Below are 72,089 nucleotides of genomic sequence, written 5' to 3'. Positions count from 1 at the left end.
TCCCCAAATGCTGGTACATTGAAATACCTCAGAGTAATATTGCTCTTACAGCGGTTATAAAACCTAGTCTTCCAGACGTCCCACACCCACTGAAGACAATGGCACCTCGGCTTCCAAGCTTCAACACAGACAATGAATATACTGTTAAATCATTATTTCACAAAACATGACTCATTCACTGCATGGTCAGGTAAAATCTGAACCAAATACAATTGACATTATTTAAGAAAAGTAACATCTTACAGAGTTTCACACTGACTTAAACATGTTTCATTCATGAAATTTATCAGATTAAAGCTACACTGTATAGATCACTGTCTACATTTTCACCTTAGATATTCAGCCTTACAAGTCAGCCAATATATTGTTGACTGTTACCTTCATGATTTCAACAGCCTTGGTTGCTATGGCAGTGAGTGTTTCCAGGATCTTGGCATCAAACATCCCCTGAAATATGTCAATAACATCATACTACAGGTTGGAGTGAGGATCAGCTGGATCATTGTGTGGGTGGGTGTGTAGATCAGTGTGAAGGTGGATCAGCAAGAAAGTGGATGAGTGGGTGGATCAGTGAGATGGTGGATCAGTGTGAAGGTGGATGATTGGGTGGATCAGTGTGAAGGTGGATGATTGGGTGGATCAGTGTGAAGGTGGGTCATTGGGTGGATCAGTGAGATGGTGGATGATTGGGTGAATCAATGAAAGGGTGGATCAGTGTGAAGGTGGATGATTGGGTGGATCAGTGAGATGGTGGATGATTGGGTGGATCAAGTGAATGATGGTGAGATGATTGGGTGGATCAGTGAGAAAGGTGGGTGGATCAGTGAGATGGTGGATGATTTGGTGGATCAGTGAGATGGTGGATGATTGGGTGGATGAATGATTGGGTGGATCAGTGAGATGGTGGATCAGTCAAAAGCAGATTAGTAAGCAGGTTAATCGGTGATTGGTTGTGTCAGTTCTTTTTCACATTGTTCAGTCATATACCTGACATAGTTTACGTAAAAGAATTGATAATATCTGATATGAATTAAATTTATCTTACTGGGTAATTCTGCCATCCAGAAAAGATTTCCTCGTCACATGTTTGCAGGATTGAAATTATATCTATAAAAGAACACAAATTCAATCATGAGAACAAAATCAGAAAATCAAAGGAAATATCAGGGAAAACAAGATATTTTAACCATGTGCTAAATATGATCAATCATAATAACAAATACAAATATTTCATCCATAAATATTGAAAACTGAAGGAGAAATTAATTAGAAGAAACAATATAATAATGAAAAACAAAATTCGAAAAGAAAAGTATACAAGCCTTGAGGTGTTGAGACGTCAATGTTGACAGACAGTGGGTTAACCCGCTCTGTGACTGGCTGTTCAGCTGACATCCCTTCACAGTGCATGGAAACATTGTATTAATGATGTGGTGGGATATAGTTAACAATATACAAGGGTTATAGTGTATGTCAATAGCTGAAACACTGTTGCATTAGCCATGGAATAACATTTAAATATCCTATAGCTAGAAAGCCATATCTTGATCTGCAATTATACAATTATGCAATCTAACTACACTGACATATTAGTGACAAGGTCTGGATATACTGTCTAAATATACTGTGGATGACAGCTGGTTTATCCTACGTGCTGAATGATTAATTAGTTTGTGTAGTTGCTCTAAGCACGTTACTTGCATGTGTACACTTATATACATACTGACACATGCGGCAATCTACCAAAGTCAATGATATCTGGAGTGAACATATCATGTACGTATAAGACTATTCACCGTTAATGGGCGTTATGCTATTTCCTGGTATTCTCCCCACGAACATCTAGTACAGCTCGCCAAGGCAGGTGATCTGAACTGTCGCCCGTCCAGCTGACACACTTTTTGTTATCTAGCTGATAACACCGGCAAACCGGAAAATTCATTTCCACAGTGGGAACTTTGTATCGTAACCTCCCTGGTTGAAATAAAAATCTCGTCATCAAGTGTGTTTTAGAGTTATCTACCCTTGGATACTACACTGCCTTATTGCGATACGATTGGTATGAATATGTTGCATATCACATCACTTTGTACAAACAGAAAAACATCTAACGATAACTCTAATAATACCATAATATATTTCCATCTTACAGACAAAACGGGAATGACTTGACTACCAAAATTAACAGAATATGTCTAATCGTCCACTATAAGTGCTGTTTATTTGGAAATGAGTGAGTGAGTGAGTTAATATTTAACGTCACATCGGCAATATCTCAGCCATATCGTGACGAATTTGGAAATGAAATAATAGACATCTTTTTAAAAAATTGAATTAATTTAATTGAATTGAATTGAATTAGAATAGGTAGCCAAGGGATACTGAATTCAATTTGAGAGCTAGTACTTTGCCTCAATCCCCAAACATGGGTTCATTGGTTTCTGATAGCGTGTTGCAAAGGCTACATGCGTTACTGTATAGATATCCTGTTTTGTGTGACATACTGTTTGTAGGTAGGAAATGATGCAGAGTTTTGTATTGAAACATTAGTGTTTACTATTGACTCAGTACATGTAAAGGTTACATCATACTTTTTGCCCTGTCCTCTGCAGATATTTCTTCTTGTAAAATATGGTTCTATTTTGTTGAATGTTACTTTTTCTCACGTTTCTTTACTAAACATTCCCGAAGACATTCGGTATCTTTTCATACTTCTGAACTTGGTGCAAATTATAGATCTAATGGCATTTAAAAGAGGTATAATAACAATGATATAAGACATAAGAGATATATCTTGTATACTCTTAAAAATGTAGGGGAACCTGTACTTTCTATTTGAGAGGAAGTATAAGCTTATACAAACTTTTCAAAGAAGGACATCTTTATAAACGCACCACCATTTCTCTTTATCACCACCCCTAAACACAACGCATGGGGTGACCTTAAAGCTAGAATGGTCATAAGAGTAGAATAATTATGAAACGCATGGGATGCATGTGCACAACGCAGTAGCCCCATACACGTGCATGGGCTGTGATTCCTGCTTTTGACGGTTTTCAAGAAGGTCGATAAATCACTGTACGCCATTAATTTTGACAATCATCTTGCATCACACACTTGTTAGTGTTTGTTTCAAGTCGAGTTGGTTTTTTTTGAAAATGAAAATGGTACACATGCAAATTTGACGTCATACACCAATCATCTTTCAAGAACGATTACTGTACAAACAACTAAGACAGTGCAGTGGTAATGCACTCTCAAAACATTCATTATTATCACATCAACATTGATTGACTCCGATATATCTCCCATTTTTTTCAATCGTAAAATAAAAACTTCCCTAAGTTTTTTTTAAGAGATGTAAAGACTCTATACATGTTTGTTGTTTAACTGCATTGTCAAGTTTAAGTGAGTGACAGACGAATGGAGGGAATGAGCGGTTTAACGTCACTTTAAGCAATATTCCTAGCAATATCAGGGCCGGGGACACCAGAAATGGCTTCACACACTGTACATAATGTGAATTGTTTCCATAACATGATTTCCTTTTCATCTGACAGCCTCGATCCCATATCTGATAATTAGCATGCATAACCCATAGCATCGGACACATGGAGCTTAGTGTGAAGCAATTAACTATAGGTGTGAGAATGCATGAATACTTAATTATCACGGAGTGGCTTGCCGAATAACGCGTGACGATTTATTGTTATGACACTGTATATCGACCTAAATCCTATATTTACCTATATTCACGTAACCTGTTAGATAAGATAAACTGAATGATATCAGTGTTTAAAACGAACCAATAGTGTTTGTGCAATTTTCAAACCACGCAGAATTAGTGTGTGTCCGATTTAATATAATTGCTCAGAAAAAAATAAAACGTTCTTTTTGACTAAATAGATTGCTTTGACATAATCGGGTAACCATTCAAATAACAGATGCATACAACAGTTGTGTGAAAAGGTTATCAGTGCACGTTTCAAGTTTAAAAGATAACGGGAAAAGGTCGGCTGGCGGATAGTCTAGTGGATACATTCTATTTGAGAGGTCTATAGATTGCTATATAGTTAAATATATCAACAGACAGAACTCGACTTCAGAATGCCGAATGTTAACAATATTGGGATATATTTTATTTTGGGGGCTTTGTCCCATTCATTAAATCACCGGACCTTTTAGTTTTGTTCCTACTTTTGTTTACATTCACGCCCACTCGATTGCTGGGCCGCCACATTCCTTGGATAAGGAGTTACCTCCCATGAATGACGTAAATAGCCGATGTTATACTCGGCTAACTTCGGCAAAATATTGTGCCTGCGTCTATAGCTACATGGTGCCGACCTAGCTACGGCTGTTATTATTTACTTAGATACACGAGCAGTATACCCAATGAGCGTTCGCACAGCCGGCATAACATTGTGAGGGACACAGACAGGCCCGAATGACAGCACACGAGGGATTTTTAACCATCTGATGCTGTATAGGCGATCTGGTCGGTTTGTGAAATTCGCCGTAACCACGGACGCTATCGTGTAGGCACGCCTGCTGGATTCCTCTGTTTGTGATCTGGTGTTTCAAATAGATCTTTTGTTTATTTGAACATTTTTGCAGCTGAACATGGGTTGCAAACAATCGAAAGCGGTACGGGTCCAACCCGTCGGACCGGCTTCTGTTGTGCATGATAATACGGACGATGTTGAAATTTGTGATTCTGGAACTCAGACGAAAGACAGAATAAAATCGGGAAATCCAGACGACCAGTATGAATATGACATAGATGATCAAGGAAATAAAGTTAAGAAACTAAGGAAAAAGAAGAAAAGCAGATCGGCCAAGAGTCAGAACTCTTTGAACTCTTGTGACACTCTCGAGGATGACCAGTCCCTGGAAGGTGATCGTGGATTCTCGGCCGGGTCCAAGAAGAGCGCGGACTCTGGACTCGGAGAATGTGATGAATATTCACATGTAATCACGGAATTCTCTAATCCAAATGAAGTTCAAAAGATTGAAAACGAATTCGGTGGAGAGAGGGAAGACTTAGGTTCGTTATTATTATATATATAATATCATTCCGTTATTTTCCATTAGTATTTGTAAGAATGCTTGTGTCACAATTAAGCATTCTCTAATAATTAATTATTCTCCAACTAAACAAAACACGATTATTATTTAGAGGTGGCGCAAATTCAAATGTTATGATACAAGAGCATAATGTATTTACTATGATAGTGTTTTCTTTTTGTTTATCTGCTGAAATGTAATGATCTATTTCTATCTTTCGCTTTAACAAACCCCTATGAATATGTACTGATAATCAGTACACAGCAGTATAATGTAAAACTGATAATCAACACTGCAGTATAATGTAATAGAAATATGGATATAGTGCCATGATTTTACCACGGCATTACTAAATGCAACATTAATGTACCCTACAAAAACAGAGAAATATAATTGGCGGACACCCCCCCCCCCCCCTCAAAAAAGGGGTGGGGGGTTGGGGAAGAAATGCTGTTCAGGGGTACGGTGATCACACCCCACCCCACCCTTGAAAATTCCTAGATCCGCATATAAATATATAACCATCAACCTAAAGGTCGTTAATTGGACATTTTTCACGTGTGATGAGATACAATACCAATATGCCATGATGATGCCCTTCTTGGCTCATAAATAAAAAACACATTTTAAGCTAGGCCCTTGTACTGCGCAGTTATTTTTGGCCGTCACATAGCTTGGATATTGCTGAGTATGGCCTTAAACAACAAATGATTGGGGGGCTTCAAATCAGATTATGTGTGCATTTCTACTTTTCTTAACATATGTACATTGTATGTGGATTAAAAAGACGTGTTGATATGCACAATCATGGTGATTAACAATGAAGTTATTGTATGCGTAAGAAATATCACCGATGTTTTTTTTCACTTGCATTTTCCGGCATATTCCAGTCAAACATTATCAATAACCCAATATTCCCCCAGAGAAGCATGATGCCGTGCTGGTCAAATGCACACGATTATCCCCCTGTCATCTCCAACTACTCTCACAACCTTAATCTATTGTCCTTGAGAATTAGGCGATACTTATTAATCCAGCATTAAGTGCTTCAATCGCATCAAGATTTGCATTACGCTAGTGTTCAGAATGGACCATTATGGAGTATTGTATAATTCGATAGTTGCTTATTGAAAAGAAACGCCGGGGTTTCTTGACATGTCTGTTCGGGAATCATATTGAGCTGTGTTGGCGGTAATAGCTCGCAATTGACCGTGAAACGGATTACATTGACTAAACCCTTGCTTTACCGAAAACAGTATTGATTATAAGTAGTTCTTTGGGAGCGCCAATATATAAAGTCTTTATTATGCTACCGTAGATTTGGAGAATACTTAGGTGTGATTAGTAAATCAGAGGTTTCAAATAGGAATAACGTGTATCTGATTAAAGCAATCGCATCAACATAGCAGGAACTATTCACATTGAAATGTCCGTTTTTCTCATTCTCCGTGGTTACGATTTCGATTCCACATTTTACTTCGTGATCTTCAATTTACGTCACATTCCTTAAAATTCAGATCATAACCTGTAGGTCCGACAGAGCACAAAATATTCACAACTTCATAATTAAACAAGTTGTTATAGGCTTAGGTGTCCAAGAGTCTATAATAATTACATGTATAATAATTACAGAGCGCCAGGGAACACGATAATGATAAATAATCTCTGGAATAAGTCTACACATAAATCCTTAGAGGTATCCAAGCCAACATAATTCTGACATGTGTTAAACCTGGCCATGATAAATTCATGAAACTTCTTTCTAGCATTGAATTTTGAGTCCCTTTTGACACAAATACAATTGACAGGATTAAAGAAAACCATGGCAAACAAGCTGACTTCGCTACGAAATGTCGCACTTTGCATCCTAAATACCAACATGTCCGATTCCCCATTTATCTTGGAGCCTTAGGTTTAGTACCTCACCAAGTGTACCGGGGTTTGCTGCTAGGAACACAGCTCTTATGACTCTCTGAGTAATGCAGAAGACTGCAGTTTGGGGGAGTCCACACATTCTACGAAAGGTTCTTGGTGGGTTCAACTAGGAAGCGCTTGCTGAGAGATGTCCATTGTCTGGGATGCATGTAAGGGGGCCCTGAGACTGTGCGAGGACCACCAGCCTGACTTTGGCAGGAATCACCCAAACCTCTGTTGCTGTATCCATTTAGATTAATGTGTAAATGATAACAACCATCTACATGTCGAGCATTTATCACTTAGTTACTAAAATATATATTGGTTCATATATCGAGTAAGGTGGCGTCATATGAATTAATTGAAAAAGAAATCGTTTTTTCCAAAACACTACGAATCCCGAACTCCTCAATGCTACAGATGTAGAGAAAAAAATGAATTATGTTCCGACAACAATGGAGGTTAAGACAACATTGCCTAGTCTCATACGATAACTCCGAGAAACACTTAACAACTCCTACTTGACTTGAGCGGTGTACGAAGTGGTTGTTGTGTAGACGTTGTCAGTGGCATTGTCGTGAGTCTGCTGTCACTCAAGCACCTGCCTACCCCATACCGAGCCATTACGAGAACTTACCTACCTGAGGTGTGATTATAGGGAAAGAGACACGCTAACTCGGTAGCAAATCCCACTAGGTATCATCACGCTAATTCGAGACCAACGCATCGTGTTATTATTCCGTATCGGTTCCTACAAGCAAGCTAATTAAGTTCCCTCTATACGTGACAGATGATACCGTGGCACATCTAGCACTGATGTCTCGCCTTACTAATATACATGTATACCAGTTTGACGACGTAATAGTTGCAGGTCGGACAGGTTTGAATATGTTATATTACCGTACGCAATCTCTTTGCCTACACATGCATATTCTATGTGGTATTCTTCGATCTACATATTGTTTCAGAAAAAAAATTGTTTTAGTTTTCTATTGACCAATGCCATTAGCTCAAACCTTTAGTCACTTAGATGCTGAGGGGATGAGTCGCTCCATGCACGATAGAACTTTTAGCTGTACAAGTCAAGTAAAAATAGTGTATTTGTGGTTGAATCTTTGCCCAATGTACAAGAGAAGTGACAGTAACACGCTGTGAAACATGTGACGTAGTTTTTATGACGTTATATGTTTTTAGTTACCATGATACACATATTATATATTATTGCAGGCGTTTTGATAAATCATTCTGAGATACTCAACAAACTTTAATATTTATACTTAGTTTGAAATACCGAGCACAATAATCATTACTTAACTTCATGAATATATGAAATGATATTGATCTCAGGACCATGCGTAAAATGTGATTCAAAAGACTGCCATCGACCCACGTTCTTAGCGGAAGTAAAAATCGTTACATCTTAATAAAAACACTCTCTGACGTTGTAATTACTCAATTATCCTTCAAACTCAAACGCTGCTTTGTGTTGTTTATGCACCACACATTGCTCTTGTTCAGTGTTGACATCCAGTTTTGACGTAACTGTAGGGACGATGTAATTCTGTAAAAACGTTTGTGATTGTCATCGCGTTTTCACAGTGTTTGGGTATTGCTATGTTACTGCATTGTATGGTGTTATGTTTTCGTATCTCACACGCATGCATCTGAGGTTATCATGGAAGGCAATCATTCGTGTAGATTACATAACACACTCGTATCTTAAAAGGGAGAGTCATGATAATGATATTTATTATTGTTAGCATGTTTAGGGGCGGTTGTGTTAGTCATGTGGTTGGAGCGTTCGTCAATTACGCCGAAAACACTGGTTTGATTTCATTATTCTGAGTAAAAACTGATGGCTGCTTGCGTCTTGTTTTGAACAGTAGTTCTGTTATATCACGGCGTTATGTCAGCCTGATATTGGATTACATCCTGACGTGATGTAGGTCGGGGAAGTTTACCGCGTGATGCCGTATGATAAATATACCCGACAGACCAATACATCACCATGGAACTGGACCTCAATCTGAAACGCCTATAGCGCCTATTGAGTGACGATATTACAGCTCCTTGGGTGGTTGGACCACTCGTGTCTCCTGATTAGTTATTTATTCACGTACTATACGCGTATATACGATACAGTTGGTTATTTCTAAGTTCAGGTACTATACGTATATACAATACAGTTGATAAAATATTCACCTACTATACGCATATACGATACAGCTGGTTATTTATTCACGTACTGTACGTATATACGATACAGCTGGTTATTTATTCACGTACTGTACGTATATACGATACAGCTGGTTATTTATTCACGTACTGTACGTATATACGATACAGCTGGTTATTTATTCACGTACTGTACGTATATATACGACACAGCTGGTTATTTATTCACGTACTATACGTATATATGATACAGCTGGTTATTTATTCACGTACTTTACGTATATACGATACAGCTGGTTATTTATTCACGTACTGTACGTATATACGATACAGCTGGTTATTTATTCACGTACTATACGTATATATGACACAGCTGGTTATTTATTCACGTACTGTACTTATATACGATACAGCTGGTTATTTTCTTCTCGTGCTATACGTATATACGATATACAGCTGGTTATTTATTGACGTACCATACGTATATAACATACAGATATGGAGAAAATTACAGACTTTTAAAACCTCACAAAATATTTAAAGCCAAAAAGTTTCGATTAGCCATACGAATATTATATGATATTTTAAACCTCTTTCCAGATCTCATGGTTACTGGGAAGCCTTGTCAAAAGAGACTGAGTGCTAAGGACAAAAATCGACTCGAAGAATCAATGATCATGCAGGCTTTGAGAGAAGAAGGCCTGATCACTAAAACAAAGACAGAGTCTACAGGAGGAGTGAGTTTTGAAATTGTTGCTAAAGAGGATGCAACGAGACCTCCTCCTCGGCTTGCCAAGCTTGAAAAGAGGAGGAAGAAGAAAAAGACGCTCACAGAGGAAGAAATTCAGGAGAAACTCGAGAGAGCAGAAAAGAGGAGAAAGGTTTGTATGTTTTCTTTGTGGTAGACGTTTAGCGTTGAATGATGGAAAATTAACTAGTGAAAGACGTATTTGTGCCCGTACACTTACTTCCAGGAAATGCCCCCAGCTGGTATTCTGAGGCAGAAGAGGTCCCATAACTTGGTCTCAAGGGCTAACTTATAAGATTTGGGGGTTACAATGTTTGACCTGGTGGATAGCATGCCTTCGTGTACCGACAGCTTGGGAACATATGAACACTGACACTGGTCTGTCTGTCCCGACTATATCATTGAGAGGTCGACGTGGTCTGAGACGGAGATGTCCCTCACTGCAAAGCAAAACATCACTCGACATGTTCTTCCACCCTCAACGACGTTACTTCTTACGTACAAGACCCGTGAAGGTCCGGGTTAGAATGAGCCTTCAGTAACCCATGCCTGTCGATATAGCTGGAATATTGCTAAGTGCGGCGTAAAACTAAACTCACTCACTCACTCTTACGCACAATCCCGTACCGGTATCAACACTGACTTGTAACAGCGGAAGTCAGACTTCGAAAGTCAGGAATATTAAATCGAGGCCCACACAGAAATAAAGAAACCTTTTTCAAATTCAGACTTATACTCGTAAAAGAACTCCAAATGTCGAAATGAATTCTAGCACAATGTTTTTGTGATACTACTTCATATGTTAATACAATAACGCCTTCCGCGTGGCACATAATCCCAGTTGCCGTAATGTAACAAATCTTATACATGATTGATGCCTGGTACAGTCCGTATAGCTGAGAACAGCACCCAGTGAATAATCAGACTTGTTAAACGCTGCCAGGTAGATCGATGTAGTCTGGAGTTGTATGCGAACTCTTGGCTTTATCAGTCAAATAATCGATGGCAAGGCTGGAGGTCACACGCCTTCAAGAGTCTGTAAACATGCGTTTCTCGGCAACTAGGACTTACGACTTGGTACCTATCCCAGCGTGTTACTTATGAATGAGGAATCAAGATTAGTTGTGAAGTATGCAGGGAATAGTAGACTCTCTTTGTGATAGGTCATCAAGTTTAGTTACTGCTGATCCAGGAGGTCGATAAAGATTTATTACTTCTTCATTTCGATGTACTTCATTTTATTACATATAATTTCAAAGGGGATACACCATATACAAAGGGGAAACAGTATATTATAACAAATTACAGTTAACAATATTTATACGCCCTTGAAATCAGTGACATGTAGTCATCAAAGATCAGTATTTGTTGGAGGATATTTATATACTTAAACGCCACTTCTGTAGTTGAAAAACCGTGATGTTACAGTGGTGGTGGTTTTGTATTACGTATACTGAATATGCCACTACAGGGGTGTACGGGGTGGTAAGAGCTGAATAGGTCCACCACAACCTCAAACGTCAATGTGTGTACACGATCGCTCTGCTTGTAAAATCCCGTCCACCCTGCTACTGGCTGAAGACACGAATAATTTTAACCATCCGAGTATTTAAGTTACAATACATGTTTTCGGGGAAGTATTTTGTGACGATTAAATCATTTAATCACCATGAGAATAACATTATATAAACCATACCCTTGGGACATCACGTGAAATTTATGAGCGCATGAGATCGGTACTGGTTGGCCAGCCGACTTCACGTGTGTTTTTAACAAGACGGTCGTTCATATACGTTTAGCTTGATTTTAACGAGTACACATATTGTTGGTTTGAGACTTCATCCATGACTATTGAACTTAGTATCATGTTCAGCCTACACGGTGTGTTGGTTCGTTGTTTAACGCCGCACTCAGCAATATTCCAGCTATATGGCGGCGGTCTGTAAATAATCGAGTCTGCACCAGACAATCCAATGATCGACAGCATGAGCATCGATCTATGCGATTGGGATACCGAACCTGACCACCCGATCCCGTTAGTCGCCTCTTACGACAAGCATTGGTTGCTGAATTCTAACCCTGATGTGGGCAGTTGCTCAATGTGTAGTGCTTCCGGTAACTACTCGTCCCTGTTATGTCCAGGTGTGATAGCTACCTGCCGCCCTGGATTATGCTGACTTGGCATAAAACAACACTCACTCACTGTGTTGTACTGAAGTACCGCCGACATGGTGTAATATGTTTCTCTATGTCCGTTTTCAGAGGAAAGAGCAGGAACGGCTGGAGAAGATCAAGGAGATTGACAAAAGCGACCACCTGGCTGCTCTAGACAGTTTTGCCAAGCACCAGCAGGAGAAGGTGGAGCAGACGACACAGAAGATGGACCAGGTTATTGACAACAGGGAGAGGAGGATGAAGGAAATTAGAGACAAGATAAAGTCTAAAGAGAAGCACGCGGAGGAAGTTAGGAGAAGGAAGTTGGCCCAGGTCGACACGAGTGACAATTTATCAGGGGCAGATAACCCAGCGTTTGACCAAACTGTGTAGGGACGTGAAGGAAGATACAAATGGTGTTAAATGAATAAAACTTTAACCTGTATCATGTGTGCATATGATTTACCAAACAAAGTCAATCATATAAAGTCCAAAATCATGAACTGTAATGAATAACATGTGGGTCAAGGCTGTCGCTATGTTAAGTAGCAAAATAAGGATGTAAGTCACAATGGAGACATAACAGTTTCGTTATTGTAAGAAAATCCTTGTTTTTCGATCTTTTTGAACAAGGATCATGCATTGTCAATATTCAGGGTGTTTTACCCGGGGTGTTCGTGGGCTTATTAAATCTCCTTGCGGATGATGATGATGATGATGATGATGACGATGCCTTCTGACTGGGAATAAAGACGCCAGTATTCACCTTCTTAACTGTAATTACGGGTATATAATTCCTCTGGAACCTGCGCCAAGTTCTCCTGTCAGTATTAGAGGTTTATGCCAGAATGCGCCTCCGTGGGGAAGCTAAGGGAACTGTGATAATAAGTTTACGAACTTACCGTTACTTGTTTATATTAAGCCGATATCTCTACTATTACCATTGTTTGATTTAAATATTTGACATATACATATGAATAATTCCTATAGATACCTGCCAGTCACGTGTCAGTATTAGTGTCCCATGCCAGAGTGTAAAACGATGATGGTCCACAGCCGGACTGTGATACGTTTACGAAGTGAACGTTACGATTTTGTTTTTCAACGTATATATCGATTGTTATGACGAAATTATTTACATTTGTTTGATTTTAAATATTTAACATATGAATACCAAACTGTACATAGTGTATATATTATCTGTCTCATTGTAAATGATCATGTAAGTTATTTCAAGCCATAATCAGCTTGTGTTGAATGTTTATCATCGGGTACTTAAGGCGTACTCTGAGGGGTAGAATAATCAGACATCATGAACTTATGTACTAACCACTACACAACGTAAGGTTCGGAATTCATGCTTAAATCTGAAATATCTCAAATAAAGGTATTTATTAAGAATCTCGAGATATGTGTAATTTTATGGAACTCTCAGAGTGAAAGATTATTGACTTAGGTATTTTGACATTGGTTGCTGGAACGCGACACCCAGATCTACCAAACCTTTAGCTCTACGGCTACAGTAGAGATGTACAAAACACATGTAGTAGCGAACAGGTCGCTATGAACACCCTGATGCTCTATTAGATAGGGATTAAAATGAATAGTTATTACATTAGTTAAAGTAACGGATCCGATGGACCAGGGCCCCGTTTCACGAAGCTCTCGTAAGCCTAAGTTCTCGTAACTTTTCTTGTAGCGTCGTACCTCCTATGTTACAGTATAGGAGGTACGAATGCTACGAGGAAAGTTACGAGATCTTAGGCTTGCGAGAGCTTTGTGAAACGGGGTCCAGGCTCGCTGACTTGGTTAACACATGTCATCATAGAGCGATGCTCTTGCTGTTGGTCAGTGGATTGCCTGGTCCAGACTCGATTATTTACTGACTGCCATGTAGCTGTAATACTGCTGAGTGCGACGTTAGAGATTCAAACAGAGAGTTCCTGTGATGTTTTCATCTTGCCTATTCAGCGCACTGTTTTCATGTGTGTGTATGTTTGTTGATCAGTATTACGGAATCATTGCTCATTGCTCAAGCGAGCATCACTGATGTTTGAATAAAATATTTTGACTTGACAATTTCTAGTTGTTGTTTTCTCTCTTGAATTGTGCTGTCTTTTCGTCGTTATTTCAGAAATATATACTTCATGCCGGGGTTTCCTTAACCTACGAATTCATTATGTTGTGTGGTGTTGTGTACAGGTGAGGTGATGTGAAAGAGGGTCATCGTCTGGTTCTCGTTCGGTATTGTGGACATTTGCACGGTGGCGTGCATACATACATGCGTGCGTGCGCGCGTGTGTGTGAGAGAGAGACTCCGTCCCCTTTAACGCCTGTGGGGTAAAACAAAGTATACCTTTACTTAGGAGATAAACGTACTGTGTTTGGAAATTAGATAAATGATTAATTTAGAGACTATCAATTCGGTCTAACATTTATCTAATTTCCAAACACAGTATGTTTATCTCCATTCTACCATAACCGATTTAAAATCGAACTTCTTCGTTCTGCGGAAGACACTACCGGGATTTCCCGTATTTAAGCCCACTCGAAATTACGCCCATGGGCTTAAAAACGGGATATTTTCCCATTATTAAGCCCATGGGCCTAAATTAAGATTTCAAATATTATTGTTCAGAGTGACGTCCCTTTGCAAAAGCACGTGGCGAACGTCAGCATATATAACGTTTGTAGTGCAGTTAGAGTTTTTCACGTGTAAAGAAAGTTTCGGAGTCCCAAGAGAGGTCAGTACTCTATACTCAAATAGACAATCTCAATCCATATGACTCAAACGCAGTCGCAATAAATGATAATATCATTATTAACGTTCATTCCATTTTAGCTCAGTTACAAGCATTTCCCTAATTTAAGCCCTGGGCTTAATTATGTGGTTTATATTTGTTAATCCCAGTACGTAATCCGGCATGGGACGAGATGCGATTTGAACTCGTCTGTGAAGGGACTGGTAGGTGCCGTTCGTATTTTGTTTAACACTGCCACTTAAAAACTATTCTGTCCAAAGAAAGCAAACTACTGTTTATTCAATGCAATAATGTGATACCTATGAGCTTGGTTTATATAATCCCAACTTCACAATACCGAAACCAGCCTACTGTTTCGTGTTCCGTGTTACTCTACACCCCTGGCCACACTATAATGGAATCGTCTGATCTACTTATTTTCTTGGAAGTAGTTGTTGACAGCGCAACAGTTCGAAATGGTGGACGAGCCAGTGTTTTTCTATTTTGAGAAAGGTTGAAATTTGAAGTGACAGTGGAAAATACTTGACTGACTGTCGAATCTGAACCCTGCAGAATATATCCTTTTCTGATCGACCTACGACCTGTTGATTTTTATGACCGGCGAGTGTCGATCATGATATCACGTACGTGCCTCCAGTGGCTCCATCCCGCATGCGACGACAGAAAGGGGCGGTGGGGTAGCCCAGTGGTTAAAGCCTTGGCTCGTCACGCCGAACACCAGGGTTCGATTCCCCACATGGGTGCAATGTGTGAAGGCCACTTCAGGGACGAAGTGAATTTATAGTAATAAAGGGACACCATCCACGTTAAACCAATGTTATATCAATAGTTTGATGCACAAAAATTAATCTGTAAAAATATTCTAGGGGGCAGCTGCCCCCCTGCCCCCTTGGCTCCCTACGGCCCTGCACTTGTGGTGTCCCCCCGCGGTGATTTTAATGCAATATTGCTAAAAGCGGCGTAAAACTAAACTCACTCACTCTCTCTAAATATGACGAGGCCAGGGGATCGACGAACGCGCGACCTTCCCACTCTGCGATTAACTGTAAGCTATATGTCTGAACCCAAAGCCTCAATGGCGTCCAAAATAGATAATTGGTTCGTGTCTTTCGTCGTGCTTGAAGACGGCAAAGGCACATTCAATACATTAACTCCTAACTCCTTGTACAAACAAACTGTGCCTGAATATACCACGAACACTCACAGCTATATGTGAACCCGCAGTCCCAGAATACAGCGTACACAAAGTACCTGTACAAGAGCCAAATCCTTAAACCTCTGTAAACGTATAGGTTACAATAATCCACGGAACAATAGGCGTATTCAATGGACGGGAATCATTTGACCGACGATAGAGATCGTCCTCACGAGAAGTTGTGCTGAATTACGAATGGGCTCCACAACATGAGTGATATCTAAGATCCTCTAGCTGTGCAGGTGGAGGCCTTTGACCCCATATTTCATGGCTCTGTATGTTCACGAAGTGAATCGTGTGTACTGGGTTGGGCTGGCACGATCATGTCGCCAAAATACTTACCATATACATATAAGTTTGTGTATACCCTTGAGTATTTTTCGATGATCTAGCTTCACTAGTAGGTTGATCAGCTTTTGTGTTTTTTTGTTTTTTTGTTTTTTGTTGTTGAACGTCGTGCTTAGCAACATTGCAGCTAATTTTAGATGGCGGTAGTCGGTTAATAAATCGATTATTGACGAGGCAGTCCTGTTATTGACATCCCGATCATCGATCTACGCAATTGTGTTATGATTATAAGCATCTCACATGCCTCATGCGACAGACAGGTGGTTGCTGAATACCAATTCTACACGACATATGGTATTTCCGCTTATTAGAGTCCCGGGGAGCGGTTGGGTACAATGTGTGAAGCCTTTCTGGTGTCCCCGCCGTGATACTGCTGGAATATTGCTAAAAGCGGCGTAAAACCAAACTCACTCACTATTCGAGTCCCGGCGCTTATTAGAGAACCGGCGTTTATTAGTGTTTACATATACTTGTACTCATTTTCTAAAAATATACATACTTGCTAAAAAGACACATTAATTTGTTTGAGTTTCTTGATCAATGTCGCACTCAACCCTAGGACGGAGGTTTATATATTTGTGAAGGTTTAGACAAGATAAGTGTGTGATTGACAACATGAGTAGCAATCTACGCAACTGGCGTATACGATGACATGCATGATCTGACCATCCGATCTTTTTAGTTGCCTCCTACGTGAAGCATAGTGAGTATTGTCTCTTACGGGAAGGATAGTGGGCGTTGTCTCTTACGGGAAGCATAGTGGTGTCTCTTACGGGAAGCATAGTAAGTGTTGTCTCTTACGGCAAGCATAGTGTGTTGTCTCTTACGGCAAGCATAGTGAGTGTTGTCTCTTACGGCAAGCATAGTGAGTGTTGTCTCTTACGGGAAGCATAGTGAGTGTTGTCTCTTACGGGAAGCAAAGTGAGTATTGTCTCTTACGGCAAGCACAGTGTGTTGTCACTTACGGCAAGCATAGTGAGTGTTATCTCTTACGGCAAGCATAGTGAGTGTTATCTCTTACGGCAAGCATAGTGAGTGTTGTCTCTTACGGCAAGCACAGTGTGTTGTCTCTTACGGCAAGCGTAATGAGTGTTGTCTCTTACGGCAAGCATAGTGAGTGTTGTCTCTTACGGGAAGCATAGTGAGTGTTGTCTCTTACGGCAAGCATAGTCAGTGTTGTCTCTTACGGGAAGCATAGTCAGTGTTGTCTCTTACGGGAAGCATAGTGAGTTTTGTCTCTTACGGCAAGCGTAATGAGTGTTGTCTCTTACGGCAAGCATGGTGAGTGTTGTCTCTTACGGGAAGCAAAGTGAGTGTTGTCTCTTACGGGAAGCATAGTGAGTGTTGTCTCTTACGCAAGCATAGTGAGTGTTGTCTCTTACGGGAAGCATAGTGAGTGTTGTCTCTTACGGCAAGCATAGTGAGTGTTGTCTCTTACGGCAAGCGTAATGAGTGTTGTCTCTTACGGCAAGCATAGTGAGTGTTGTCTCTTACGGGAAGCAAAGTGAGTGTTGTCTCTTACGGGAAGCATAGTGTGTTGTCTCTTACGGGAAGCATAGTGAGTGTTGTCTCTTACGGCAAGCATAGTGAGTGTTGTCTCTTACGGGAAGCATAGTGAGTGTTGTCTCTTACGGCAAGCATAGTGTGTTGTCTCTTACGGGAAGCATAGTGAGTGTTGTCTCTTACGGCAAGCATAGTGTGTTGTCTCTTACGGGAAGCATAGTGAGTGTTGTCTCTTACGGCAAGCACAGTGAGTGTTGTCTCTTACGGCAAGCATAGTGAGTGTTGTCTCTTACGGCAAGCATAGTGTGTTGTCTCTTACGGCAAGCACGGCTAAGCATAGTGAGTGTTGTCTCTCTTACGGGAAGCATAGTGTGTTGTCTCTTACGGGAAGCATAGTGAGTGTTGTCTCTTACGGCAAGCATAGACATAGTGTGTTGTCTCTTACGGCAAGCATAGTGAGTGTTGTCTCTTACGGGAAGCATAGTGAGTGTTGTCTCTTACGGGAAGCAAAGTGAGTGTTGTCTCTTACGGCAAGCATAGTGAATGTTGTCTCTTACGGCAAGCATAGTGTGTTGTCTCTTACGGGAAGCATAGTGAGTGTTGTCTCTTACGGCAAGCATAGTGTGTTGTCTCTTACGGGAAGCATAGTGAGTGTTGTCTCTTACGGCAAGCATAGTGAGTGTTGTCTCTTACGGCAAGCATAGTGAGTGTTGTCTCTTACGGCAAGCATAGTGAGTGTTGTCTCTTACGGCAAGCATAGTGTGTTGTCTCTTACGGCAAGCATAGTGAGTGTTGTCTCTTACGGCAAGCATAGTGAGTGTTGTCTCTTACGGCAAGCATAGTGAGTGTTGTCTCTTACGGCAAGCACAGTGTGTTGTCTCTTACGGCAAGCACAGTGTGTTGTCTCTTACGGGAAGCATAGTTAGTGAGTGTTGTCTCTTACGGCAAGCGTAATGAGTGTTGTCTCTTACGGCAAGCATAGTGAGTGTTGTCTCTTACGGGAAGCATAGTGAGTGTTGTCTCTTACGGGAAGCATAGTGAGTGTTGTCTCTTACGCAAGCATAGTGTGTTGTCTCTTACGGGAAGCATAGTGAGTGTTGTCTCTTACGGCAAGCATAGTGAGTGTTGTCTCTTACGGGAAGCATAGTGAGTGTTGTCTCTTACGGCAAGCGTAATGAGTGTTGTCTCTTACGGCAAGCATAGTGAGTGTTGTCTCTTACGGGAAGCAAAGTGAGTGTTGTCTCTTACGGCAAGCATAGTGAGTGTTGTCTCTTACGGCAAGCATAGTGTGTTGTCTCTTACGGGAAGCATAGTGAGTGTTGTCTCTTACGGCAAGCATAGTGTGTTGTCTCTTACGGGAAGCATAGTGAGTGTTGTCTCTTACGGCAAGCATAGTGAGTGTTGTCTCTTACGGCAAGCATAGTGTGTTGTCTCTTACGGCAAGCATAGTGAGTGTTGTCTCTTACGGCAAGCATAGTGAGTGTTGTCTCTTACGGCAAGCATAGTGAGTGTTGTCTCTTACGGCAAGCATAGTGTGTTGTCTCTTACGGCAAGCATAGTGTGTTGTCTCTTACGGCAAGCATAGTGAGTGTTGTCTCTTACGGCAAGCATAGTGTGTTGTCTCTTACGGCAAGCATAGTGTGTTGTCTCTTACGGGAAGCATAGTTGTTGTCTCTACGGAAGCAGTGTGTTGTCTCTTACGGCAAGCATAGTGAGTGTTGTCTCTTACGGCAAGCATAGTGAGTGTTGTCTCTTACGGCAAGCATAGTGAGTGTTATCTCTTACGGCAAGCATAGTGAGTGTTGTCTCTTACGGCAAGCGCAGTGTGTTGTCTCTTACGGCAAGCACAGTGTGTTGTCTCTTACGGCAAGCATAGTGAGTGTTGTCTCTTACGGCAAGCATAGTGAGTGTTGTCTCTTACGGCAAGCATAGTGAGTGTTGTCTCTTACGGCAAGCATAGTGAGTGTTATCTCTTACGGGAAGCATAGTGAGTGTTGTCTCTTACGGGAAGCATAGTGAGTGTTGTCTCTTACGGGAAGCATAGTGAGTGTTGTCTCTTACGGCAAGCGTAGTGAGTGTTGTCTCTTACGGCAAGCATAGTGAGTGTTGTCTCTTACGGGAAGCAAAGTGAGTGTTGTCTCTTACGGGAAGCATAGTGAGTGTTGTCTCTTACGGGAAGCATAGTGTGTTGTCTCTTACGGGAAGCATAGTGAGTGTTGTCTCTTACGGCAAGCATAGTGAGTGTTATCTCTTACGGCAAGCAAAGTGAGTGTTGTCTCTTACGGGAAGCATAGTGAGTGTTGTCTCCTACGGGAAGCATAGTGTGTTGTCTCTTACGGGAAGCATAGTGAAGCATGTTGTCTCTTACGGCAAGCATAGTGAGTGTTGTCTCTTACGGGAAGCATAGTGTGTTGTCTCTTACGGGAAGCATAGTGTGTTGTCTCTTACGGCATAGTGTGTTGTCTCTTACGGCAAGCACAGTGAGTATTGTCTCTTACGGCAAGCATAGTGAGTGTTGTCTCTTACGGGAAGCATAGTGAGTGTTGTCTCTTACGGGAAGCAAAGTGAGTGTTGTCTCTTACGGCAAGCATAGTGAGTGTTGTCTCTTACGGCAAGCATAGTGTGTTGTCTCTTACGGGAAGCATAGTGAGTGTTGTCTCTTACGGCAAGCATAGTGTGTTGTCTCTTACGGGAAGCATAGTGAGTGTTGTCTCTTACGGCAAGCATAGTGTGTTGTCTCTTACGGGAAGCATAGTGAGTGTTGTCTCTTACGGCAAGCATAGTGAGTGTTGTCTCTTACGGCAAGCATAGTGAGTGTTGTCTCTTACGGGAAGCATAGTGAGTGTTGTCTCTTACGGGAAGCAGAAGTTGCCTTAGGCTAATTCTAACCCTTACCTCCACGGGTTCTGTCCTAAGGTATATTTCTGTAAACCAATGAAAAAGTATATGAAGAGTGTCAATTTTTTTTTCTATCAAACCATATTTATACGTAGACAAAACACTGAGATCCCAGGAGGTTTTGGACTGAGAGAGTTAGCTCGTCATGTTTAAGGCGCACGTTTGATAGACCTTATGGCAATAATGTGTAGGTCCCATTTCCCAAGCCATGATAATGCTAGAGATTTTCTAAAAGCGGTGTCTTCACTCACTTGAGGTTACCAGTTCAACTTCTCAGGATCAGATGGTATACCCCCCTTTGTCGTATATTGATTGAAGTCTATAAATGCTAATAATAATCTATAATAAATATAGTAAACATTGCTACAATTTTAGCAAATCTAGATCTTCACTGTTTCGTTGACAAAACGTTCCATTCTACATAATGTATCACCGACAGATAGTATATGGACAATGTATGTACATATATATGTACATTCTATTGTTGTTTTAATAATCAGAGCTTCCAACCCCAAGAGAGAAAAGAGCTTGAAATGCCGGGGTCCAAGGGCCCCCACCCTTGAAGGTTCTGAAGCCCCCACTGGAGCCAGCCCATAATTGTATTTTCCCTCATCAGAACAGTCACTGAAAACGATTTATTCAGATCTATATGTGTGACTTTTAACGGATTTTTATTTTTCAAATGAACCCAGTTCTGCATGCGATTTACAGTTTTATCGCGAGAGCGTGACACGAGTAATAAATGAACGAGTCTCAAGCCAAGTGCGTGAGAGTTGGTATGTATAATGTATATTGATCTCCTTATAATATATCATTCTATTTTTATTTTAATTCATCATATTGCCCCCCCAGCTGTGTGATTGGTCGTATATATTGTAGTATTGTATATAGTCAGTTGTTTGGTGTGAGACGCAAATAAACACTCCTGTTTGTCTATCTGTTTACTAAACTAACGCATTGATTCATTATGTTGTTATCGGTCTACCAGTGAAAGGTACCTTTTATAAGCAGGTTACAGGTACATGCAAGATTTGTATGGACTGCACTATTAATTTAAGTACTGTCAATATCGTTGTCGCTGTTCACACAACATTGCATAACAAATGGATCAATGGAACAAACCCTGACAACACACGACGTCCCTGTATATGTACCCTGTACCACGGTCGTGAAGAATGTAGTCCTAGTCAACAAGGATACAGCTATGTCGTGGTGGCCTTCTCTGTGTAGATACATGTTGCTTATTCTCGCAGTCGCCAAGATGACAGTAATATAAGGGTGGCCTTCTCTGTGTAGGCGTGTAGGGGTGAGTTTAGTTTACTCTGCATTTAGCAATATTCCAGCAATATTATGGCGGGGGGACACCAGAAATGGGCTTCACACATTGTACCAACGCGGGGGATCGAACCCGGGTGTTCGGAGTGACGAGCGAACGCTTTAACAACAAGGCTACCCCACCGCCTCCAGGCGTGCAGGAAGTTGCTCTACACCAGTGGCAACACTTAGTTTTGCTGTGTTGGGTATTTACATAACAAGGAACCTGTCGTAATGCCCTTGCTCAGATATCGGAACTGTGCTGGTGTCTGAGATAGCAAAATAGGTAAAGAATGCTATACTGCAGAACATCTAATATATATACTTTATACCCGACTATACTTCATATTACCTTATGGGGCGGTGGGGTAGCCTAGTCGTTAAAGCGTTGGCTCGTCACGCCGAAGACCCGGGTTCGAATCCCCACGTGTACAATGTGTGAAGCCCATTTCTGGTGTCCCCCGCCGTGATGTTGCTGGAATATTGCTAAAAGCGGCGTAAAACCAAACTCAGTTAGTCATGTTACCTTATACCAGTGTAGATCAGAGTTAGAATTGATCTTCAGTAACCCATGCTTGTCGTAAGAGGCGACTAACGGGATCGGGTGGTCAGACTTGCTGACTTGGTTGACACATTTCATCATATCCAAATTGAGTGGATCGATGTTCATGATGTTGATCACTGAATTATCTGTTCCAGACATGATTATTTACAGATCGCCGTTATACAGCTGAAATATTACTAAGTGCGGCGTTAGACAACAAACCAACCAACCAACCTTAAAAAGGGAAGCCAATTCCTATATATTGTTCTTGAGTTTGAGGGAAGCTACATACTTTAAACGGGGCCAATTCACTGTAGCATTACACACCAATCTAAGTGTCATCGCCCTAATGTTGCAATGTTTGTAATCACTGCAGGACAGGGTTTCAAGCGCCTTACGAAATTTCCATTAAGATTTTGACGTGCAGGTTACTATGGAGGACTTGGAATCAAGACTGGACTGGAAATTTCTCGCCCTAGTCCAGTGGAGTCTTATATATACTCCTGGAAACGAATAAGGGAACACATAAAAGTGCAAGTGTTCCTTTATTCTTATCCAGGTTTCTTCACAAGGTATGTATTGCACTGTGAGTGAGTGAGCGAGTTTAGTTTTACGCCGCTTTTAGCAATATTCCAGCAATATCACGGCGGGGGACACCAGAAATGGGTTTACCACATTGTGCCCAAGTGGGGAATCGAACCCGGGTCTCCGGCGTGATGAGCCAACGCTTTAACCACTAGGCTACCCCACCGCGAGTGAAATTCTGGTAATAAATAAAGGAACACTTGTACTTTCATGTGTTCCCTTATTCGTTTCCATGAGTAGATCACATTGCAAGAAGACCAGCAGCCATATCAAGATCACTTTTCACCCTGGATCCTCGGAACAGGCCTATTTTCGGGAGATTTTAAATCAGGTTGAAATTTTGTACTGATTTATAAATTTAGTTGAATTTTTGAACACCCTTTTTTTATTATATCACATTTCCTTCTTGATGGCTGGTTTCACACCAAGCTCTTTTAGTTATCTTATTGTTTCCACTTTTGAATGCTACATGTTACAAACAATAAAACAAACAACTTGTTACATTTAGTGACATTTATTTACATATTTCTAACATTGACAGATACAGAAACTGACAATGATGACTTGCAGACAGATATTCACAGTGAGAATGGTGTGTAGAGAAATAACCACATATTACCAGGAAGACATACATGTGTCACACAGAGACGGGGATCCTGTTCTCCCGAACATGCTGACGAACTAGCCACTAACGGGATGACTGAAATTAGCGAGTCAACTCGGTTTAACACCGCTTTGAACAGTTTTCCAGTTATATTACGGCTTCAAAGAATCACTAACTGAATGACTGAAGTGAATAACTTGGGTTTCACGCAGCTTTGAACAGTATCCCAGTTACATTATGGTCTCAGAGATGCCGGATGACACGAATCACCAACTGAATGACTGAAATGAATAACTTGGGTTTCACGCAGCTTTGAACAGTATCCCAGTTACATTATGGTCTCAGAGATGCCGGATGACACGAATCACCAACTGAATGACTGAAGTGAATAGCTTAGGTTTAACAGTGCTCTGATATGTAGTCCTGTTATATCATGGTCGGTCGGTGTGACGAAAAACCAAAGTGATGAAGATTTACCAGTTCGATTCCCAAGTACAAATGTAGTGCTGAGAACCATGGAACACAAACAGAAACCATCTGGCAAGCCTAAAGGGACGTCTTTAATGACTGAAACCAGTCCATTCCTACTTCAAAGACAAGTTGATACCTATATGCATGATCATTTGCAGAAAATAATAGGCCATACGTGTCACGCATAAAAATCTGAAGAATCTGGGAATCAATGAAGCATAGGAGATGATGGAAGGGCTCAATTTGAAAAACCTGAAGACGTTCCAAAGACATCATTAAAGACTGAAAGACGTTAAGACACCAGCAAAACATTGAAAGAAGATGTTAGGTCAGTACCTGAAGACGTTCCAAAGACACCATGAAACACTGAAAGACGTTAGGACATCAGCAACACATTGAAAGAAGATGTTAGGTCAGTACCTGAAGACGTTCCAAAGACATCATTAAAGACTGAAAGACGTTAGGACATCAGCAACACATTGAAAGAAGACGTTAGGTCAGTACCTGCACTGCCAGTAATATAGTCACATCTCTATAGGGACAGTAAGCATTTAGCAAGCTGAGGTCATCATACATGAGGTATAGGGATCTGTGCACATTGTTGTACAATGATAAACATGTCAAAGGTAATGTCACCACAAACGACCTATTGGGACACAGGAAAATGCAGACCTCACTCTGTCCTGTCATCAAAGAACCAGAAATACATACAAGCACAGACTTAACTGAGTCTGCCATACTCACAAAGGATTGATAACTCTCATTGATACTTGAAGAGAGAGTCCGCCATGCCTTTATACACATGCATACATACACATATGAACAGCTGTGATGGCATTCGTCGTCAGTACTTGTCCAAAGTGAAGTGTAACTAACTAACTTACTTGGTTGATTGAACTCATTGGTATCCCTTAGGCCTGGAATGATGCTCACAGTTTTTAACAATGAATTGTCTGGTTCAGGCCGCCGTCATACAGCTGAAATACTGCTGTGGGAGGTGTAAAAAACAAGAGCAACAAAAAAATTGTTCTGGGCCCAATTTCATAAAGAGCAATCATAGCACTAAGGTGATCGTAACTCCTATACTTTAACACTGACTTACGACTGTCGTGCATACAATTGCTTTGTGAAACAGCCCCCTGTGTTGCTGCTTGGTACACAATATCTCACTGCACTGCTACTGTAGTGCTAAGTCGTTGGTGTGATTTGACCCCGAAGGTAGATCAGCAAGTCTGGGAGAACAGGAGTGCATCTCTATAGTCAAAGTGGACAAGTGGCGTTTCTGGCACAATGTTGACACATGGAAGCAGAGGTACACCCAGGCAAATAGCAGGCTCTCTGAACATCACACCCAATACACTGTGATATGTCTAGGGTATTACATTAGTATAGAAATCTCACCTTTATATGTGTAGCTAAGACTAACTACGTCAGGAATAGACTCAGTGCTGCTAAATATTTATATTGTTTAATAACAGCCATCTTCATTTCTATCAGCAATATGATTAGCTATTTTTGAAGAATATGTTGAATTTTTTTTTAAATTCCGAAAAAAGACAGTTTTAAAAGGTTTAAGTTCCAATAGTTTCTACATGTCTGTGCAATGATATCATACATATTATAAGGTGTCTGACATAATCTGAAATGGACTGTACAGTGATTCAACATGACCAAGGCAAGGTAACTTCAATTGGCTTGTGCTAAGATCACATTATACAATGGGACCCAGGCATATACTGAGGTATTGCATTAATAATTCAGCTTTGTGTTATATTTCTAAAACATCAGCACAAACTGTTAAATACCTGGCAATTATAACTTGCCATTCTCAAACCATTTTTACAAACCTTTTCATTCTTTAGCAATGAAGGGTTTTCTGTCAAACCTTGATAGCATAGCTCCAATTCTGTGTGGGCAACATCCTACTGAATAGGTAGTCTCAAAAGAGCAGCTTCTTCACAAGAACATAGTGATCTGGGATATCTAAGAACCAGGAAAAGTGTAGGATAATATATCACTGCTCTTAATCACTTGAATGCCTTCTGTATTCCTTCAACCATAATGGCACATAAGCATTCGTACCATTACAAGGCTCAGTAAAGTAACGCTCACATTAATAATGAATAAATGTAGGTGATATTCCAATTATCCTCGAAATGAAAACTGAGATTTTTTCATTTATTATGCAAATCTAAGTGTAGTGCTGATGATGCATCCTGTAATGACAAACCGTGATAAAATTGTAACGAAGAATTAACACTTCAACCATCTCATGGATGTAATTCAAACTGCTTTTGATTATTTGTTTTAAAGTACAGAATGCTCCACAGCTTCTAGTTTGGAAACAATGGTGTGTACAGCAAATTCAAAGAGAGATGACATCTCCAATAATTTACTAATCAATTCATTATATTAAACAACATGGACAATATTACTTCATTGCTATACAAGTCCCTGTATCTACTGTACAAATTATACACATACGTCACTGCACAATAAACAGATCCAATCGGGATCTCTATGGGAAGGAACAATAACAATATTTACAATAGTAAAGCATTGTGCAACACTTACCTCAAACTATACATACAAATGGTCAGCTTCTAGGGTACATAATAAAATAAAAACAAAACACCATCAGGTGGAATACAGAGGCAGATATAGCAGGTGCTTGTCCAGAGATTAACATAAGCAGCATAACACCTTGTACTGCCACACAGCTAGAACCACTACCCTGCAGTGTCATGTTTCAAGACACTCCCACCCCTATAATTAAAGGGACGACTCTTACTAATGTTCAAATTAATAATTTTCTTATCTAGAGAAACAGAACTGTAATTTTTTCATGACTCCCCCCAAAAAATGACCAAAATATATCCATATACACACTTCAGCAAACAAAGACCAAAATATGCTTGTTTCGATTTACTGAAGGTTAAATACAGAAATGCTATTTTCCATGAATACCAGTACATGAAAAACAGATGAATTCAGAATTATTATTAGAAAATGATTGTAAGATGTATGTTTTAGATTACAAGGATGACAGCTGTACTGGTAACGGTAACTAGTATCATTCGGAGATATTAACCAGCAGGGTACAAAAAATAATGAAAATGTTTATTTCAATCAAACACAAACATCTTCCATTTTTGTGTAGATTTACAAAGATCAGGCTAAATTATCCAGTATTTGAAAAAAGGGAAAATATACTCCTGCATCAATAATATGACACACGGCTAGCTGGTTTTGCAACTGACAATCAAAATACCGGTACTGTACTATACACAAACTGCAGCTTAACGAATATACACACAAACTGCAGCTGTAAATATAACAGGTACAGACAGCTGAATGCGACTTGATAATGGAAACAAAACGCTTGGGACAGAGGAAACTAAAGTGAACTTGTAACAGGTGAGAGCAGATGAAATCAGCATTTGATAAAAACAAAATATAAAAGTGGTAAAGATTGGATATTGCATATTACAGAAACTGTATAATACATCCAACAGTTAAATACACCAATAGAATAACACATCTGAACTCCTCTACTTTTACAAACCAGTAACCTATGACCTAAACATCTATACACAGGTGACCTTGTTTGCTCATCTTGACCATGCAAATGGACAGAACATAACAAAAAGTTTGACAATGATTTTGTACAGTGATGTGCATTCTGTTGAATTATGGTATTTCCCACAATGGAACAAACATCTCTTCTCTATTTGATTTGAAATGACAGTCATCTGCTTAAGCCCCTGGATGTTGAGTTTGTTTCTGAAGCACATTTTCATAAAACCTGGAAAGTGAACATGGTGCAAGAATTGCATTTATGCGGGTCCACCTCTCCTCTATAAAGTTACACAGATATGTAGATATTAAATTTACTATCCGACGGTGTAAATTCAAATGCAAATACTTAGGCAGTTATAAAAGTAGATACTGCAATATGTAGTCTGAAATTTTGTTAAGCATTAAAAAGCACTATATTTCACTGCTTTTTATCATACACTGAAATACACTGTGCAATGATTTTTGATAAATGCGGTGTCTTTATGGAAACCGTAAGTGAACAAAATACTGCCGGATATCTGAATGACATAACAATATATCAAATAGATTTGTGTGCTTGGAATAAATGTATCTTTTTTTGTATTCAATATCAACGAACAGTCACTTGGTGTTTATCAACAAAAGAAACATTCACAACCTTCGGTTTTAACAACATGGAAGGAAAGCATGAAATGAGATCATACTTGTGAATTTCCAAAGAACTAACCAAAAGTTTTGTTCATATACCACAGTTTTCTAAACAGTACAATTTTGTTTGTACAGTCCTGAGCATCAAGAATTTAATCGACCTCCATGAATCGATCTCTACTGCAAGTCCACGTTATGATGTAGGAAAGGCAGCACATGATCACTCCATGCAAGCAGTTCCTGTTCTGTGTGGAGACACACTACATCAAATTCACTAAAATACACATCACTTATTTCGATATTTTCTTTTAAGATGCATGTAACATTAGAATTTCATACTGCTTGAAACATAAACAAAACAACTGTTACTTATATGCAGCAGCCACTGCTTCTGTGTCAGCCCCTGTGACAGAATGACACATCCTGATAATACACAATGGGACTTTCTTTCATCCTCTGAATTATTTCATGCCTTCTGAGGACATAAAACACTGTATATAATTGCTATACAAGTTCGCTTTAATCATTTAGTCTTCACAAGGACTCCATCACTTTCTGCTTTTAAATGAACAAAGCATTGACCAGTTCTCATCTAGTTCCACATTAAGGAATCTATGACTGGGCATTCCCTTCCAACTATCCTGGTAAGTTCCTTGACATATTCCTCAAATGATATCTGGACTAACTGGATACAGCTCCCAACTATGGACTTTGGGATGGGATACATCAGTTAAGTATCAACATGTCTTGTTATTCTAAAGGCTCCCTTCTGATTATGTACATAATGTCAGCACTGTGACGTGAGGAGGATCAAGCAGTCTTGCTGTTCAGTTAACACGATTCTGTCAGCTGCTGTTTATATACACCAGACATAACTGCCACAATGTTAGTCCTACAATGTCCCAAACATAATCTTTTTGATGATCTTGGACCAAATGTCCACTGGGTTCTATGAGCTAACTAGATTTGAGAGCAGGCGCTTGCTGCCCAGAAGTAAGCGAGTCGGGTATCTCGACATACAACTTGTTTTCTCAGCAGTCACCAAATTAAAGGTAAAACAAAAAGAATATAAAAAAAGAACATTTAACTCCTGTCAAGAGAACATTGAACAAAGGGTAGCTGACCTGCACTGATATGAAGGTGACTGCTTATCTCACCACTGCTTTGGAGTTACGTTACTTTGCAATATCACTGACAACAGTAATGGCAGCAGAAAACACAATTATAAATGAAGTTAGATTGGCATATTTAGTAATGTATACAGGTCACAGAATAAGGAGTGACCTTTGTTCAAATTTCTAAAAATATTCTGTAGTAGTTAGTATCAAACATGTGGTCCCTTCAAGTTATGCAAAGCTATTTTAACTTAATTTCAACTGAAGATATATGATACTAAGTTGGTATTTTGTTAAGTAAGCTCTCATACTACTTTCAAATACAAACACAAAAAATAGAATTATTGTTTAGATTTTGAAATAATGTACTGGAATTTATGTTCGAAAAAAATAAAAATATTGATGAATATGTGAATAATTACCTTCGAGTGAAATATAAAGATATTTTCATGTCAACTTCAGGTGAATGAGATGGGTTTCCTGTTGCTTTGATCATTATTCCAGATATATCACAGAGCATGTTAACTTTGCAATGTTTATGCATACAAAACTCAGTCACAGGTAGACACTGTCTATAGATTCACAGCTGGTAAACTGTGATCTATTCACTATTTAAACCTTCCTGACAATTATGTCATACTGGTGAACATTTTGGAGGAAATATTTTAAAATATTTTGTTCCAAGTTAAAGCAAGTCATCTTTCAGTATTGGTAGAAATATCCTCTATAATTATGATTTCTCTTTAAAAACAACTGTATGTAAATATTCAACAGAAAAAAGTTTTAAAATTTATTGAACTGAGTACCATTGTTTCTCAACAGAACAGTTTCTTACTACATTACAAGGTTACTGAAACCAGTTCAGTCAGTGAGGGCTACTTAGGAACAGGATCTTCTTCCAGAAAGCAAATTACTGTCATAACATGTTTGTTGTTTAAAGCTGCAGTCAGGGAAGCACAGAAACTGCAACTAATGTCTAGGACAGATAAACGATTGTTATTAAAGCATTGCCCCATGCTGTGATCATGGTGAATTGAACTCACCGAGCCAGACCATCCAACAATTTTGTCACCATCCAGAGCATTTGTTCTTTAATACAGCACTCAGCAATATACTTGCCACACTATGTCAGCCTGTAGATGATGGAATCTGGACCAGTGATTAGTACTGTGAACAAGCATCCATGCCAATGGGTCACGATAATACACTATCAATATTATCACAGTGAGTGAGTGAGTTGGTTTTTAAGCCGCTTTTAGCAATTTTCCAGCAATATCAAGGCGGGGAACACCAGAAATGGGCTTCACACATTGTACCCATGTGGGAAATTGAACCCAGGCCTTCAGCATGACGAGCAAACACTTTACCACTAGGCTACCCCACAGCCCTATTATCACAGAATCTGACCAGTTCATCCATATGGTCACCTCTAAGACCAGTATAGGGTGCCAGGGACCAGTTCTAACTGGTAATCAGGGCACTTTTCATACAATGGTGACAAGCAGTACTTACTGGGCAGAAGAGAGGACATCTGGGTAACCATTTTCAGCAATGTCAGAGATGGAGGGACAAGACTCTTTCCAATAATACTCTATATTTACATTGATTCTGTTCTGGAAAGATCTAACATGTTTGTGTACTGATTTACTTTCTGGAAGAAGGACCTGCCCTGAAATACTGATGATTTAGTGGTCAGATGACAATTATCAATAAACATTCCCAGATCGATTTGACAACTGTAAAAATCTCTTAGTAATGACATTGTGTTGAAAAGCAGAACCTCTCAAGATGCTAAACAGTATTTGTATAAATTCATTATTCCACACATTCTAGAGCAGTCCTTAATTTTTATCGAAAATGAATCTTCAAAATTGTATAGGAACATTTTTAGGTGGTTAATTTGAAACCTATTTACAATTACTGAGCCTCTATGATATGAAAGGTAACAGCACCCTTTGTTGAAATTGAAGAGTCTTGGAATGGCTTCAGAAGATACACCAAAAGCGACTGCCATTTGTAGAAACAAAAAAAAGTTAATTGTCAGATGACCTCCAGATCAGATCTCAGGTCACTTCAGCATGTCTCGTCCTTTAACAAGGCGAACATCACCAAGGTCACAAGGAGAGGTCACCAAGGTCACAAAGCCTACATGGTGCTGTGGTAGATGTGGGTAGCTAGGTCATCTGTGCTCAGTAGAGTAACTGCATGTCCACAGGTTACCATGGCAACTGCTTAAACAACACCTCAGGTGGGTGGGGCTATTTTTTGGTGGTTGACAGCCTGACCGATAGATGTCGTCAGTTATTGTTGGCACCCCAGATGATGAGGGCCAGGATTGTTATCACTATGGCGATGATGATAACAATTATACAGGTTTTCCGTCTAGATTTTCTCTGTAAAATAACATTTAATAACTCAGTACATAGACAGAAACAAGTGTGAAACATTTTGCAAGAATATATATATGTTTCACTAATCAAGCAGTACTGACCACTGCTCACTTCACAGAAAAGCCGAAATGTAAATACATGACCAACATGCTACTAAACTTTTAAACAAATCATATATACAGTGTATATACATTTGTATACTCTATCCAACAAAGGTTATGACTTCACAAGACAATATCAACTGTCTCAGTAATGATACAAACTGTATCACATATAGAGAGACAAGTGAGTGAAGAATGCGGTTTTATGCCCCTTTTAGAAATGTTCCAGCAATATCACGGCGGGGGACACCAGAAATGGGCTTCACACATTGTCCCCATGTGGGGAATCGAACCCAGGTCTTCGGTGTGACAAGCAAATGCTTTAACGACTAGGTGACCCCCACCGCCCCATTAGAGTGATAAGTATCATCTTTAAAGATGTACAGGAAAGTATCTTGTTGGAGATGTGTCTGACTGACTGACTGAGTTTGGATTTACGCTGCTTTTAGCAATATTCCAGCAACATCACGGCGGGGGACACCAGAAATGGGCTTCACACATTGTACCCATGTGGGGATTCAAACCCGGCTCTTTGGTGCGACGAGCGAACGCTGTAACCCTTAGGCTACCCCACCGCCCCTGTTGGAGATGTGTATATTTTCTACGTAGATGATCACTTTTTTTTGTTAAACTGTAGTGCTAATATGCTTACATACTTACATTCACATATTTAAAAAACAGTTAGTTTTTGGGGACAGCAACGGCGATGATAATAGCAATGACAACTAAAACCACAACAACAATAACAGCAATACAGCACTTTTTTCTTCGGGCTTTGGACTGAAACAAACAGAAATGTGATTGTGAAACTAAACATCAAACATCCAAGGCAGTGAAGACAATGTGGTTCTGCAGTGTACCAACAACAATAGACTGGTGGTTCTACAGTGTACCAACAACAATAGATTGGTGGTTCTACAGTGTACCAACAACAATGGACTGGTGGTTCTACAATGTACCAACAACAATAGACTGGTGGTTCTACAGTGTACCAACAACAATAGATTGGTGGTTCTACAATGTACCAACAACAATAGACTGGTGGTTCTACAATGTACCAACAACAATGGACTGGTGGTTCTACAGTGTACCAACAACAATAGATTGGTGGTTCTACAATGTACCAACAACAATGGACTGGTGGTTCTACAATGTACCAACAACAATGGACTGGTGGTTCTACAGTGTACCAACAACAATAGACTGGTGGTTCTACAATGTACCAACAACAATGGACTGGTGGTTCTACAATGTACAATAGACTGGTGATGTACCAACAACAATGGTGGTTCTACAGTGTACCAACAACAACAACAATGGACTGGTGGTTCTACAGTGTACCAACAACAATAGACTGGTGGTTCTACAATGTACCAACAACAATGGACTGGTGGTGTACCAACAACTAGACAGTGTACCAACAACAATAGACTGGTGGTTCTACAATGTACCAACAACAATGGACTGGTGGTTCTACAATGTACCAACAACAATGGACTGGTGGTTCTACAATGTACCAACAACAATGGACAATGTACCAACAACAATAGACTGGTGGTTCTACAGTGTACCAACAACAATAGACTGGTGGTTCTGTGGTGGTTCTACAGTGTACCAACAACAATGGACTACCTAGTGGTTCTACAGTGTACCAACAACAATGGACTGGTGGTTCTACAGTGTACCAACAACAGACTGGTGGTTCTACAGACAATGGACTGGTGGTTCTACAGTGTACCAACAACAATGGACTGGTGGTTCTACAGTGTACCAACAACAATGGACTGGTGGTTCTACAGTGTACCAACAACAACACTGGTGGTTCTACAGTGTACCAACAACAATGGACTGGTGGTTCTACAGTGTACCAACAACAATGGACTGGTGGTTCTACAGTGTACCAACAACAATGGACTGGTGGTTCTACAGTGTACCAACAACAATGGACTGGTGGTTCTACAGTGTACCAACAACAATGGACTGGTGGTTCTACAGTGTACCAACAACAATGGACTGGTGGTTCTACAGTGTACCAACAACAATGGACTGGTGGTTCTACAATGTACCAACAACAATAGACTGGTGGTTCTACAATGTACCAACAACAATAGACTGGTGGTTCTACAGTGTACCAACAACAATGGACTGGTGGTTCTACAGCGTACCAACAACAATGGACTGGTGGTTCTACAGCATACCAACAACAATGGACTAGTGGTTCTACAATGTACCAATAACAATGGACTGGTGGTTCTACAGTGTACCAACAGCAATGGACTGGTCGTCTTAAATTATTGTGCATAACTCAATGATGGCCTGATCATATGTGCAGGTGAAGGAACGAGTGAATACATGGCAACAAAAAGATTGGCAGAGCCTTGCTATGAATCACAGTTGGCTTGAAAACAATTGTGGTTGCAAGCATGTCTACTCAACTAACGAAGCCAGACCATCATATCTTCACTGTACCACAAGGTGCTGACAACAAGTACCATACTGACAACAAGTACCATACTAACATAGCTTTTCCATATTTTAATACATGCAATCACATAACTATACATAGAGAGAGGGTAGTCTAATCTCAAAGTGCACACTGACAATAGATTGGATCTTTCACAAATAGTGCTTTAGTGACACTCTTTGTTGTGATCAGATACCTGTAACATGATACAGAAAAATGTTACAGGTGTCATCCGGGAGAGGATGTAAACCATCATCCAAGGTGATGCTAACAGGCACAAGTAAGATGACATCATTGTGGCACAAGGCGCTGTCACCATTTGAGTAGGACAACACATAATCAGACATGTCACACCAGATCAGACTACCTCACTATCAGGGATGCCACGATACATTGATACATCAATACTTTTTCTAAGACGATACAATTATCGATACATTCAAAACTGTATCGATATTTAGTTTTGAAAGTATCGGTTTAAATATGTTTATGTATTGTTTACATTTTGCAATTGTATCATGTTTTTTGATGTCATGAGAGTTATACTGATTATTTTTCATGCACAAAGATGGGAAATTAGAACTTTTTAAACTCTGAGAATAAAAAATGTTGATCTTATGGACAATTATAAAATATGAAATATTAATGTTCAAAATGTAACAAAATTTACGTAATAAAGCCACGAAAACAGGTATAGTAATATGTATTGAATCGTGACATGGGTATCATGATGCATATCGATTCATGAAACTTATGTATCGTGACATCCCTACTCACTATACTACAAAGGGTGCCCATGAAATGGTTGTGGCGAAGCTCGAGACTCACCTGGTATGTGGAAGCTTTAGCCAGCTGTTGTGTCCCTTCCTCAACATGGATCTGGGTCTGTTCTATGTTAGCTTCTATGCTGTCTGCAAGGAGAAAGAAATTGCACAGAAATAAGATCTTCTTTAGCATCAAATATCAGTAAGGCTATTCACAGGTGCTCTAAATCAGACTGACTGACTGACTGAGTTTAGTTTTACGCCGCTTTTAGCAATATTCCAGCAATATCACGGCGGGGGACACCAGAAATGGGCTTAACACATTGTGCCCATGTGGGGAATCGAAGGTGACGAGCCTACGCTTTAACCACTAGGCTACCCTACCGCCCCTCTAAATCAGAAGCAGCTTGCAAAAGTTTCAGTCTCATTAGGTGCTCAACATCAGGTAACTTTCCTAATCAGAATCAACAAGGTCAAGGCTCCCAAATCCATGGTATGATATAAAATAATTTTGAACAATATCTTGAATAATAAGTTAAATGACCACTTTCAAATGTAAATACTTTAGGTTGCATCTTAATATCATGTTGAATTTTGCTGGATATTTTGAATGCATTGTTGTTTCTGAGCAAAGAGAGTATCTTTCAAGAACTTTTGTGTTTTGTGCAGGTTTGCCAAACTCAAATTCCTGACTCCAGATTATGAAGAATAAATACAGCTGAAACATTTCATACATCTTATCGGCTCATGAACCCATTTAGAATTCATCAATTCAGTGTCATGAACCAACATGACATGTACCTACCTAGAACCTCTCCTTGTTCATGAACTAACATGCCCAGGTACCTACCTAGAACCTCTCCTTGTTCATGAACTAACATGCCCAGGTACCTACCTAGAACCTCTCCTTGTTCATGAACCAACATGCCCAGGTACCCATCTAGAACCTCTCCTTGTTCATGAACCAACATGCCAGGGTACCTACCTAAAACCTCTCCTTGTTCATGAACCAAAATGCCCAGGTACCGACCTAAAACCTCTCCTTGTTTATGAACCAACATGCCCAGGTACCTACCTAGAACCTCTCCTTGTTTTTGAACCAAAATGCCAAGGTACCTACCTAGAACCTCTCCTTGTTCATGAACCAACATGCCAGGGTACCTACCTAGAACCTCTCCTTGTTCATGAACCAACATGCCAGGGTACCTACCTAGAACCTCTCCATGTTCATGACCCAACATGCCAAGGTACCTACCTAGAACCTCTCCATGTTCATGACCCAACATGCCAAGGTACCTACCTAGAACCTCTCCTTGTTCATGAACCAACATGCCCAGGTCTTTGAAGATCTGATTAACATCCATGATGTCATGCTGTAAAGTACAAATGTTGTCAGAGTGAGAAAATAATGTCACAAAGACTTTAGCAGCAATTCCATTTCAGTAGTAATTGGTTGATGCGGTAATATTCTTGTCATTCTAAGTCCTTGATGAGTTAATTGATGCCTCCTAGAACATGACATAAAGAGGCTGATGCCTCCTGCAACATGGAGGAGGGCCCAAAGTGACCCATAAAATAATCTGAGACCATTTATTCCTGAATCCATGAGGGAGTTTGACTTAATGCCTCTTTGGACAATATTTCATATCTATCGAAGCTCAATGAGGAGGAAAGACCCAAATGATACAGGTTTGAGAGAATTACAACTTTAGTGAAACTCATCTGTAAATATGTATTACTGACAACCTAGAAACAGGAACTAACAATCTTGGATTATACCCAGGATCACTGGTAAGCCTAGGGGACACAACTCTGCACAGAGGAATGTGGCACCTCAGATGTTTGGGGCACCTACATGCAACTGTTATACATGAAGCATGGAATATTGATGCTGACCTCGAGTTTCTTGATGGCATCCTCCCTCTCTCTCAGGAGATCCAGATCCACATCCTGTTCCATCTGCAGAACAGCTTTGGTTTGGGAGAAGCTGGAATTCAACACATTCATACCTTTAGTCAGGACAGGAACAATAACTGAGTCTGGATCAGACAATCCAGTGATCATCATGAGCATTGATCTACGTAATTAGAATATGATGACATGAGTCAACCAAGTCAGCGAGTCTGACCACCCGATCCCGTCAGTCGCCTATTACGACAAGCACGGGTTACTGAAGACCAATTCTAACCCGGACCTTCACGGGTCATGCTGAAAATTAACAATGCCACGGTCGTTGAATCAATAACAACATTATCTACCTGGCGGGGTAATTTTTGAAGATGTATGATCCAATCCAGGCCTCAAGGTGCTTCCAATCAACAACCTTTCTTCAGTGCATAAGATCTTTATTCAATAATGAGCAATACTCCAGACATGCTATCCACCCCAGCATTGTTTTGCAGAAGCGATGTCATACACCTCCATCAGTAATGATCCACGACGTAGAGGCATGCTAGTAACAGTACACGGATGTACTTAGACCTACTTCACTATCTGTTTGGTCACCTCTCATAAGTTGTTGGGGACCAATCCTAAACTTGAATCACCACAGGGGCTTAAATGTTTAGGATTAATTGCCCCTTGACTAAATTTCTCCTGAACAGCCAGTTCAGTTAGTACATTTGATCATGTCCGTCAAAACATAATGTCAACCTGGACCAGAAATACCAACATTTGACCAAGACCAAAAATACCAGTGTTTGATCCAGTAACAATGACAGCAATATTTGATCTGGACCAAAGATACCAGTTTTTCATCCGAAACCAATAGTACCAATTTTTGACAAAGGAACCAGTCATACCCCATATTTATATCTGAGCCCAAAGATTCCACTTTTTGAACAAGGTACAATGATATTAATATTTGATCTTGGGCCAATGATACCATTTTCGACCCGGGACCAAAGATACCAGTTTTTGATTTTTTACCAATGATACCATTGTTTGACCCGGGAATAATGATACCAGGGTTATACACCATGAGAAACAGTGAGTGAGTGAAATTACTCAATACTGGATCCACAATTTTGCATATCATTGTCATTATAGCTTTCATGTGTATTTGCTCACAGAGCATCACCTACCCAGGAGCCATACTCTGATCCTCTGTTGGCGACGGGAAGTCATCAAACGGAGACTGAAAGTTTGGAAAGATAAAATATCATTCATACTTGTTAGTTCATGTGGAGACATGGCGTGTAGACAGTCATGAGTGTGAACATATATGTAGCTGTCACAGATAATAAGCGAGTCAGTTTAGTTTTACGCCGTTTTTTTTAGCAATATTGCAGAAAAATCACAGTTGGGGACACCAGAAATAAGCTCCACACATTGTACCCATGTGGGGAATCAAACCCGGGTCAGCGGTGTGACGAGCGAACACTTTAACCACCTGGCTACCTCACTGCCCCCTAACAGATAACAAGCGCCATTAAGTATGAATGAGTGAGTGAGTTTAGTTTTGTGCCGCTTTTAGCAATATTCCAGCAATATCACGGCAGGGGACACCTGAAATGGGCTCCACACATTGTACCCACTAGTAAGTATGAAGATATTGTAAGTTACATCAATTGTCAATCAGATGTACAGACAGAGCTGTACAAAATATTTTATACAGACTGGCGTAAACATGACCTTGGCATCCTGTGTCAATAGATTTCACTCTTGACACATCTATCAAGCTTACCTTTCTGGAGGAAAGGGATACTATTCTATGGTAAGAAATACTAAGAATTCCATTGTGACACACCCTACAGGGTAAAGAGTCCCAAGAATCCCATTGAGACAACCCTACAGGGTAATAAATCCCAAGAATCCCATTGTGACACCCCTACAGGGTAATAAATCCCAATCATCCCATTGTGACACCCCTACAGGGAAATAAATCCCATGAATCCATTGAGACAACCCTACAGGGCAATAAATCCCATTGTGACACCCCTACAGGGTAATAAATCCCAAGAATCCCATTGAGACACCCCTGCAGGGCAATAAATCCCAAGAATCCCATTGAGACAACCCTACAGGGTAATAAATCCCAAGAATCCCATTGAGACACCCCTACAGGGTAATAAATCCCAAGAATCCCATTGAGACAACCCTACAGGGCAATAAATCTCAAGAATCCAATTGAGACAACCCTACAGGGTAATAAATCCCATGAATCCATTGAGACAACCCTACAGGGCAATAAATCCCATTGTGACACCCCTACAGGGTAATAAATCCCAAGAATCCCATTGAGACACCCCTGCAGGGCAATAAATCCCAAGAATCCCATTGAGACACCCCTACAGGGTAATAAATCCCAAGAATCCCATTGAGACAACCCTACAGGGTAATAAATCCCAAGAATCCCATTGAGACACCCCTACAGGGTAATAAATCCCAAGAATCCCATTGAGACACCCCTACAGGGTAATAAATCCCAAGAATCCCATTGAGACACCCCTACAGGGTAATAAATCCCAAGAATCCCATTGAGACACCCCTACAGGGTAATAAATCCCAAGAATCCCATTGTGACAACCCCTACAGGGTAATAAATCCCAAGAATCCCATTGAGACACTCCCTGCAGGCAATAATCCCTAGAATCCCAATAGAACCCCACAGGGAAAATCCATTGAATCCCATTGTGACATCCCTACAGGGTAATAAATCCCAAGAATCCCATTGAGACACCTCTACAGGGTAATAAATCCCAAGAATCCCATTGAGACAACCCTACAGGGTAATAAATCCCAAGAATCCCATTGTGACACCCCTACATGGTAATAAATCCCAAGAATCCCATTGTGACAACCCTACAGGGCAATAAATCCCAAGAATCCCATTGAGACACCCCATACAGGGTAATAAATCCTAAATCCCAAGAATCCCATTGTGACACCCCTACAGGGTAATAAATCCCAAGAATCCCATTGAGAGACCCCATACAGGGTAATAAATCCTAAATCCCAAGAATCCCATTGAGACACCCATACAGGGTAATAAATCCCAAGAATCCCATTGTGACACCCCTACAGGGTAATAAATCCCAAGAATCCCATTGTGACACCCCTACAGAGTAATATATCCTAAGAATCCCAGGCCCCACAGATGCACCCACCTTCATGGCCGCTGTCCCGGAATGTGCTCGTGCCCGTGCCATGCTGGCTTTCTCCTTCTCGGCCGCCGTGCGTTGGGCTGTCTGGAAGTTCTTCAGGGCATTGCTGAACTCTTCCGTCAGACGCTCCTTCTGCATCTTAAACTGTCTCTGAAATTTGTTTGTTTGTTGTTTAATTCCACATTCAGAAATAAACAAACTTTAGGACAAACAAATTACTAAACACCAACATAAAACTGATTCAAAGCCTCAGTTTAAAAGCCAACACATAGCAATATTACTGATAAAGTTTTGTGAGAATCTGCTACACGGAAGCACACAGTTTGCACATAGTTTTTTTCCATTGATATGTCAATGAACAGAAAAAAATTCACAGTCAATCCTAAATTGTGTATAAATAATGGCTTGTGACCCTGAAAAAGGAAGGTGATGGTAGCTGCTGGCTGCGTTACGGTCAAGTGTTATGAAACAGGAAACATTCTAAGGGTTCTAAGCACCTATCCACTCAGGATCAAAAGAGATGGGAGAGATGTAGTGTGAGATAGCATAATTCTAAAAATTTACTGCTTACAGATTGGGACAACAGAATGATGGATGCATTCAGATTACAAAAGCATTTAGTGGTCTACCTGGATTTGGTTGGATGGTTTGATGTTTAACACTGCACTCAGCAATATTCCAGCTATATGGCAGCGGTCTGTAAATAATCAAGTCTGGACCAGGGAATCCAGTGATAATGAGGGTCTACTAAGAGCTGACCTGTTCTGATGGGTTGCTCGGAGCAGGTAGATGTGCCAGTTCCTGCAGATGAGTGTTGGTCTCTTTGGCCAGCTGGTTCGTGTAATGGGTTGTCTGATGCCTGCAAATGGTAACAAAGCTCACTCATGGCTCTGGTAGAACTGCTTCAGTCACAATCACAAGTATAATATATGGGCAAATACTTAGGTGATGTGTTTAAGTTGATGGGTGTGTACGTCAAGAGCAATGCCAGTGAAGCAGTTTGTTATCCTCAATTGCTGTTATTTGTGTCTATTGTGTACCATCTTTTACACGGCTAGGAATGACTTGAAGCAAGGGGCCATGTTCCCATATTAAGATGCATGAATACAATTTCTGACATCTCCTGACTTTATTAGTGAGTGAGTTTAATTGTACGACGCTTTTAGCAATTTTCCAGCAATATCACGGCAGGGGACACCACAAATGGGCTTCACACATTGGACCCATGTGGGGAACCGAACGCGGGTCTTCGGTGTGACGAGCAAATGCTGTAACCACTAGGCTACCCCACTGCACCCTGACTTTATTAAAGGTATCAAGAGCTTATAAGATGTTGCAAACAGATTCATTCTGATCTCGCATTCAGAAGACTGACTGACTGAGTTTAGTTTTATGCCGCTTTTAGCAATATTCCAGCAACATCACGGCGGGGGATACCAGAAATGAGCTTCACACAGTGGGGAATCAAACAGGTCATTGGCGTGACGAGCCAACGCTTTAACCACAAGGCTACCCCAACGCCCCGCATTCAGAAGAAGCATTTTGATTGGTTGTATATATAGGCTCATAAGGAGCAAGAGAAAGAATGATTCACTTTGAGTTATTCACCCTTAGTCATCAAACCTGAAAATCACTAACCAATTCATTGAAACATTTAACCTGCTATGTAGGAAAACTTACCTTGTCTTTAAATCAGTGTATGAAATAAGCCAAAAAACCCAGCCAGACATAATAGGGTTGTGAACTCAATTAAGGCTAAAATCAAGATAACTGAGTGTTACGCTCCCAGTCCCAAAAGAAGTAGTTTGTTTTATGTCCCCCACTGGTGTTGGAAGTTTTCGTTTTTAATTAAAGGCAGGTAACTCTAACCTGCTTTCTCCCTATCAGAAAGTACACACTTTGTTGAGGAGCTATTATTATATAGGACCTTTTCAGTTTTCCGGGTGGAGTTAGACATCACTGCGCTGAACTTGAGTGAATCACAGTGCAGAGGATACTCTAAAAAGGGTCTAATACAAGAGTCTTCCCTCCTCCAGAATTCAAACAATGTACTATTCTTAGCAGTATATCAGGCAAATGAGTTTAAGAATAGGAGAAAAATGCCATGTCACTGTATCATTTAAAGCCCAAGCAAAATGACCAGAAACATGATACTTTTTCAGAACCCTACTGTTTGGTGACACTCACACTCTGTTCCTGATATCATCAGAGTCTTCTCTTGTTCCGATCTGGGCAACAAATCTCTGAATCTGTGCAACTGGATTTTAACAAGAAAAGGTGATAACTTTATCCATAAATAATGATCAACAAGTTAATGTGGCATTACCAGTCTACAGACTCATCATCTGGCACACAAGAAAACAAGTTTAACAGTAAATATTTACCTGTATGACAAAGAATGACGACTCTGACAAAATGACACTGTGCTTGATCACCACATGGCTAACACACAGGACAACTTGATTTTAGGCCATTTTAAGAAATATTACTCAAATCTGAGTATGTTTATGAAGTGTTTCAGGTAATACATGAGTGACCAAAACTTACGACTTGTTGGGCTTTGTGTTCATATGGATTACTCCATTTCAACAGTTTACTCACCATTTTGTGTAATTTTCTGAATATTATTTCCAACACTCTGTGCAAGTCTGGTGTGATCACTGGCCCCATCAGCTGCAGCAGAAGAATATGACAGTGAGTAGGTACATAAGTCCACGATAAACTGATCTAAGAATTGCAAATATCATCTGATATCTTGTGTTCTATGAGTGTGTGAGTGAGTTGTGTTATGTTGCACTCAGTAATATTCCAGCTATATGACTTCAGTCTGTAAATAATCGAGTCTGGACCAGAAAATTGAGTGATCAACAACATGAGCATCTACACAAATGGGTTACAATGACATGTGTCAACCATGTCAGTGAGAGGGACCACCTGATCCTGTTAGTTGCCTCTTACAACAAGCATGGGTCGCTGCTCTAACCTGGATCTTTGTGTTCTATGAAGTCAGGCAATTTACTAGATATAATGGGTTTTCTGATAATTCCCCATCTGAATGAGTAACTGAATGTTGTTTATGTTCTTGTCAGCAATATTCCAGCTACTGGAGAATATATTTTAACACTGCATAATGAAAATATATTGTTTGTTTGCTGTTAAATGCCACACTAAGCAATATTCCAGCTATATATGGTCCATAAATAATTGTAGAACAGGCAATCCAGTGATCAACAGCATGAACATAGATTTACCCAATGGGGATACAATGACATGAATAAAACAAGAACCATATAGCCTTTTCCTCTGTAACACTAACAGTTTATGGGTCTGTCATCAGTGATACACATTTACCTCCACAAAGGTATAAAATTACTTACAACTTAATTTACGGGAATTGGCATATTTGTAACTTCAATGTAGAAATTTGTTCCATACTTAAGGCTAATTTGGCTCTCAACAGGTCTAGATAAAACTGTTTGACTTTGAGCTCTTTAAAGGTCACATGCAACGTAAAACACAACTTTCCAGATTCTGATACCTTTCGGTATGGACTTACCGAAACAAATCGTCAAAAATGCAAATTCAACTAATAAAGTTGAAAAATTACGCGATGAAAAAAAATGCGCGAAATTAGAGTTCAAACGTTTCACTAATTTCCCCCCGACTTTTCTGGGGAAAACGGGTTTCAACAGCTGGGCTGCGCTCATAGCACGTGCGCAGTGAAAGAGGCAGCTTGAAGCCGGGTTGTCCGGTGAATACTCGGTGAAGGCTTTGGTGTGAGCTATTTTTCTAATGTTTTGTTGATATCTCACAGGCGTAACTTTTTATATGTTATGACAGTGAGTTAACTGTTTATATAATTTCACCACACGTTCTTCTTACCGAGTCACTTTCTCAGTTCGATACTTAAAAGCAATGTCATTATTTAGCGTTGACAGAATTTCTAACTGTGATATAGATATGTCGTTGTCACAGACAAAACTCAATGTCTTGTTTTATTGACACCTGTGTGTCTGCCTGCCTGTCTGCTAATGACAATATTCAATACACAGCTGCTATCACTGACCACATGCAATTTGAACTTAACACCAATCAGGCTGTACACCATAAACAAAATCCATTGATTTATGGCCCGAGTTCGGTCTCTGTCACATTATGTAATTACACAGACAGGCAGGTGTGATACTTGAACACATGACATGTTATGATGTCTGTTGATTGCAAAATGTTATACACACAAAAATGAGCATGTATTTACAAAACCCAACATCTCTATATATACACACACAATGAGCCGTGAAGGCATCTGCAAATGAACCAGCCGTTACACTTGAGTGCACACCCACCCGCTCTGACTGGGTTCGGTATCCTGGCTGCTTCGTTTCTTGGGAAGTAAACCCAAGTACACAATATTGCACTTTTGATTTGCGATTGTACGCTTATAATTTTGTTTATACGTTTTTTCATAATTTTTGATAATTGTGTTTTAATTATGTTTGATTTTTTGGTTGCATGTGACCTTTAATATTTTGATGGACACAGATTTAAACAAAGCAACTCAATGATTTAAAGAATCTTTGACAGGACATTCTTTCATATCATTACCAAATTTGTAAACATCCTCCGTGATTATTGATAACAATTTGCAATTTTAGCATAAGCAACAATAGTACAATGCTTTCATAATTACCTCCCCTTCCCTGGTAGCCTCCCGAGCTTCCACCTTGGTAGCCAGAGAACCCATCAAACGATCCTCTACCATATGATGCCATGATTGCAGCTGCTAATTTGTTTCTAGACAGTCACAAATGTAATTCTTACTGGATAGTATTCAGTCTGAAAAGAAAAAAATATAAATAGAATCAACATAATATGAATATGAATCTATACTCTCTGGTACTTGCAGGTCAGTGCCATAGAATCTATTGCTGAATAACACAATGCTAAAGACAGAATACATCTCATAAAATCATTTTTCAGGAAATTCTGTATTTATCACCATGGTCACAACCAACACGGTCAACCCTGTAGGTGATATTGTCTGATCTTGAAAAATAGGTTAAAAGAAGGAAGTCATTGTGGTATAGGCTTGTTGCTGTCCACTTGATTTACACCAACTGGTCATTTGTCCGATGGCTGAGGTGGCCAGCTGTATTGGCAAGAATGAGTTGTTACCGTGGTTACAGAAGGTAAAATAATAATCAAACAGAGCTTGAAACCTTAAGGTGCGTTCCCATAGTGTGACTTGCAGTAAGAACTTATAGCATGCAACGCAGCTGCAACGCGAGAACACCCAAACTGTAACAATCTGAAATCACATACAACTAAGAGTAGTTGCAGCTGAGTTGAAAGACAGAGGACTTGTCCTAATTCCTACTATAAGTCGCAAACTCTCTACCAATGAAATTGCTTAGATCTGTGTCAACCTCAGAGTGAAGTCTGTTTTGTTTATGTTGACATCATGATGGAGACAAGACTGAACAAAATTGGTGTTACGGACAAGAAACCAAGTGGTTTACAGGTTTTTATTTGCCACAGGAACATACAACATGCCACCTATTCCAAATGAGACAACAGACTAGTGGGTCACTGCGATATGTAGACTGGCATTAATGCTAGCATTTCTTCTTCACTCAACGAATCCATGTTGCCAATATATATATATGAAACTATACCTGAACGAGCAGTCTAAGACATAACCCAAAAGTCCTGGGCCACTATTAATCAATATTTTGTTACCTCTGCAGGGATTGGGAAAGGCAGGGGCCACAGCCCATTTTGCACATTAGAATAAAAAATGGCCCATTAAAATTTTGAAGTTTACTATTGATACAAGGGCAGTGGCCCATTCTAAGTTCAGCAAATGGCAAATAATTCTGAAAATGGCCCATTGTCAAAGTTCCCTATCCCAATCCCTGCCTCTGGGTTTCTACTAAATTCTAGCAAAACTTGCAAACGAAGCGAACAATGCTCAGTAAAGCAGTACAACGAAGACCGATTCCAACAGAATGTTTGTCATATTTAGGGTATGCACACTAGAAGTTGGTACAAGTCCTACAGTCAACTGCTTGATATTTAAGGTATCATGAGAACTGAAAAGGGTAGTTTCTGTTGCTGACCACCATAAACAAATGTTGTGTGTGTGAAGTTTGATGGGTTGCTGTTTGATGTTGACTATTCTTAAAGATTAGTGCTGGTATTGGCATACAACAGGCATCAAAATACTAAAATTTTAGTCACGACGATATATTGCCAAAGTATTGTGCACTGAAGCTGCGATACGATGCGAATCCCGATACAAGGGTGGCGATACGATACGTATCACGATACTAAAACCTTTAATTCTAACACCAACTATAAAACACCTTAAGATCAAAACAAAACCACTTGAAAGTATTTCGTCAAATTCCACCAGCATTTTTCAATGTTCATTCGGAAATGAGATAATTACGTTTATACACAGACTTTGTGAATGTTGATAAAATGCGAGCGCTATGTTTGACACAGTTCCTGAAGGAAGAAAATCCGAGAAACCTATGAAGGGAAAATAAGTATGCATATATTTTAATCATTAAACAAAAGTAAGTATTTCTTGACAAGATATCGGCAATATTCAAAGTAAAACATCGATGTATCGAGGCCAAATTGAAATATCGTATCAGGATATACGACAATGTAAAACATTTTATCGATTCACTGTATTGGCGGCCCATGGATCGATGCATCGTCACACCACTATTACAGATACCTATTATAAACCATACATATGGGATTGATTTCAGGAAACATGCTGATGAATTTTAAATGATATTCACAAACAGCTTACAATGCTTATAACTATGTTAACATGAATACAAGAAAATATAAATTTGTTGCATTTTAAACACATTCAAACTTATTGTCCATTTTTAATGTATTAAAGTGTAGACAATGTTCAAAGATTTTAACATCGACATGATTATTGTGGTAGGTGCATGATATCACTAGTAAAGACTGTTGCCTTTCCTTCATTTATGACAACAAATACTTGACAATGACATGTCATCGTGGTCATGGAAAAGACTGATTAATAATTAACTTGTTCAACAAACAACATGTCTTAATTCCTACTGTTACTCAAGTTACAACCACTGTATATAATGGCAATACATAACAGCCAAAATATATCATCAGATTTGGTCAAAAGACGCATATGCCTGATAACAACCCACAGAAATATATATTAAAATACATACAAAAACATTTTGTTTCAGATGTCAGCATATATCATGATCTCAACTTATTGTAAATTTTGTAACATGGATACTGTCACGATACAAATCAATACATTGAGTTGGTAATGAACTGCTACTGACTCATCTACCATGTTTACATTCCATAACACTACTATGGTTAAGGTGGTAAACAAGAGCCCATGAATTAAAATTTTAATATTTGATGGAACAGCTTAGGTTATATTTAACATTAGGATGATTAATCGCAGGTCACGATAGAAACTATTTTTGATAAACCTAAAGAAGAAACTAATTTTAATACACACAGATGTATTAATTTATTGTGATAGTTTTGAGTCAATATTTTCAAATCAAACTTTCCACACAAAGAAACCCTTAAATTTGTAAATGCTCATGAAATATATCACTCAAAACTAAAGATAAATTGCATAATTTGTAAACTGATATATCAGTTGTTTGTTTTGAATGACATTCTGACAGAATCACAACAATATACATGTACATTAAAACAACTGTAAACATCATACACTTTTATATAAAACAATATCAGACAATTAGATAAAAATGTATACATACATGTACAGCACATAAATTGGCTTTTGATCATGTTCATGATGACATTGTGTCCTACTCCTAAATAGTTATTACAAATGGTGGAGCTTCTTCATGATACTATTTCGTTTATGAAATATGATGCCCCTTCCATACATAAGAAATTACGTCAAATTTTGATATACAAGTGCAACGACAGACCGTTGAGTTGGTATACTTGCTCACTTTGTTCAGGGTAAACAGTCAATCACTACTGGACCGGACATTGAAATGAGGAACAGATCAAGCGGATCTGATCTACATCATGTTAAAGATACATACAGCGTACTGTCCATGAAATGCAATAACTTTTTAAATCTGCAGGTGAAATCTAATTTTGGTTACATACATACGAAATAACCTGTGACGATGAGTAAGAAACTAAATTTAAAATCCCAACTCACACCTTTCTTGAACAGTTGTGATAAGGCAAGATATTTTGCAAATTATCATCTGTCAATCTCTGAATTTCCTTATTTTCAGCTATGAAGTAGACGGCATGTTTCTGCTTTTGTCACCAACATATAATATTTCTCAAATGCCTATTCCATAATTATCCAGGAACATAACCCGTCTCATACCACAACATGAACACATTTTGCGACCAAACCCACCTACTTCCCACTTGCCTCCATTACGTGACGTCAGTGTTCAAAGGTACGTAACTCTCAACATGTGCATTAATGTGCAGACCTCTAGAAAAAAGAACTTGCTTCTTACAGATCTGTCATTCATGATCCTTAGTGTTAGACCTACTCTGGCGACTTCCTCTCATAAATCAAGTTATAAACACTATGTTAAGGCAAAATAACCTAACAAACGTTTAAATCACGTCTGTTTTCAATCACGGTTTATTTCAAATGACATCTAAAAATAGCAATGGACATTTTATGCTCCTTCTTTCAGGATTAACAAAATCACCTAAAACTGATATCTTGGTGTCAGGGATTTTCGACGATGTAAGACAAAAACGTAATTTTTTATCTGTAATATCATTTAAAGTTTTTATTTTACTAAGCTTGAGTGATAAAGGATATGTTCATCTATTTCACACAAAAATATCAAGTGTTTCCTACTAGCGTTGATGATATATCGTATCGGCGAAACTGTTGCCGCTCGTCACATCCAGGTATTTTGTATGGTTTTCGATGATGAGCCATACATTTTGCTCCGCACTGCGAGGGAGTGTTGTGATAACGTGGTTTCCTATTTATATATTGCCTACCACCAGCAGACGACTGATCTTACTGAATTTTCGCTTGCTATTTTTTGTTATAAAGGCAACTCGATCTCTGGTATATGATATTGATGTTTGTTTGCTTTTTATATAACTTTACATCCCGATTTCCATTGTCAACAAAACTTCTCACGACAGCGACTGGGCACCCGCCCTACCAGTGAAATTGTTTGTGCACTCCGATCGCACACGTACTCACCCGATATATAGCGCGAACAATGCAATCGTCGAAATCACCAGAACGTCGAAATCAGCTCGTGTTGGGATACATTTTGGCCCAACAGTGAATACGTGCTTGTGTACAGACCGTGGTTCTGTGCTCATGTTTTGAGCCAACAGTGGCCAATGCTAGCTTATTAGTAACCGACTGCACATATTGCGGGTATTTTCTCCCTCCGTCACTCACACTCAACCACTCAACCGCGATAGAGGTCAATATGTTTTCTAGCATTGTCTGGAACCAAACTATTTTACCAAAGACGAACTGTGAAGAAAACGACATCAAAGAACATACATCACATCATGTTTTCTTCTCTATTATTCTCATCATAAGATCCATCATATATATCATATCATCATCACATCATTCTTATCTCTGTCACAAGACAGTTTGGTTTTGATTACTCTCCAGTCCAGTTGATGTGCTGAGGTACATAGCAGTCCACGCTGCGCACTACGCACGCACGCACACACCCCCATACACACCACCCCACACACACACATGTATGTGCTGAGTGCTGAGATACATATCAGTCCACGCTGTATATACAAACACAGATAGTGATGTGTCTCCAGTTAAGTGCATGCGTGAATGCTGAGATAGATGTCAGTCCACGCTGTATATACACACACAGATAGTGATGAGTGTCCAGTTTAGTGTATGTGCTGAGTGCTGAGACACATATCAGTCCACGCTGTATATACACACACAGATAGTGATGAGTCTCCAGTTTAGTGTATGTGTGAGTTCTGAGATACATATCAGCCCACGCTGTATATACAACACATAAAGTGATGTGTCTCCAGTTTAGTGTATGTGTGAATGCTGAGATAGATGTCAGTCCACGTTGTATATACACACACAGATAGTGATGTGTCTCCAGTTTAGTGTATTTGTGAGTTCTGAGATACATATCAGTCCACGCTGTATATACACACACATATAGTGTTGTGTCTCCAGTTTAGTGTATGTGTGAGTTCTGAGATACATATCAGTCCACTCTGTATGTACACACAGATAGTGATGAGTCTCCAGTTTAGTGTATGTGCTGAGTGCTGAGCCACATATCAGTCCACGTTGTATATACACACACAGGTAGTGATGTGTCTCCAGTTTAGTGTATGTGCTGAGTGCTGAGCCACATATCAGTCCACGTTGTATATACACACACAGGTAGTGATGTGTCTCCAGTTAGGGTATGTGCTGAGTGCTGAGCCACATATCAGTCCACGCTGTATATACACACAGGTAGTGATGTGTCTCCAGTTTAGTGTATGTGCTGAGTGCTGAGCCACATATCAGTCCACGCTGTATATACACACACAGATAGTGATGTGTCTCCAGTTTAGTGTATGTGCTGAGTTCTGAGACACATATCAGTCCACGCTGTATATACACACACAGATAGTGATGAGTCGCCAGTTTAGAGTATGTGCTGAGTGCTGAGATACATATCAGTCCACGCTGTATATACACACACAGATAGTGATGAGTCTCCAGTTTAGTGTATGTGCTGAGTGCTGAGATACATATCAGTCCACGTTGTATATACACACACAGGTAGTGATGTGTCTCCAGTTTAGTGTATGTGCTGAGTGCTGAGCCACATATCAGTCCACGTTGTATATACACACACAGGTAGTGATGTGTCTCCAGTTTAGTGTATGTGCTGAGTGCTGAGCCACATATCAGTCCACGCTGTATATACACACAGGTAGTGATGTGTCTCCAGTTTAGTGTATGTGCTGAGTGCTGAGCCACATATCAGTCCACGCTGTATATACACACACAGATAGTGATGTGTCTCCAGTTTAGTGTATGTGCTGAGTTCTGAGATACATATCAGTCCACGCTGTATATACACACACAGATAGTGATGAGTCGCCAGTTTAGAGTATGTGCTGAGTGCTGAGATACATATCAGTCCACGCTGTATATATACACACAGGATAGTGATGTGTCTCCAGTTTAGTGTATGTGCTGAGTGCTGAGATACATATCAGCCCACGCTGTATATACACACACAGATAGTGGTGTGTCTCCAGTTTAGTGTATGTGCTGAGTTCTGAGATACATATCAGTCCACGCTGTATATACACACACAGATAGTGATGAGTCTCCAGTTTAGTGTATGTGCTGAGTTCTGAGATACATATCAGTCCACGCTGTATATACACACACAGATAGTGATGTGTCTCCAGTTTAGTGTATGTGCTGAGTTCTGAGATACATATCAGCCCACGCTGTATATACACACACAGGTAGTGATGTGTCTCCAGTTCCAGTGTATGTGCTGAGTTCTGCTGAGATACATATCAGTCCACGTTGTATATACACACACAGGTAGTGATGTGTCTCCAGTTTAGGGTATGTGCTGAGTGCTGAGCCACATATCAGTCCACGCTGTATATACACACAGGTAGTGATGTGTCTCCAGTTTAGTGTATGTGCTGAGTGCTGAGCCACATATCAGTCCACGTTGTATATATACACACACAGGTAGTGATGTGTCTCCAGTTTAGTGTATGTGCTGAGTTCTGAGATACATATCAGTCCACGTTGTATATACACACACAGGTAGTGATGAGTCTCCAGTTTAGGGTATGTGCTGAGTGCTGAGCCACATATCAGTCCACGCTGTATATATACACACAGGTAGTGATGTGTCTCCAGTTTAGTGTATGTGCTGAGTGCTGAGCCACATATCAGTCCACGCTGTATATACACACAGGTAGTGATGTGTCTCCAGTTTAGTGTATGTGCTGAGTTCTGAGACACATATCAGTCCACGCTGTATATACACACACAGATAGTGATGAGTCTCCAGTTTAGTGTATGTGCTGAGTGCTGAGATACATATCAGTCCACGCTGTATATACACACACAGATAGTGATGAGTCTCCAGTTTAGTGTATGTGCTGAGTGCTGAGCCACATATCAGTCCACGTTGTATATACACACACAGGTAGTGATGTGTCTCCAGTTTAGTGTATGTGCTGAGTGCTGAGCCACATATCAGTCCACGTTGTATATACACACACAGGTAGTGATGTGTCTCCAGTTTAGTGTATGTGCTGAGTGCTGAGCCACATATCAGTCCACGCTGTATATACACACAGGTAGTGATGTGTCTCCAGTTTAGTGTATGTGCTAAGTGCTGAGCCACATATCAGTCCACGCTGTATATACACACACAGATAGTGATGTGTCTCCAGTTTAGTGTATGTGCTGAGTTCTGAGACACATATCAGTCCACGCTGTATATACACACACAGATAGTGATGAGTCTCCAGTTTAGTGTATGTGCTGAGTGCTGAGATACATATCAGTCCACGCTGTATATACACACACAGGTAGTGGTGTGTCTCCAGTTTAGTGTATGTGCTGAGTGCTGAGATACATATCAGTCCACGCTGTATATACACACACAGATAGTGGTGTGTCTCCAGTTTAGTGTATGTGCTGAGTTCTGAGATACATATCAGTCCACGCTGTATATACACACACAGATAGTGATGAGTCTCCAGTTTAGAGTATGTGCTGAGTTCTGAGATACATATCAGTCCACGCTGTATATACACACACACAGATAGTGGTGTGTCTCCAGTTTAGTGCATGTGCTGAGTTCTGAGATACATATCAGCCCACGCTGTATATACACACACAGGTAGTGATGTGTCTCCAGTTTAGTGTATGTGCTGAGTTCTGAGATACATATCAGTCCACGTTGTATATACACACACAGGTAGTGATGTGTCTCCAGTTAGGGTATGTGCTGAGTGCTGAGCCACATATCAGTCCACGCTGTATATACACACAGGTAGTGATGTGTCTCCAGTTTAGTGTATGTGCTGAGTGCTGAGCCACATATCAGTCCACGTTGTATATACACACACAGGTAGTGATGTGTCTCCAGTTTAGTGTATGTGCTGAGTTCTGAGATACATATCAGTCCACGTTGTATATACACACACAGGTAGTGATGTGTCTCCAGTTAGGGTATGTGCTGAGTGCTGAGCCACATATCAGTCCACGCTGTATATACACACAGGTAGTGATGTGTCTCCAGTTTAGTGTATGTGCTGAGTGCTGAGCCACATATCAGTCCACGCTGTATATACACACACAGGTAGTGATGTGTCTCCAGTTTAGAGTATGTGCTGAGTTCTGAGATACATATCAGTCCACGCTGTATATACACACACAGATAGTGGTGTGTCTCCAGTTTAGTGTATGTGTGAGTTCTGAGATACATATCAGTCCACTCTGTATGTACCCACAGATAGTGATGAGTCTCCAGTTTAGTGTATGTGCTGAGTGCTGAGCCACATATCAGTCCACGTTGTATATACACACACAGGTAGTGATGTGTCTCCAGTTTAGTGTATGTGCTGAGTGCTGAGCCACATATCAGTCCACGTTGTATATACACACACAGGTAGTGATGTGTCTCCAGTTTAGTGTATGTGCTGAGTGCTGAGCCACATATCAGTCCACGCTGTATATACACACAGGTAGTGATGTGTCTCCAGTTTAGTGTATGTGCTGAGTGCTGAGCCACATATCAGTCCACGTTGTATATACACACACAGGTAGTGATGAGTCTCCAGTTTAGTGTATGTGCTGAGTTCTGAGACACATATCAGTCCACGCTGTATATACACACACAGATAGTGATGAGTCGCCAGTTTAGAGTATGTGCTGAGTGCTGAGATACATATCAGTCCACGCTGTATATACACACACAGATAGTGATGAGTCTCCAGTTTAGTGTATGTGCTGAGCCACATATCAGTCCACGTTGTATATACACACACAGGTAGTGATGTGTCTCCAGTTTAGTGTATGTGCTGAGTGCTGAGCCACATATCAGTCCACGCTGTATATACACACAGGTAGTGATGTGTCTCCAGTTTAGTGTATGTGCTAAGTGCTGAGCCACATATCAGTCCACGCTGTATATACACACACAGGTAGTGATGTGTCTCCAGTTTAGTGTATGTGCTGAGTTCTGAGACACATATCAGTCCACGCTGTATATACACACACAGATAGTGATGAGTCGCCAGTTTAGAGTATGTGCTGAGTTCTGAGATACATATCAGTCCACGCTGTATATACACACACAGATAGTGGTGTGTCTCCAGTTTAGTGTATGTGCTGAGTGCTGAGATACATATCAGCCCACGCTGTATATACACACACAGATAGTGGTGTGTCTCCAGTTTAGTGTATGTGCTGAGTTCTGAGATACATATCAGCCCACGCTGTATATACACACACAGATAGTGATGAGTCTCCAGTTTAGAGTATGTGCTGAGTTCTGAGATACATATCAGTCCACGCTGTATATACACACACACAGATAGTGGTGTGTCTCCAGTTTAGTGTATGTGCTGAGTGCTGAGATACATATCAGTCCACGCTGTATATACACACACAGATAGTGGTGTGTCTCCAGTTTAGAGTATGTACTGAGTTCTGAGATACATATCAGTCCACGCTGTATATACACACACAGATAGTGATGAGTCTCCAGTTTAGTGTATGTGCTGAGTGCTGAGATACATATCAGTCCACGCTGTATATACACACACAGGTAGTGATGTGTCTCCAGTTTAGTGTATGTGCTGAGTTCTTAGATACACATCAGTCCACGCTGTATATACACACACAGATAGTGATGTGTCTCCAGCTTATGTATGTGCTGAGTGCTGAGATACATATCAGTCCACGCTGTATATACACACACAGATAGTGGTGTGTCTCCAGTTTAGTGTATGTGCTGAGTTCTGAGATACATATCAGCCCACGCTGTATATACACACACAGATAGTGATGAGTCTCCAGTTTAGTGTATGTGCTGAGTGCTGTGATACATATCAGCCCACGCTGTATATACACACACAGATAGTGGTGTGTCTCCAGTTTAGTGCATGTGCTGAGGTACTTAGTACAGCATGCAAGGCTGAGGAAATGAACTCACTTCACTCCAACTGAATAATCAAGGTATAATATTGTTATGTTGCAGTGTCATTCATAGTCAAACAGTGTTACAATCGCATTACATTGTCTCTGTTAAGGTAAGTGGAGGTCGTTGGGGTAGCCTAGTGGTTAAAGCGTTCGCTCGTCACACCGATGGTCCGGGTTCGATTTCTCACATGGGTACAATGTGTGAACCCGGTTTCTGGTGTCCGCCGTGATAATGGATGAATTTTGCTAAAAGCGGCATAAAACATACTCACTAAGATCAGTGGAGGGCAGCGGTGTGTTTGTTCCTATATTTAGACTTGAAGTCAAGATTGGCCCTGCAGTTTTCTGCAGCAAGATCTCCCAGTGTTGTCTGATCTAGCGGGCTATAGAATAAGTCCTAAGATGAACTTCTGGGGGCTTTATATACCTATCCATGCCTCTGGCATCTTAGGCAAGACCAGCAGTTGTACGGAGATTACTTTCCACCCTTGATTTCCTGGCTGTCGCAGAGGTCAAGCTCGCTTTATTGCTATGAACACGGCTTTATACTGTTTTGCACTGAATTTGTACTGCCCTTGTAATTCCCTTTCGAAATTCGTCATGATTTTGTAAACTTATATAATTATAATACAACTGTTAATTGCGCAAAAACATGAAAATCGACACGTGAACGTATCTTGATGGCTGATCTGTTTGATTGGCATTTAGAAGTTGGTGACTAATAAGAAAGTAAGAATATTTATGGATAACAACTTCTTTATTATATATGATGCGACGTTTCGGTATGGATTCTTATACCGTTGTCAAGCAAGAGTGAAGTACTACAGCACAGACCAGGCTTATATACATGAACAGGGATTAAGTAATAACAACATGTAGGACTGAATGAGGGGGATTAACAATAACAACAAGGACATATTATCCAAAAACCACCAGGACTTCACCAAAAGGAAACTTGCAGAAGCAGTTCAAATCCGGAGACACAAGCCCTCAATCAACAGAGACCAGGGATATCTCATCCCTTCTGCATACAATGATCTCATAAAAACAACAGATTAGAGCACCTCAGCCATCATTGTTAATTATTCTCATCAGCATGTATATTTTGTTTTTTACATCAACCACCATTGGCTTCCTATTGTCACTACATTATTGCCACCGTGCCTTGTTGTTATTGTTAATCCCCCTCATTCAGTCCTACATGTTGTTATTACTTAATCCCTGTTCATGTATATAAGCCTGGTCTGTGCTGTAGTACTTCACTCTTGCTTGACAACGGTATAAGAATCCATACCGAAACGTCGCATCATATATAATAAAGAAGTTGTTATCCATAAATATTCTTACTTTCTTAGTATCTTGATGGCTGTTGAAATAAAAGTATATATTTTAAAATAATATTTCTGCCATATAGATGTGGTTGCAGTGATCAGAAGCAGAAGAACATGCTACAACCCTATTTGAAAATACTGCCTGCTGTTTTGACAAAGATGTGTCTCTTTGTCACACTCTTGTTTGTATTTGTTCTGTGTGAAATGACTTTAATGCAGAACTGATTAATCCTTCATAGAAAATCGTGATAGATTTAGAGGCGGTTAACAAGAATTGGTTCCTGAAGTGGAGCTAGCATTTTTAAAAGAAGAATATACATTTTGTTTTGGATGTGTTTGAAATGAAATTGCTTCTTAATTTTAACATTCGTGATCTACTTGTGTAAACAAGTAATAGAACACTTAAAAGCTTTGAACTTAACGTATTTGTTTTGTATCAATTAATTGTTTGGATGGACAGCAGTCTCCCTGTTGAGATACATTTGCAATTGATTGAACCAATGGCAAGGTAATTGAAGGTGTTAGCTTAGACCTGTACACATCCATTGTTATGATACATTTGTAGCAATCCAATATTTATATACGGTTGTGGACGTTTACTGATTATCAATAAACAAATACCAAGTTGACCCCAAACAATAACGATACAATAATTTACAAATCATTCACGTCTACATCACAGTAAACATGTCTATATTCAATATATCGAAGCTTTGATCAATATGTCCAGAGGACGAGCGCTGGATATAGTTTAATATAATATCATGATGGTAATTGTTCTTCCATTGTATGTGCATTGCCAGAGAGATAGCCAAACACGAACTGGGATGTTTATTTAATATTTTCATGTGAATTCCTTCAGCCACATTTTTAGAACTATCAACGTGTGGACATTATGCTGTGCATATTCCTTCATCACTTTCATTTGGAAATCATGTACATTTGTTGTGAGATGTTATTGAGTGTGATCCCGCTCACGAATACATGTATGCCGGATCTACTTTATGGAAAACGCCTGGTTGCCTCAACGTTTAAGATTATTGAGAAGTCATCTTTGTTCTCATGTGCTGCTGAATGTACATCGTTAGGAATGTGCAAATCCTTCAATTTTGAATCTAGGCAGAGGACCTGCCAACTTAATGTAGATAATGATCCTCAGCATCTGCAAGATGGAGGGGAAGAAGATGTTATTTACAGTCCAATTATGAACTGGAACAAGGTAGGATTAACATGAAACTGCCTGTCCCTTCCACTGGTGTGTCTAAATACTGATACACTGCAGGGAGACACGCATCTGTCAGATACCGTTGTTTTACGAGTTGTAAGATAAATGGTATCTGACAGACACGTGTGTAGTAATCTGTTTCATACATGCCGTAAAACGCAAAATATGTCGCATATTTGTCTATTCTCGTCATCACAGCTGAACATGAAAACTTGCCATTTGTGACGTCATGCATAAGAATTTCGTTACATGTCAAACGAAGACACACGAATACATGACACGTTTTTATCGATAACAACTTCTTTGACACCGCTTGTGAATGATGTAACATTAATTTCTTATGCCAAATCAACTTGTCATATACATTGTTTAAGTAAATTGTATTCTAATCATTGATGTGTAATGCGTCTATGTAAGATGTATGATATGCTGTACAGAAAAAAAGTGGATTAATAAAAAAAACCACAAAAAACCTTCTTTTTTATTCCTGATGAAGGAGCAAGAATTAGATCTAAAACGTCCTATTATCCATAAAAAACGTATCATGTGTTCATGTTCGTCCAACTTCTAAATGCCTTTCAACAACCAAATGAAGACACGTTGCTATATGTTATTCAGTGGTACAGACAGCACTTGGCCCTTGCCAAAACGTCCTTCCCGTACTTCCTATACCTCGTTTGATCCCCCACACAAACATTTCCCTCCTATCTTTGGGTTATCAAGGCCAATGGAAACTAGAGAAGACGTAACAATAATAACCCATTAAGTTTCAATCAATGGAGCCTTCTTTCCCCAGTACTTAGATGACTCAAACTGTATTGACTTGTATCTGACATTATCTGTACATTATCTATTTAATGAATTATGCATGTTTATAAATATATTAATACAAAAATATCTCACCTGTACATCTGTACATTATCTATTTAATGAATTATGCATGTTTATAAATATATTAATACAAAAATATCTCACCTGTACATCTGTACATTATCTATTTAATGAATTATGCATGTTTATAAATATATTAATACAAAAATATCTCACCTGTACATCTGTACATTATCTATTTAATGAATTATGCATGTTTATAAATATATTAATACAAAAATATCTCACCTGTACATCATGTGGCCATATTACTTTAAGCCGTACGTATCACGGCTTGGTATATCTGCAATATTGTAATCTTGGGAACCAATAAAAAATAAAAATAAAAAAAAAGTTTCAATCCAGACCTGAGTTCGACCGAGGCAAGACTAACCTATCAATATGTTACAACCAGTGAAGTAATCTGATCTCAGCCATAATCTGATCTCAGGTCATCACAATAGATTAGCCAATCACTGAATTCGCAAATAAACAAGCAAAAGCAAAATGAAACCGTTTACTGTTGCATGGGGTGTTTGGTTGGATTTGATCATTACCGTAATATCATCCACTTTTTGTAAACGTATCTCAGGAATATGAATTGATCTAAGTGAAAAACGGAAATGCAATTATTTGTGCAACATTATAATGACATTTTGTTGCATGTCATAATTTTGCAATGAAGACACACTACTTGCACGCGCTATATTTTCTTCAATTGTACAGACAACTCTTGGTCCTTGCCAAAACGTCACATGCGGATACACGGAAAGATGCAGTGTCAAGAGAAATGGCTTCGTGCAGTGTGGTATGTATGTTTAATAACGATGTTTACGGTAGGTATGTATCCCTTCCGACTCTCGAGGGTACAGCAGGGAGCTGCAATCACAATTAGAATTGGTGAAATGAAAATGTTTTGGGATTACATATATATGACTATCAAAGTGTTTTCAATCAAACACAGACTGGCGCATTATAGAGTGATGTTATTTGAGCGTGCATTATAGAGTGATGATATTTGAGCGTGCATTCAGATGTTAAAACGACCAATAGAATGAGTGAATGAGTGAGTTTAGTTTTACGCCGCACTCAGCAATAATCCAGCTATATGGCGGCGGTCTGTAAATAATTGAGTCTGGACCAGACAATCCAGTGATCAACAGCATATGCATCGATCTACGCAACTGGGAACCGATGACATTTGTCAATTAAGTCAGCAGGCCTGACCACCCGATCTAGGTAGTCGCCTCTTACGATAAGCATGGGTTACTGAAGATCAATATTCTATCACGGACCTTCAAGGGTTTAAAGATGCCGGAAGACAAGAATCACCAACTGAATGACTGAAGTGAGTAACTTGGGTTTAACAGTGCTCTGATATGTAGTCCTGTTATGTCATGGTGTCGGTGTGAGGAAAGACCAAAGTGATGAAGAATTCCCAATTTGATGACATCCCCAAGAACAGATGTAGTGTTGAGAACCATGGAACACGGACAGAAACCAGTGATCAACAACATGAGCATCGATCTGTGCAATTGGGAACCGATGACATTAAAACGACCAATAGAAAATGTATATAAATTAATAATGTGAGCATGAAACATGTAATGCAGAAATCTTTTCTCTGTTTCTTTACTTACCCCTATGCCAGCACAATCTCAGCTCTGCTTGTAACGTGTTATATTTGGGATTACACAGTAAAGTACAGATTCTAGTATTTTTGTTACATTTGGCCACTCTCTAAATGACTAAATGACACTGTTTGTTCATATATAGCAGCCGGCAATTGGAGCCGTGCCAATCTTCATTTGTCAGAGGGGTACACAAAGTTAAGATCGAGAAGCCCAGTTGTTCTACTTCCATTTTTGTGGAAACGGCGATGGCTGAGTGGGTTAGATGACTGTACTGTCGATTGAGAGTCCTGACTCTGACAGTCCCGGATGTGACTCACCCTCACCCAAGTACTACTAGAATCGGTAATTTCTATTAGCTTTAGAAAGTGTTATCCCAAATATAACTAATGTTACATTAGACCAAACGGCATTGTCCTCTCAAGGTTTAATGCTTGTCATACAATAATTACGTTGAACAGCTATGTCTGCCCTGAATATGTTATCGACCATTATATGTCAATATTATTTGAACTGTTTCTTGTTTTTGAAGTGGACTTTCTACCTAACATTGCGAAAGATAAACCAGCAAGTGCAAGTTCAAGATGGCGAGGCGACGCGATCCCGCCAAGTGCTGCTGTCGACGGTGATGTCAGAGCATACTGGGCATCTAGATCCTGTTTTGCTACTGGTTATGGTGACTTCTCACCCTGGTGGCAGGTGGACCTACAGGGCACCTATGTTGTTGTGGAAGTTCGTGTCACAAGCAGAGAAGACTGCTGTCGTAAGATAAACGTTTCCCTTCTTATTTGACGTATTGCTTTAATTTCGCAATGAGTGGATGAGTGAGTTTTTTTTCTCATTTTGTCACTGATGCATCAAATTTGGAAATTTCCTCCACATGTCTACCACATGTCTAAAACGTTTCGAAAGTGAGTGAGTGAGTTTAGGTTTACCCCTCACTCAGCAATATTCCAGCTATATGGCGACGGTCTGTAAATAATCGAGTCTGGACCAGACAATCCAGGGACCAACATCCTGAACATCCATTTACGCAATTGGGAACCGATGACATGTGCCAACCAAGTCAGCGAACCTGACCACCCGATCCCGTTAGTCGCCTCTTACCATAAGCATTGGTTACTGGAGATTAATATTCTAACCCGGACCTTCACGGGTATAATTTCGATATGAAGCAAACAATAAACTTCTGTAAACATAAATGACTTTCAATACAAAACTGAATGCCATTAATTGAAATTGTAATAATATTGTTTATCGTGGAGAGTATTTCATACCTTGGCATGGGCACTCTTTGTTGTAGTATTTATCTTAGTACAATGTTTGTCTCTGCCGAGTGGTTTGGGTCTGAATGAACCGTGTATCCTTCCTTTAATGAGCATATTTTTGTGACTGGGTGGGTATAGTTTTACGCCGCTTTCAGCAATATTCCAGCAATATCCATGTGGACACACCAGAAATTGGCTTCGCACACTGTACCCATGTGGGAAACACGACGCAAGTGTACATTTGACATAATGTTGTTGTTTCAGCTGAACGACTTCACGACTTTACTGTTTACGTTTATCAAGACGACCCTCTTGTCAACACCACCTGTTACATGTACATTGGAAACGTCACCGAGCCTGGCCACATAGTTGCCGAACAGTGTACTGCACGCGTCACTGGCCGTTATGTGAGACTGACTAGAGATCAAACTATTGACAGTTTCGATATTCTGCAGTTTTGTGAAGTCCAAGTCTTTGGTTTCAAGATGTTATAATGTATGTCCACGTGCCTCATGATGCAAACATAAAGAATATGATCTATAGGTATTGGGAACACGTACTTTAAACAGAATGTCAGGCCGTTTTTGTGAGATAATTGTAAGATTCAGCTTGTAAGTTGGTCCACAGTTGTAACCTACTGAAATACTACGACACTGAACTAAAGTGTTCATCAAAGGTTCTGGGCTCATACTGTTTGTAGATCCATTTAATCGCAAAAGGGCTTAACGTCTTTCAACTACAATGCTATCGCATTCTATTTTGAGCAGGCCCAGTGGCACAGCAGTTGAGTCCTTTCATGCAAAGATGGATTGATTTTAAAAAAACTGTTGGTAAACACAGACGTAAACATTTCTGTTGTAAACACATTCTTCATTGTCATATTTGTATTCCACGATTAAATTGCAAAACACAAGATTTTGTTTGTTTTGCTGTTTAACGTCAGTAAAGTCACAAAATTTCCAGCTATGTTAGTGCGGTCTTTAAACAGTTTGGACCTTACAATCTAGTGATCAACAGCATGAACATCGATCTGCACAACTGGGGTACGACAACATGGCTCAACCAACCAGGTTACGACTACCCGATCTCGTCAGTTGCCTCTCACGACAAGCATGGGTTGCTGAAGACCAGTTCCAACTGGATCTGTTCGGGTTGCGTCACTTACTGCAACGTCCAATGAATAACCTCACCCCACACGTTTCGCAGTTAGACTGAGAACCAAGAATACAGAAAGAGAAGTAGATTATGATGTAAAATTACGCACGCATGTTATCATAGACAGGCTGATATACTGGTTGGAAAAGTAACATGTAGTCATAGAATAGGATGGATGCTAAGCATCAACCATGTCAGCAAGCCTGACTAACCGATCCCGTTAGTCGGCATGGGCTGCTGAACGTGAGTTGTGACCCAGATCCTAACGGAAACAACACAAGCAATTACAGTTTCTTTGGTATACATCCCATACCATTCGTCATTTGCACGCATTATTAAACTGCATTCATGCTTGTCGATTCTTCCGAATGCCTGAAATATTAAAACAGATTTTAGTTCGGTTATTTTTATTTGAGCGCAGGTGTGATACACTGGATTGCTTGTAGACAATGCATACAGTACGGTATTCAAGAGAAATATGTTTTATCAATCACATTGTCCTTAATACAAGCGAACATCAGTCCATATTTGGATGTTGATGAAACATTGCTTCTTGATATTTTCTCAAAACAGACATCCTGCTTGTCTGTTTAGCTGTCATATGGGAAAATGTTCTTTAATAAGTATATTAATGAGGTGTGTGCGTCATTGGCGGTCGTAAGTTGTTTCTAATTTCTTGTCACAGTGGCTGTTGGCTTCTGCAAATTTAGCAGTTGTAACAGTCAAACATCTTAGACTTATGACACTTCATTTGAATCATAATAACAATGTAAATATAATCTGTTGTATTTATTTTTTTACTTCATTTAATTGGGCGGATATCAGATGATATCCGCATTTCAATTCTTTTCCTGAAAGATGAATAAAATTGTTTAGTCATAACCTTGGCAACTACAGGCGATTTCTTTATCTTATAGACTTCCACAATTCATACCCAATGTTTACCACTACTTGGCTTGTCAGAATACGATATTGATTAACTATGTTCAGAAACTAATTACTTACAAAACTACTAGTATCCAGACTTAACCCCCAAATAAAATCGTAATGTTTTCAAAAACAACATCCCCATTTCTGCATCCATCCTTTTGTAGAAACTGTTTCGAAGCTTTGATTATTCTTTGATCCGTAAATATATACATATATTGGAAATGATTTTTAAAAAGTGTTTTTATTTATTCAATACCACAGACCTTTCAATACCACAGACCTTTCTTCGGACACCTTTATTGATGTGGAAGTTCGTGTCCATAGTATAGAAATCTGCTGGCGTAAGACAAACGTTTTCCTTCTGAACTCAATTTTAGTTTCTTTTTGATGCATACAAATATACCTTTTAACTATACAAAACAAATTACAAACACAAAAATCATCAACTCTTATGTAACCGACACTATTTTCATAAAAAAAGGGGGGAGGTGGGGTAGCCTGATGGTTAAAGCGTCCGCTCGTCACGCTGACGACTAGGGTTCGATTCCCCACGTGGGCACAATGTGTGAAGCCCATTTCTGGTGTCTCTCGCCGTGATATTGCTGGAATATTGCTCAAAGCGGCGTAAAATCATACTCACTCACTAACTCATAAAAAAGACCTTTTTATGAATTACTGAACTCGTAGGATATTTAGTAGAAACTGTTCATCGTACTGATTATTAACATGATAAATGGTTCTCAGGAAACATTGAGTGAGTGAGTTAAGATTTTAAGTCACATTTGCAGTATCTCAGACATACCCTGACTAAAACAAGTGATATATTTCTAATGCATAAAGTTAAATTGTCAGGAAACAGACTTAGTGATCCTCCATTCATTTAGTATCACCAAGGTTACACTTACAAACAAGACGAGCATATGGTAACCACGAAACCACATTGGTTATCAATGAAGATATAGCACACAAATTGAGTGAATGAATATGGCACTATACTTTGTATTATTACACACTACTCATCCAAAAATCGCCAACTTTGAAATTTGCCTTCTTACCGTGACAGGTTTTCAAGTTTGTTGGCGGTCATAACACCTGCTGTAATACTTTATATCGATTCCTAGTTCGTTTATTATTATCATGCAACTAATTTGGAAATTTACAGTTATATTTTATAGTATACAAATCTGTTTATAACAGGATGTATAGTGTATAAGAAGACAAACTCTCGTTTGTAAAAACTATGGAATGCAACAAAGTATACAAGGTATAAGATCGACAATTTGTAATTTCCCACAAATAATGACATTATTGTCGCCATATCGCAATATCATGTCGTACTATCGCTTTGTTATACCGATGATCTGATAACCAACAAAGCGAGCCAAATCCTTTCCACTGATCTACCCATCGAAAATCCTTTCCACTGAGGGAGACGAAAGAGGGACTGAGGAGACCAGATTGCCCTACATATCTACTCAAAGGCAAGTTATTGGGACACAAACAATAAACAGAATGAGTACGAAAACTTCACTGCTAATGATAGGAAACACATTGTTTCCAAGGAGGATTCAAGACTGGATGCGCATTATTCATGTAGTTTTGGAAAGTCAAGATGTTTCTAAGTTTGGTTGAAGGGTTTAAATTACTTCGGGGGGCAAGAAGGGGTTTAAAATTTGTTGTTGTGAGCTAAGTTTTGGTTGCAAGGTTTAAGAGTTGTGTCTGTTTCTCTTACCTTCGGCCATTTACACCTTCTGCGGTGAAAAGGATTTCTTCAGAAACATTCTTGATCCTTGGCCTAAAAAGAGAGATGTAGGTTTCTCGCCACTTTATATCCATGTTGCTTTTAGTCTTAAAATTGATCTTTGCTTTTTCGTCTTTATGTTTTGTTTCAATATCCGATATCGGCCGATTGATTAGTTGTATTTCTTTGTCTCTTTTTCTTTATGTGGTGCCTCACAAATAACGTTTTCCCCTTCACTGAATCTACACTTTCATAGAACCGGGGATTATTATTCTTCGGTCCATACAAATTTACTCTTGCCATTTTATATTTGTCTATCGTTAATTCCGATGTAATCATACTCCCATCTTTATCAGTATTTACACCTTGTAATTCAAAATGTAACCATTTGGAACACAGTATTGCAGATCTCTAGCATTACTTCTAAAGGAGCTGAAATAGCAGTTATGTCCCCATCCATGTAGTAAAATGGACAACCTGTAGGCAATATATGGCGGATCGTTTGCGCTGTAGAAAGTTCGTTTAGACCTTTGGCGTAATTTGTAAATTGTCTATCATATCTGTTGTAATGTTGAGATTTCAGTTGAATATAAGTTGCGTCCTTAACTATATCACGTCGTATTACGACCATGCTTCATGTATTTATAAACGAAGAGGGCCAGTGGGGTAGCCTGATGGTTAAAGCGTTCGCTTGGCAGGCACAATGGGGAGAGCTATTTCTCGGTAGATCTGATACGGACTTCTAAAAGCGGCGTAAAGATACACTATAGAAGCTGTGAGGCTATCATGCAGGCACAATGTTGAATGACTGTAATGACGGACTTCACTGTAAAGATCATCCCCAAACTAAGTCATGTAATTTTCTCACCATCCTCTTTCGAACCATCCTCTTCCGAACCAACTAGAAACAATAACAGATGCATTTCAAAGTAAATTTTCAGATTTATATGAATGAATATACCAGATAACGGGAAACGAAACCTTACTCTACACTTGTTGTAACCCGTGAAGATCCGGCTTAGAATTGGTCTTCAGTAACCCATGCTTGTCTGTAAGAGGCGACTAACGGGATCGGGTGGTCAGGCTCGCTGGCTTGGTTGGCACATGTCATCGGTTCCCAATTGCTTAAATGGATGTTCATGCTGTTGATCACTGGATTGTCTGATCCAGACTCGATTATTTACAGACCGCCGCCATATAGCTGGAATATTGCTCCGTCTCCGATATTCATAAGTTGATTTCACAAAGTATTTCTTATAGCCAAAAAATCTAAATTATAGAAAAATAACATGATATTCAAAATGGAATGCAAAAAAGGAGTTCTGGATGTTCAATTGCTGAGAAGAATGAAGACATGACGGAGGTGCTGGTAAATGACTCGACTGATAAGTGGAGGGGATTCCAGGTATCGAGGACATAGATTTTACGACCGACTCCTTCGGCCTCCCCCAAAATACAGAAGATGACGTTATCAACGCTCATGGAGAAGATCGATTGCAAATGCTTAATGGAAGATTCTAGGGGATGAATGCCACTGAGAAGCCAATAAGAAGACTTTTGTTGACAAGATTTCGTAGAGAGGGAAAAGGTGTGCAAATGCAAATGATGGTATGTTCAATGAAATATTACTCAACTGAGATTGAAGCAGTTGTAAAAGGCTTGAACTGTGGACCAGCTTCAGACCCAGATGGCATTAGGACAGATCATTCTCTGGAAGAAGTGTACTCCATACTCCTGTTAGGAAAGCTAGTAAGACCTTTTTCTTCTTACAAAATATGCCTATTGACTTAACGCTCAAGTTCTTTGACAGCAAATTTAAGCCTGGTCCAAAGGACGAAAAACTACTGAAACTTTTCAAACGAATTATTATAAATATGTACTCTGTGATGGAAAGCAAGATTTAAAAACAACTTGGTATTTTACCAGACTGTGCTAGATCTTATAATTATGTGAGTGAGTGAGTTTAGTTTTACGCCGCACTCAGCAACCTTCTAACTATATGGGGACGGTTTGTAAATAATCGAGTCTGGACCAGTCAATCCAGTGATCAACAGAATGTTGCCTCTTACGACAAGCATGGGTTACTGAAGGCTCATTCTAACCCGGACCTTCACGGGTCTAATAATTATGTAGAATATTATGTAGAATGTGTTAGTTACTGGTACAAGTTGTTAAGGGTGTCTAGGAATCGCTACCCTAAACAGTGTTATTTACTTGTGAGGAAATTAGATCTTATTGGAAGAGTAACTTCGGTTACACATGTGAAATATTTGTTGTGTTGTTAGTGGTTTGGATTTATATGGTACAGTCAGGATAAGGATAAAATTTATGGATAAACAAATTCTTTATTCAGGTGATGCGACGTTTCGATACAGATTCTTGTATCGTTGTCAGGCAAGTATGACTCAGGTAGACAACAGGGTAGATGTATGTTGATCAGGGGTTGGTGTCGTTTGATGTGGACGACTTTGGTTAATTTTCGTTTGGATATTGGCCAACAATTTGTTAAATTATCTGTTCTGCGAACAGAAATCCAAACTGGAGTGGAGTGTTCATGCAAGTTGCAAGCTTCCCTGGTGTATTTGGTGCAACTGGTGTCACCCTGTTTGCCCACAGTGTCAATTAGCGGGAGTATGTTTGTAGACCAAATTCCACAGCGGAATCAGTGGATAGTATTTGACGCTCACTACCACATACATGACAGCGTTACCACGTAGCTAGGGTCAACATATGATGCATGGATGTAAATCAGCGATGTGCCAACAGCATTCATATAACCTTTTATCATTCATGGCTGCCATATGCTGGCTATCAGTGTTAGAGGTGGATATTGGAGTATTAAACAATATCTTGTCAGGTAATACACAAGTGTACATTATACAACTACAATTGTTAAACGTCATCATAAAAGCGTATTTTTAAATCCATATGTTTTAACTTTTGTGTATGAAGACATTAAATTATCAGTTAATCCATAAAGCAGTTATATGAAATAATTCATTTTATAAAACCCCAATATCTATAGTTTATTTAAAACAAAAGTTTTAAAATACAATTCTAGTTATAAAGTACTGCCACTGAACTGTATCTTGAAACCAGATATCTCCTGCTTGATTCTTGGTCTGCCGCGTTTCATCGGCTCTGAAATGCAAAATTGACATGTGCTACAACCGTTTTTGTCGTCTTATTTTTGAAAAACGGAAAGTAGATGTTCTTGAAGAGAAGAGCACCAGTTCGCTTGTTGCAAGATGGACAAGATCTTTGTGCTTTCTCGGAACAATGATCTCATCAACATCATGGAATAGGACATATTTTGCAGATTTCATCTGAGACAAAAACATTCGTGATATGTACCCTAATTGTGTCCAGTGAGGAAGTTGATTTTATGTGCCTCTCTCGATTGGGCTTCCGGGAAGGTTGACACTAAAATTTATAATTTCTACAATACCCTCGGCATCATATTTCTGGAGCATGTTAACAACATTTTGCGTCTGACTGTCAAGGTAGAAGACAAACTTGTCCACTCCAAACATTCGGTTGAGTTCAATATTCCAAACAAGCTGTGACACATTATTGTAGTTGGATTCAAAGCTCTGATAACATAGGGTCAGTGAGTTCCTCTGTTGCTTAAGACGCCACACTGTGTTGTTGTTTCTTGTAGATATGTTTCCCTGCTGATGAACCCGAGAGGAAGGATAGTCTGCCAAGGGCCTTTGGTACAGGACAAATCACATAGCCATTTCGGTATCTCAAACATAGAGCACACGGGAATCTATACATGATTGAATTATCCGCAAATACAGAAACTGATGAATAGAAGTGCAGTAATTCATGCACCTGTTTGCATATCTAAGGCGGTGGGGAGAAATTACTGTGGCCGAGATGATTTCATTACTGTTTTGTAAATATTTTAATAACATATTTTAATCAATCTCGTTTCTGGTCTCAAGTGCCTGTAGAAGCTATATCGCTAAGCAGTATACAGAAAGTAACAATAGATTGACCCCAGCACTTACATACCTAATAACTTCACAATAGCAACTTTTACTCTAATGACAAGCGCATTGCATTGTGTGACCTTTTCAATCCACCATCCTTATTATGTAAATCCACTTGCTCCTTATTAATTACTTTCATTAAGCAGGTGGTCAAGTATTACCTTTACAAGTCTTATATTTATCTTATATATAAATTTAGTTTTTGTTTTGCTCTCCTATTTATGTATTTATAGACACGTATGTGTATATCATTGTATATGAAAATACGCATTAAGTTAATGCCTTGCTAAGATATATTTCTCTGTTTAAACCTACAAATCAATTTGCGAATTAACAATATTCCAGCTATAAGCCGGTTTGCTGACAAGATTAAGATATATGATCAGTACACTTAATTATCATGTAAAATGTGGCCATGGATGTGAGAATGTTTTTCATTACTTCCTTGAATATCCATTGTATGCTATTCAAAGACATAAACTGTTACAATCTTTAGAAAATACTGTTAAAACTGATAATAATGTTACTTATCGTTTAATAATTACTTTTAAAGAGATAGAACTATTTGATAAATTGTGATGTTTGTAAATAGATCAATGTTTTAATATTCGTAGATTAAAATCAGTAACTGAGATTGTGAGTGGTTGTATCCTCAAATCATTGTCCTCTTGAGGCGATACGGAAGTATAAAACATAAAGCATCCTTAGTCTGACCACGTTTTTAATCGTGCAATGTGTGTTTTTAATCTGTGGCTTTATTTGTCTAAATTTTTAACAGCTGAAGGGATGTTGTAATACTAGCTAGGGTTCGTGGAGGAAGCAAATTTCCTCGAAGTATGGTCACCTACTTTCAGTTGTTGGCAGTCTATAGCCTGTGTTTATGAATTTAGAACCTGATAAGTCACGATATGGCTGAAATACTGCCAATGTAACTTTAAATTTTAACTAACTCACTCACTATGTGGGATGTTTCATTTCACAAATCAGAATCGCTGTAATTTATAATGTCGCTAATACACAAGCCATTATATTACTTTGTGTAACTCCTACGAATAGTACTCGTAGTACTGACATCAATTTGTGGAATTCTTCCAGTGATATAAAAATGCCTTTGTAGGCTGCTTCCTTATTGTATGTGTCAAGTTAGGATTGCTTACAAAGTTGTCCTGCCCTGCCTTACAAGGTTCCAGGTCAAGAACTATTGCATGAGATGAATCAGTGGTAACTAGGTACTAAGGCGTTGTTTCTGTCGTCCATCTCACATTAAAGATATGCTTGCTTGTGTGTTACTATTACACATGTCTTGTAAAGAGTACTTTGAGTGATTCCAATACAAGTGAGTGAGTATAGTTTTACGCCGCTTTTAGCAATATTCCAGCAAATATCACGTCGGGGACTCCAGATGTTCAATACGAGTTTGTATCGACACATTGCGAGACATATAGCGTGTTTACACAACAAACAACACATTCAATATTCTGAGAACGTGGTGGTGTGGGATCGTGCGGGGAGATTAATGTTTGAAAACACTTTGTTTCTGGAAGTTACAATTGGGAACAACATTTCAAAATACAATAAAAATAATTCATTGGACAATCAATGAAGTGCGTTTGATAAAGGCAGTGACTGTGGAATCTGTCTCGCTTTCCAAGAGGCACAGCTGAAAAGCAACTGTCGTTCGCATAAAAGTAAACGGCCACATTTAAAATATTCTCACAAACATGTACATGCCAGTTTTGTAGGAGGGCTAGTAAAACCCGGGCAAAACTGTATTTTGCAAAACCAATCATCTGAGAGAAGATTCCGTTGGGATACTCCAAGACACAGGAATAGTAATACTTCAGATCTCCAGGTATCATGGCAATGACACGAACAACTGGAATTTCATCTCCGTCGTCATAGTAACCAGAATATACAAACGTGACATTGTCACTGACCCATTGAAAACCCCCTAAACGCCTGTCAGATTCATCCTTCTTTCTAGCTTCATAGGCGTTTACTTCGGTCTAGAGAGAGATTTCATTTAAGTCTCACCCCGTTACAAGGTACATTGCAATATAAATTATAATAACAACATCAATACACGGGCCACTCCGTACAGAGTTATGAGAGACGACATATGTACAGGTATTTACAAGTGATAAAACTGAATATTCTCGATAAAACCTATTTCGTACATGTTACTGATCTAAAACATATTTTCTCTTTTTCAAAATACTATGGCAGGTTTTGGCACTTTAAAACATAAAATTTCATT

At 39.5% G+C, this 72,089-nt stretch overlaps 3 protein-coding genes across 4 annotated transcripts in view; 1 reads left to right on the top strand and 2 right to left on the bottom strand.

The window, feature by feature from the left end:
- The window catches only part of LOC124276361 (glucokinase regulatory protein-like), a 16,728-nt gene extending 14,721 nt beyond the window's left edge, over positions 1 to 2,007 (bottom strand). Inside the window, 5 exon segments of the mRNA XM_046712006.1 lie at positions 50 to 118; positions 379 to 447; positions 1,046 to 1,107; positions 1,323 to 1,397; positions 1,797 to 2,007. Of these exon segments, the coding sequence (XP_046567962.1) occupies positions 50 to 118; positions 379 to 447; positions 1,046 to 1,107; positions 1,323 to 1,397; positions 1,797 to 1,842 (321 nt within the window). The 5' untranslated portion in view covers positions 1,843 to 2,007.
- A 2,338-nt stretch (positions 2,008 to 4,345) lies between these two features.
- Positions 4,346 to 12,593, top strand: LOC124276360 (transcription initiation factor TFIID subunit 3-like). Its single transcript, XM_046712005.1, has 3 exons — positions 4,346 to 5,047; positions 9,757 to 10,037; positions 12,167 to 12,593. Exons 1-3 carry the CDS (start codon positions 4,624 to 4,626, stop codon positions 12,449 to 12,451), a joined length of 990 nt encoding a protein of 329 aa, XP_046567961.1. The 5' UTR covers positions 4,346 to 4,623; the 3' UTR covers positions 12,452 to 12,593.
- Positions 12,594 to 30,001: 17,408 nt separating this feature from the next.
- LOC124276359 (syntaxin-7-like) lies at positions 30,002 to 48,915 on the bottom strand. 2 transcript variants are annotated; one of them, XM_046712002.1, is made up of 12 exons: positions 48,868 to 48,915; positions 45,118 to 45,263; positions 43,029 to 43,100; positions 42,615 to 42,684; positions 41,187 to 41,286; positions 40,431 to 40,577; positions 38,406 to 38,458; positions 37,219 to 37,309; positions 36,623 to 36,695; positions 35,387 to 35,469; positions 32,755 to 32,874; positions 30,002 to 31,996 (listed from the first exon to the last, which is right to left on the bottom strand). In XM_046712002.1, exons 2-11 carry the CDS (start codon positions 45,197 to 45,199, stop codon positions 32,776 to 32,778), a joined length of 870 nt encoding a protein of 289 aa, XP_046567958.1. In that variant the 5' UTR covers positions 45,200 to 45,263; positions 48,868 to 48,915; the 3' UTR covers positions 30,002 to 31,996; positions 32,755 to 32,775. The 2 variants fall into 2 exon arrangements, with proteins under 2 accessions (XP_046567958.1, XP_046567959.1); XM_046712003.1 differs by lacking the exons at positions 32,755 to 32,874; positions 48,868 to 48,915 and adding an exon at positions 48,440 to 48,463.
- Between the last annotated feature and the right edge of the window lie 23,174 nt (positions 48,916 to 72,089).

The sequence above is a fragment of the Haliotis rubra genome, unplaced genomic scaffold (genome assembly GCF_003918875.1).
Source record: "Haliotis rubra isolate DU_JTF1 unplaced genomic scaffold, ASM391887v1 Scf208, whole genome shotgun sequence".
NCBI lineage: Eukaryota > Metazoa > Mollusca > Gastropoda > Lepetellida > Haliotidae > Haliotis > Haliotis rubra.
Note: the sequence above shows the minus strand (reverse complement) of the source record. Positions and strands in the feature narration are given on the sequence as shown.

Excerpts from the sequence above, each read along its gene's own strand:
- LOC124276359 (XM_046712002.1), bottom strand. The coding sequence starts at position 45,199 with ATGGCATCATATGGTAGAGGATCGTTTGATGGGTTCTCTGGCTACCAA. Across the intron at positions 40,578-41,186 it reads CGAGCAACCCATCAGAACAG|AGACAGTTTAAGATGCAGAA; the intron begins GTCAGCTCTTAG and ends AACAAATTTCAG. Across the intron at positions 37,310-38,405 it reads GATCAGAGTATGGCTCCTGG|CTTCTCCCAAACCAAAGCTG; the intron begins GTAGGTGATGCT and ends GTTGAATTCCAG.
- LOC124276360 (XM_046712005.1), top strand. The coding sequence starts at position 4,624 with ATGGGTTGCAAACAATCGAAAGCGGTACGGGTCCAACCCGTCGGACCG. Across the intron at positions 5,048-9,756 it reads TGGAGAGAGGGAAGACTTAG|ATCTCATGGTTACTGGGAAG; the intron begins GTTCGTTATTAT and ends ACCTCTTTCCAG. Across the intron at positions 10,038-12,166 it reads GAGCAGAAAAGAGGAGAAAG|AGGAAAGAGCAGGAACGGCT; the intron begins GTTTGTATGTTT and ends GTCCGTTTTCAG.